General features: G+C 45.2%; 1 protein-coding gene across 1 annotated transcript; it reads right to left on the minus strand.

The window, feature by feature from the left end:
- Positions 1 to 12,685: 12,685 nt before the first annotated feature.
- Positions 12,686 to 36,375, minus strand: CUNH13orf42 (chromosome unknown C13orf42 homolog). Its single transcript, XM_027390048.1, has 5 exons — positions 35,985 to 36,375; positions 35,115 to 35,134; positions 17,083 to 17,230; positions 13,667 to 13,901; positions 12,686 to 12,860 (listed from the first exon to the last, which is right to left on the minus strand). The coding sequence occupies exons 1-5, from the start codon at positions 36,373 to 36,375 to the stop codon at positions 12,686 to 12,688; spliced, it is 969 nt and encodes a 322-aa protein (XP_027245849.1).
- Between the last annotated feature and the right edge of the window lie 35,714 nt (positions 36,376 to 72,089).

Below are 72,089 nucleotides of genomic sequence, written 5' to 3' on the forward strand. Positions count from 1 at the left end.
CTGCTGACCCCAATGACACAATCCTGATGACCCTGATGACTGATGCCATGCACCAGTTCTTGATTTTTAAATATATTACATGACCCACACAAATATACACACATGCACGTATCTTGTTACATTCTAAATGAGTCACAGGATTATATACTTTCAGAAAGGTTGTGGGGATGCCAGTGCTCCTGGGTGACCCATCCAGCTTCACATGTTGACATCTTACTTAAATGAAACATCTCTCAGTGTTAAGGAGTCCCTTCCTACAGTGCAGTCAAGGTTAGCTAAGGTAGAGAGTTGAAAGACAACCTTAAGTTGTTTTTCGTGTGTTTGCTTTGCTAAAGTCCTCTTAGCTCTTCCAGATCCCATCTTGCATTTACTTCCACTGTCCCACTCTGTGACAGTGGAGCATGAGGATGGCTGCTCTGCTTCCTACTGAAGACTATGCTAAAGTAGTGTCTGTAGAATTCTCTACTTTAACCCTCCCATGCTTTCTTCAGTAATTGCTAAATATTTGCTAAATTATTGAAGTTACGCAAATGTCCCATTTCTGCTGAAAACCTGCCCCTCCTTCTCCTCTCTCCTGGCAGACCCTGCTTGTGGCAGCTACTACCATGTGATCAAATGGTGTTTTCCTGTTTCTCCTATTTCTGCTTGCGTTAGGATTCTCCTGGAAGGAAGAATTGACTTTTACGTTGTTGTTGTTATAACAAGATATTCAGGATAGGTGGACACACAGAACTTGAAGATGTAAAGTGATGCTGTGACTACACACAGTGATAAAGAGCCAAGCTGATAGTTTGACCTTGAAAAGTAATGGACTTAGGAAGGGAAATAGTGTGTCTATGATTCATAAAGCTTGTTTGACTTTTACCTTGCTATTCACTTGAAAGTGCAATCAGTTTTCTTTTGAAATTCCAATCTAGACTTTCAAAAACTAGCTAGAGTCATATTACTTTGATGATCATTTTTGTCAAAATCTTGAGTAAAATTACCTATACCTGGGGCCAGGGAGGCTCTGTCCCAGCAGGAAAGAGGCCACTGGGAGAAGCTTACCATGATGTCCGGTGACGTGCCTCCAGGCCCGAGCTGCACACACCCGATGCCCCAGCTGGCTCACCAAGTCTTTGGAAGCTGTTTTGCAGTGGTCAAGATATTCTCCACAGTGGCCTTCCGCTGAACCCTTCCCCGTGGGGGGTTGGGGGGGGAGGCTAGGCTGTCACTGTTGGGAACAAGTGGGACCTGCCACCTGGCACCCCAGGTGTTGCACATCTCCAATGCTAAGCTCTCAGGAGTTAAGTGTGAAGCCTGAAGCATCTCCCTGAGGTGTCCACACAACAGACTGTGCATTGTTGTCCCCATGGAGGTTGTAGCCCATATAGCAGAGACCAACAGAACTCCAGGAGACTGGCCCTACTCCCTTGACACCTGTGTGTGGCAAATTAGGGGACTTGAAGGAAAAGAATGCCCAGTCCTGCCAGCCTGCATGCCCTTCCCTCCACAGAGGGTCTCTGGTGTCTTTTTTTTTTTTTTTTTTTTTTGAGACAGGATCTTTTTGTAGCCCTGGCTATCCTGGAACTCACTATGTTGATCAGGCTGGCCTTGAACTTATTACCTGTCTCTGGCTCCAGAGTCCTGGGATCAAAGGTGTCTGAGAAACAGATGCAGAAATTCCTGCCTGCTGTTTGATAAAGCCCCTTTTCATACTAGATGTTTGACGCCTGAGGAGACTAGGGGCTCAGTGCAGCAGCGATGTTTCTGGAAGCCAGGTTGCAAGTGCATTCCCAGAACCCTGAACTTGGCTTCAAGAGTAGCCCTATACCCCTCAGGAAGGTTGTGTCTTACCAGAGATTTCTACTGGGAGGCCTCTAATTAAACCCCTTTGGATGACATCCAAGAAATGCCTGCCTCGACCAGCACTTGACCCCGTAATGCTATCAATCCCCTGGGGCCTGAAAATGTTATTCTCCCACTGAATCACAGCTATGTTGAAGGCCCAGGTAAACTTTCTGAAGTCTACTTTCTGAGTATTTCTTGGGGTCACAGATGAGAAATCCAGCCAGTAACAGGTCCCGTGAGTGTCGCCTGTGGCGATTCCAGTAGACCTGGAGCAGCTGTGGTGCAAACACAATAAATAATAAATGCAATAACCTGAAGGAAGAGGTGGGCTAGACCCTCCTGGATACAGTGTGGAGGTCCAAGGCAGCCACTAAAATGTGATTCACAGTTAAGACAGCATCTCTCCACCTTGACCATGAGGAGGCTAAGATGGTTCACTGATGTCTGTCCAGATAGATACGCCATGGACCCCTGTGCTCTCCTGAAGTCACCTGGCCATCGGTCCCAGGATCTCCAACTCAGCAAAGGGGACCTCTCCCATTGTCCTCTCCAGAGCCCTCTCCCACTCAGCTGCAGGTCCCTTAGGAAGCTTTCCTGGCGTCTCCATCATTGACCTTCTCCAGCTCCTTGTTCCCCTCTCTTTGCTCACTCCATCTCTTCTATGGAGAGGCCAGACCCTCAGAGATACCAGGAAGAAGCTCCCTCTTCACTCCAAAAGAGTGATTGTGCATAGTTGCAAAAGCCAGAGGAGCCTGCACTGATCCTATGTCGAGGAGACATTCGGTCATGAGAAACAGCCTCCAGAGTAGATGATTTCCATAATTACACTACCCAAGCCCTTCCCACCACATTCAGCTGACAGCTCTTTCGGCCCTGCCAAATGGGCTTACTCTGGCTCCCCCTTGCAGCCTGCAACCCCCACTCTGTTTTTTCAATCAATACAAATGCTCACACTTCACAATAAGTAAATGGTTTAAAAAAAAAAAAACTCCCCCTTTCTTTTTCATGAAGCAGATGGTAGGTCTCAGGAACTTGGTGGAAATTAGGCTTTCTGATTTTCTAATAAATTTTAACATCTCACACAAAAAGCACAAGCTCATTTTCATTCTGATGTTAAGTACCATATGGCCCATCATCCATGGAGCTCGGCAGTTTCATAACCAGAGTAATGTGGAAGGGAGGAGCTTCCTGGCGAGGCCAGTATGTGTGAACCAATCAGATTCTAGGGTGAGTACCATTTGATAATAATATTGTATATGGCAGAGGACTAATTATCCCTCTTTTATGGTATGTGTTAATTTTCTCTGCCAGTTTCCCTAATTACAACTGCCACCCAAAGGACGACTCTTTGTAAATACTCTGTAAACATTTGAAAAGACACAGACAGTGTGTGCACGAAGAAAGCTGTCCCTGGGTTTCGAAGCTGTCTGGAAGATTAGCTGACATTTCATATGTTTTTCAGTTGCATAAGCAGCCAAGAAGGACTTGTTACTGTATGGAAAGGCCTCTTCCTTTCCCATGACATCATGGGCTTTCCTGAATATTCTGGGACCACTGTTTTGAGGGACAGTTTTTTTTATGGCTGCCTTTGTTGCTCTGAAGTGAACAGTCCCATGAATTCTGGCAAATGTATATGCCGACGTTACTCACACCCCAATACAGACAAAGTGTCTCTATTGTCAAGCAAAGTTCCCTTGGTGCCCTTTCTCTGCCAGCTCAGTCCCAGCTTCCACTGTTCTCTTCCCTGTACTTGTGGATGGTTTTGCTTGCTCCCAGTACACTCAGTTCAGACTTCATCCTTTCAATTGGACAGACATTTATAAACACAGTTTCATTAATGCATTTCTCATAAGATGTATGCCGACCCAGCACAGCAGTCTTAGTGTGCAATGAGAAACCAACTTTCATTGTTCATAGGACAGTGGGGAAAGGGAAGGTACCCCACACTTAAGTAAGCTTTAGCTATTGTTTAAGGACATAAATGAAAGGGGTGTGGCAGCGGCAAGGATCAGCTCAGAAAACCCTACCCTTAGTGGGTTTTGATGAGAGTTTTGCATTTGCATCTGTGTAGCATTGTGTGCTTCTTGACTTTCACCCCTGGTGTGGCTAACATCTCAAGGTGGCTTGGGTGGGGATGACTAACTAGGCTGAAGGTCCAGCTGGGGTTAAAGCCAGAGTTTTGAGCCAGGCACTTTGGGACTGGTTGGTGGCCCTAGCCAGGTGGGAAACTGAAGTGGGAGATTGCTCCACAATAAATTAAGCAAGGTAACAAGAGTCTGCCTCAAAAACCAAAACAGGATGCGTCAGAAGTTGGGTGTTGTGGTTGGGGCTTGTAATCTCACCGCTAGAATGGCTGAGGCAGGGGGATGGGGAGCTCAAGTCAGGAAGACCCCGTCTCAGAATCAAACAAATGAATAAAAACCAACAACACTAACCAAAGGCTCCAGAATTCTTTCAGTCCTGTTTCGATATTTATTAGTCCAGCATGCAAAAGCCAGGGGAACCAACGCTGGTAGACAAAGCAGTCCGTTTCCCTAAATGTCCACAGCCACCGGATGCTTCAGACTGCTCACACCAGCTGTGGAAATCTTCGCTCGTTTTTACCACACCCCCATACAGCACCTGGAACAACGCACTCAGTCCGCATGGTTTAAGATAAATTACACAAAACTGCCGGGTTTGCACCAATGAATATGAGCGATGTCTGTGGATTCTGCGTAATTTCCTTTCCTCTTTACTGTGACCCTATAAAGTTGGTCTTCTTATCGTTAACACACACCCCAAAAGATGAAAACGAGAGGTGCAGAGAAATCAGAGGCTTTCTTGAGGCTCCCACGCTAGCAGGTGACTTTCCTTCTCCAGCAAAGTCGGCTATCAGGTCTTATTGGTCCCTTTTCCCTCGTCTAGCAAAAGGAAAGATGGGGCTTCAGCACCTAGCCCTTTCATTTCACGTCAGAGCTTTCCTTTGGGACCCAGGAAACCAGCGAGAAAGAAGGCTTTTTCCACAGTGAGGCCACCTACTCATGAACCCAGATCGCCTCCCTGTGGACACGCACCTACTCTACCCAGATCTAACTTCCTCTCTCAGCTTGCATTTAAATTTTCAGCCATCGGAGGACCGGGAATTGTTGGGCGCAGAGCGCCACCAGGTGGCCAAAGTGGTACATACAGGTAGATCTCCGGAAAGGATGCTGAGCCTGAGTCTAGCTCTGAGAAAACCTTAACCACCAAGGTTAAACTGGGGCTAGGATCTTCTCCAGTCCACCGTCCTGTAACTGCAATGTTACATATGGAAACAGGCTAGGGTGGTGGCGATAAACCTAAACGCACCGTGACACGCAGGGGCTCGCTCATTTAGGGCCAAACTCAGCCTCCTTCAAGTTTAATTGAATCTGATTTACTTAATAAAGTAGAAGTCACCTGTAAAACGGATGACCTGACAGTCATTGTAAACAACTGGCTGTCACTTAAATGTGGATGCTTTGAAAGCCCGGAAAATACGAACTGCAATATTTACCATGCCTCATTGTGCCCCAGCCGCTAACGTGAGGACCTAGACACCATCCAGGCCTGATTGCACATCAGGAGGAGCTGGGGCTCTGGAGCAGCCATCCACAGACATCTGCAGGGGTGGTCACAGACACGTGACTTTGGAGAGCCCATTGCACTACAAGATGGTACACTGTCTTCCTGAAAGTGGTATCCTTAGTTCGTTCTTCCTCCAGCAATGCTTACAGAAACTTCTTAGAAGTTTCCTTTCACCCCTGGGTAAGTGTGTGGCAAAATTAATATCCTAGGTGATGATTAATACTGCTTCATTATAACTAGTTGGTGTCTATAGGCCCTGCACTTTACCAGGCAATGATCATTTGATTATCGCCATAACACTGTAAGTTAGAAGTGTTAAAATCAGACATTTGAGATGCTCTGTCATCCCAGCACCATTACAGCACAAGGAGTCTAGGTCCAGCCTGAGTTATCTCCGGGTGCTGCTGCTGATGATGATGATAATGATGATGATTATGATGATGGCGACAATATTGAAGGTGACAATGAGCCAGGATGTTGGCGCACACTTTTAATCTTGGCACTTAGGATGCAGATGCAGGATCTCTGAGTTCTAGGCCAGCCTGTTCTACATACTGAGTTTTAGATAGACCTGTCAGAGCTACATGATGAAACTGTCTTTAAAAGGGGGAGAGGGGCTGGAAAGATAGCTCCACTTACTGTCCTCCCAGAGGACCCAGTTTTTTTCCCAGTAGCTACATCAGGTGGCTCACAACTACTTATTTCTCCAGCTCCAGGGACCTCTGACTCCCCAGCACCTGCACATACATGGCTACATCAGGTGGCTCACAACTACTTATCTCTCCAGCTCCAGGGACCTCTGACTCCCCGGCACCTGCACATACATGGCGTACATCAGCTCATGCAGGGACATACACATATGTATAAATGAATGTTATATTTATTATAATTATTATTATTAGTTCAAATTAGGAACAAGCTTGCTTCGCATGTCAATCCCTTCTCCCTCTCCCTCCCCTTTGCCCAACCCCCCACAAGCTGCTCCTCTTCACTCCCCAGGGAGGGTAGGGCCCTCCATGGGGGTTCCCCAAAGTCCACCACATCATCCTGGGCCGGGAATAGGCACTCCCCCATGTGTCCAGGCTGAGATATTTTATTATATTTTGAGGCAGGATTTTTCCTTGTAGTCCTGGTCATCCTGGAACTTACTCTGTAGTCCAGGCTGGCCTCAAACTTGGAGATCTGCCTGCCTCTGCCTCCCAAGTGGGATTAAAGGCATGTGCCATCACTGCCCAAGAGGACACATATTTTAATTAAAAATCAAATAATAACAGAGTTAGGCATAATGACAATTCAAACATTTAGGAGATGAAGATGATGATGATAAAGAATTACAGTTATACTGGATTCACATTTGAGACAAATGGGCCTTATGTGTTCTCGATATACCCCCAAAGGTACGTGCTTGCTGCTCACACATTCCTCTCCCATCCATCTTGTTCTGCTCCAGGGTCTGCTGCAGTCAATGTTTGGCCTCTCTGGTTGTTCTGCAATATCTCATGAACTGAAGCTCTGAGCCCCCTCAAATGGGCCACATATCCTCCAGAATACATCATGCATGATACAGCCTTGGCCTGAATGCCTCTCTCTTCCCCAAACCCTTTACACATTGATGCCCTGTGCTGCCTACAGATCTTAGTGCTAGCACTTCACTTCTTTATTCAGGTAGCTGCAGGTCAATCCATCAAGAATTTGTGATTATTGTGGTTTCAGGCACTAAGGACAGAGGGCTCAGACTAAGCTCTCCCTCTTTGCAGCTCCAAGTGAAACAGGAGTGTTTGTGTGAGTGAGCATCTACTCAGTTTAGGTTATGGTGAACATAGCTTAGCGGACATCTGCTGGTGGGATGGAGCATGGTGCCTGCTGGGAGTGACTGCAAGCTGGCTGGAGCTTGAGAGGGTCTGAAAACTCTTTCCCCAGCCAGCCTCCACTGACTAAGCCAGACTTCGCAAACCTACCATGGCATCAAGGGCCTCCTGTACACTTTGCTGCCATCCTAATCTTCACATTTGAGTGCAATCTTGTCATCAGTGTCTGTCCCTCTCAGTGGACTAATGCCAGGCAGGCCTCTGTTCATATTATAACCCCAGACATGGGATAGAAAAATGTTCAGTACTTTTTGCCAAATGACAGACAAATTGACAAACACACAATGACCTTAGTTCCACCCAAGAGAATATCCACCATATGCTGGCATCTTGTGTGGCAACTCTAGCTGGAGGCAGATAGCCACTGGGGAAGCAGGCTACACCACACACACACACACACACACACACACACACACACACACACACACACACACACACGGGCCATAGAAAGATCCACCCCAGGGTTCCATCTGGCCATATCTGGCAGTGTCTTTGGGTGAACACCGTGCTACAAGGAGGGGAAAAAATCAAAGAGGGTGGAGACACTGAGGAGGCACAGTCAAGCAGGAGCAGATGGAAGGCCCGAGGGCACCTCCTGAGGATGGACAGTTCAGACTGACTTAATATCACGACATCCCTGAGGTGGAGGTTTCCCACCACTTCTTCCAACTGCTGCAACTTCTCAGGGTTCTGTGTCACCTCCACCCTTTTGCCTCAGCACCAGGTAATGGTTTGAAGCTTTATCTCCTTGTGACCAACTCTCTTCCAACTTTACCTCCTTTCTAATATGACCTCCATGGCTGCCTGTTGGAAGGCCTCCCTTCCATCGGGAGCATCTTTTGGCTGTGCACTCCTTCCCTCACACTTCTGGTGGCTGTTCTTTGAATGCCAATTTCCCAACACAACACTGCCCCTCTGCAAGCTTCTGCCGAAGTCTACATCTATCTTTCAAACTCCAGGCATCCAGAAAAGTCCTTTGCTCCCCCAACTGTAGGCTACATGTGCTCTCTGCATTTATGGGTTTCCTGGGCAGGCAGAGACACTGGATGAAGCAGCACGATCTTGGCACTGTTTGACCCCGGTTCATCCTCATCTCTCCTTTGTTCCTCCACTTAGGGATTCTGCATAATGATCTTTCTGAAACCGGAAGCCATCCGGGAAGACAGAATCTCCTCATAACATAGGGTAGCAGGCAGAGGGAGCTGGAAACAGTAGCTATGCCAGAATTTGCCTCAGTCACTGAGCTGTTAGAATTGAGTGTCAGGGGCCATCAAGTCAAATTCATAAAGACTAGACTATCTCATGGTGCTGGATATTTACAGTTGAAAATTAATGGGCTCCTAAAGATGTTCACCCAGTCCCAGAACCTGTGAGCATGACCTTGCCGGGCAAAAGAGAGTCTGGTTATTTTATTAGATTAAAAATCTTGAGATGGATCAAGTATCCTGAATTATCCAAATGGGAGGAACTGTTATCACTGAAAATGTCCTTATAAAAGAGAGGATGAGATCCAAATGAGCAGCTGGAGCTCTGAGGAAGGAAGAGGCTGGGGTCATGCAAGGAAAGGATGCTGGCATCCCCAGAGGCTAGAGAGGGCCTCCAGAAGGAACAAGCCCTACCAACACTTGGCCAATATGGCTGATTTGGGCTTTCTCACTTCCAAACTTTAGGAGAATAAGCTTGTGAGGATTTTATGCTTTTGTATTTGTGATGACATATTTTACAATTACAACTCATTTTTGATAGTAATTTGTGATAAATTATTAGTAACAGCAAGAGACAGATCACTATAAAAGGCACCAGTGGTGCAGGGAATGCAGCTTCCTGCTAGATCCACTCTGGCTTAACACAACATGGCTATGTTCTCAGCTGTGCATAGCAACCCATCAACAGGAGGCTTATCTAGGGCAAGGGTGTGGGAGAGGGGATGGGAAGCTAGTGGCTAAAGGCCAGGGAGTCTTATTCTCTTTTGAATTTGTCTCTTTCTTTCCTTCATTTCCTTCTGTTCCTTTTTTCTTGTTTATATGTGTTCACATATGTGCATACCTGTACATATGTACCCATGTGTGTACAAACATGTGCATGAGTACCAGTGTGTGGGGGGGCACACACATGTGCACATATGTGTGTGTGAGGGCCAGAGGACATTCTCGGGTGTCTTTCCAAAGGTACCATCCACCTTGCTTTTTTTCTGAGCCAGGGTCTTTGTTGGTCTAGGGCTCACCAATAGGATAGATTAATGGACTACTGGGGTCCCAAGGATCCACCTGTCTAGGCCCTCCCAGGGCTGGGATTACAAGTGTGTGCCACCACACTTGGCATTTAGAAACATTCTTCTACTTAAAAACAATTTTATCATGGGTTGTAAGGATTCAGCTTAGGTCTTCATGCTTGCAAGGTGAGAACTTCATTGACTATGACATCATTACACACACACACACACACACACACACACACACACACACACACACACCGTTTGACATTCCATCTTTGCAGGTTTTCATGTAACCCAAACTAAGACAGTTTTGACCATCTGATCCTCTTGAATAGTTGGTCGCCCCAAGAAGGACAAGAAGCAGTCAAAGTATCTTGGTTTTCCAAATTGGCTTTATTATTTCCAGTTTGACTTTTCCTAAATCCTTGTATTTCTTATTCAAGATTCCTGAGCCAGGACCTGGAATTTACCACCAACTTCCAAGACAGAAGAGCTTGCCCCATAAGACATGACTTCAACCCTTAGAACTCTTCAAGCAGGCTATGTCTTACTAAAGACAAAAGCATCCATAACTCCAAGCAAAAAGAGCCAGCACAGCCTCATGTCCCACAGAGAAGAAACCCTAGAGAAGAAGATAGCGTACTGGGCTCTGAGCACCTTCACTATTCTTTTGCCTTTTGTGTCTGTAAACACAAGGTTTACACAGCACATTCCCCATGGTACACCAGGGTGGCCGGTGATAAATTGTTGCCTGGTGAGGCTGAGTGGACACCCCAGCCCCACCCCTGAGTGTGTCATGGCAGAGAAAGAAAGCCCCCTTCAGGGAAGACATCTGTGCAGATGGCCCACCGCATGAAAGCCATCCATTAAACAGCTCTCCAGACATTGCTTTTCTGGTCAAGCAACAAGTGAAAGAATCCCACCCCTGACATTGACATTGGCACTTGAAGAACACTAAAGAGGAAGATGACAAGGGTGGCCATGGGTTCTCCTGGGAAATGCGTTGGCTTGAAGTTCTTATAGCTGCTGAGCAGTTGCTGTTGATTTTTCCTCTTCAGAGTTAAGAATTCTCAGCTTCAGACATCCAAGATCACAGAAATAAAGGTTTTTATTGTTACTATTTAAAGAACATCACACAGGCCTTCATGCAGTTGTCACAGCCCTTAAGCCTAGAGGGACCCTAGCTTGATTTAGACAGTGCTTCTCCTTTTATGTCAGCTTCCCTGTCCCAGGCAGGCTCAAATTCATGGGCATTCTCCCTGAAAAGTTACTGCTGTACACACACACACACACACACACACACACACACACACACGCGCGCGCGCGCGCGCACTCGTGCACATAGTGTGCCTGACCTCCGTCTCTCAGAAGTTCAGCAGGTATAGGCCTTGTGTGGTGGTTTGAATGAGAATGGCCCCCATAGGCTCATATATTTGAATATTTGGGTCCCTGTTGGTGGAACTGTTTGGAAAAGATTAGTAGGCGTGGCCTTGGTTGGAGGCAGCTTTGAAGTTTTTATCAAAACTATTCCCAGTTAGCTTGTGAGCTTGTTCTCCCATTCTCCCCGACACATATCCCTCTTGCTCTTGCTCTGCCTTGTGGTGGTTGTGTCAAGATGTGAACTCTCAGCTACTGCTCCAAGTGCCATGCCTGCCCGCCTGCTGCCATTGTTCCCCACCACGGTGGTCATGGGCCCAACTTCTGGAACTGTAAGCTCCAAATGAATTCTTTCTTCTATAAGCCGCCTTGGTCATGGTGTCTTATTGTGGCAATAGAAAAGTAACTAAGACCCCTGTTTAGTATTTGGGTGAGAAAAAAAGAAGGAAGGTCAATGTGTAGTGTCTTCTGTAACCAGTGGCTCTTAAACTTGACTGGGGGCAACTCTATGGCCGAATGAAGAGTGTCTGCTGAATTGTCTACAAAGCACTGCTGAAAGTGGAGCTGAGTCAGCCTGAAAGAGAAAGTATCAGGACCTCCAAGGCCAAGTGCTCAGCACAAAGGAGATTTGTTTGCCCTGTGGAGCAAAGGCCAGGGGATTAGAGACAAAGACAGGAAATAGAGGAGAGGGGCAGGAGAACAAGGGAGAGGAGGAAGGGGTATTTGCTCTGGGGACGGTAAGGACTGTCTCTGGATAAAGGGGAGACAGGTGTGGCACATAGGAAAATGGCATTTTATAAAGGGAAAGGAGGAAACCCCATGTTAGGATGAAGTGTTTAATTATGATTGGGTAAGTTAATTAGATGAGCCAAGGGGTTTCTGATAGCTGGATCTTGGTTGTCAGCTTCAGAAGGAGGAGGAAATGGCCAAATAAGGGAAGAAATATTGGTGGCTAGCTTCTGGAACATAATCTAACTACTTTTAGCAAGGAAGAGGGTATGGGGGAGAAGGGAAAGGCCTGTGGAACCATGCTCAAGTAGGCTAGTGTCCCATCACAGACAATGAAGGACTAGAAACACTCTTCCTAGACAGAAAGACCTTTCCGCCTCTAGCTACCTGTAAGTGGGAGGTGCAGCGCCTGTCATAAGCTGGTTACATGGAAACAGCTTTGTGTGAGACTTAGAAAGGAGAAAGAACCACCTACCTCCACCTCCTTGAGCCAGCTGTCTGTATGCAGGAGTTCTGGGCAACCGTGTGATTACAAGTCAAGCCATGATACAACCGTTCTCTACCCTACCGCCTGGATATTGGCCTCATTTTCAGCCTAACCTAGAAGCAGGGTTTGTGAGAACCCTGGGAAGACCTAGGGCAGAGGGCCTGCTTTCTTGACTGTGTTCTGCATGAGAGGAGGCAACCTCAGAACTTCACTATTGGGCTTCTGAGACACATCCTTGGAGACTTTGGGCCGGAACTCTCACAGCCATTTGCACCATCTTCTATGTAAGACAGGCAAGGCAGGGTGGCAGGGACACTCATTCAAGGCCTCTGTGCCTCTGTCTGGGACACCAGCAGCCAGGCTCTGTTTTCCTTCTCTCTTGTCTACTGTTGTGGGAAGCCCAGTCTCTGAATCCCCCAGAACATGTCCCCTGGGAAGCTCGGGCTCTTTTTGGCACTAGCTGGTCACCGACAGGCAGTGTCGGAGTTTGGTTGTATCACAACTATATAATTTCATTTTTAACTCTACCAAACACCTCACACTGCCCCAAAGCAGACCACCTGTCATAGACCTAAGCTAAGACAAGTCAAGTCAGGGCACTGTCCGCTCCCAGAGTCTTTCTCGAATCAGCCATTGCCCTTTGGGATTCTCTGCCTCAAAATGATCCTCCTCCAAAGACCCTGAGGACTCGTGTGTAAAGAGTTCCTCATCCCACTCCATGTCTTCTCTCGAGATGCTGCAGAGGATCTGTCTGGAGCTCCTCAGGCTGCAAGGGAAGGATGAGGGAGAGAGTCAGGCTCAAGCTGGCCACTGCACAGAGGGAAGGGATACCCAAATTGACACCATTCCTTCTGAGAACATCCATTGCACCCCCCCCCACTCTGGGCTTTAGGGAGAACCTTAAAGTGATACAGGGTGGAGTGTGGGTGGACTTCAATGGGCATTGACCTGGCCTTGAAACAGAAGGTTGAACACATGGTTTATTACTATGGAGTAAAATGCTGTCAAGGAAACTCTGGACCTACTAGGGTTGAGTGGCTTGTGAAGAGGTAAAAGGGACAGCCACGGAGCCTATCCTGTGGTGTGGCCTGAGTGGCTGCCCAGTACAAGGCAAGGGGAATGTGAGAGTTGGTCATGGGAACTAATCTTGGGAGAGAAGGGTCTGGCAGCAGAGAGGTCACAGGAGCCAGGGGCATTATGTCCCCCAGGGGCCAGGCCAGCAGGAAGTCTGGCCGAGCAGAGACTGGTCAATGCCTTCCAAGACAACAGCATCTCAGTGTAATGTTGCTTTCTGCTTGGTGCTCTACTCTGTACAACCCAAGTTGTCATTAGAGATATGCACCAGGTGTAAACATCGGGCTAGAGGGGAAGCAAGGTCTGAACAGAGGGCAACAGTAAGCCAGGCTATAGGCATACAGACTATGAGAAAACATCTCAGCCAAGTCCCACACCCACCCCCCATAAAATCAACAACCTTTGCACATGGGATGAGGGACCCTAAGAAGCACCCGGCAAATCTGAAGCACATTGAGATTGTCATCCAAGAACCAACTGTTAAGCCCAAACACTTACTCTTTTTTGTGGGCTTTGGGCTTAAATTTCAGGGTGTTGAATGCCCCTTCCACAGCCTTGGGTAGGTAAATGGGGTGTCTTTCAAGCCTCCTCTGGGTGCCAGTGACCCTGTGCTCTGTACTCCTTCGAAACCGACTGTCTGTAGTGGCGTGAGCAGCGATGGCCTCAGAATGTCTGCGTGGTGCCCGAAGAATCCAGTTGGAGTGCAAGCTGTGCTCCTGTGAGCTGGTTGCCACTGGAAGAGAGAAGCATGTGACCTGGGCAGCTGACCACTATCAAGGGAGCAGAACATAAAGGAGAGCGGGGAATCCACAGCAAAGGAAAGATGGGCTCGCTACAGTGGCTTCTGAGTAAGGCAGGGGCCAGGGGGCAGAGTCTGACTCAGCAAGTCTGGGGCTGGGGCGGAGAACCCTGATCTGTCCTTACTGATTCCGGAAAGATGCCCCAATGCATTGCATATTGTTCAAAGAGATGCTATTTTTGTTAAAAGTAAAATATAAATAAAATCTGAATGTTTTGAAAACCCTTTGTGAAAGCCATATGCTCAAGTGTGGACAGTAGTAGTGACTTGCAGATGGTATTTGTCTTTTAGTTTCTTTTTGAAATTAGTTTTTAGTTGTAATGACCTGCATGTGAGTGGGGGTACTCTAAGAGGCCAGAAGACAGGGTTGATTTCCCTGAAGCTAGAATTACAGGAGCCCGGTGTGGGTGCTGGAATCTGAACTCTGGTCCTCTGTGAGAGCAATGCTGCCTCGTAACTCTTTGAGCTGTGGCTCCTAGCACCTTTGTTTTCTTAATGATTCTGTGTGCTGTCTGGTCTATTTGTTTTTAGTGAACATAGATTATTGGTGCTGTTGGGGGAAAGGAGGTGTGCCAGAGGACAACCTTCAAGATTCACTTCTCTCTGGGAATTGATTGAATTCAGTTTGCAGGCTCAAGGGCTTTCACCACTGAGCCCTGCCACTGGCTGTTGTATGGCTCATTCTTCCCAATTGCACCCGTCCCTCCACATTTCCTGGGGGAGAGGGGTGATCACCAGCATCAGTGGTGAACAAAAGGTCACCACAAGGTCATATGTGACAGAACCAAAACTTTGGAGACTCTACCCAACACTGTAGAAAGGATTATAAACATTTCTAATTTATGTATTTATGTATGCTTATAGTTTATATAACTATAAACAGTTGCTAGGGGGGAGACAGAGCAGTCAAACTTTGGAGAGAATGTTGTGGGACTTGGGAGTCCTGAAGGCTGTCAGGACTCAGGAGTTGTCACCTGTGTTGGGGTGGGCTTCCTGGCAATGCAGGTCCTTTTGAGTTACCCCTGCTCTTTGTAAGAAACCCCTCACTCATGCTCCTGTTAATAACCTCAATAAAAATTCATTGGTTCCACAGTTTGAACATTGGTGCACTGGTTACTGTGGTCTGTCATGGGTTATCTGTCTAGGCCCTAGCCTCTAGGTTAAGTAGACATATTTATGTGATGTCTCCCCAGAAAAAGTCACACAACACTGGCCTTTTTTTTTTCTCTCTATGTTTTGTTTTTTTCTTTTCTTTTCTTTTTTCTTTTTGAGGCAGGGCCTCACTGTGTCATCCTGGTTGTTCTGGAACTCTGCATAAACCCACAGAGATCTGCCTGCCTCTGCCTCTCATGTGCTGAGATTAAAGGTGTGCTCCACCACACCTGGAACAATGACCTTTCTTATGTTTATGTTTTGTTTTGTTTTGTGTTTTAAAACAAGACCTCATGTATCCCTGGCTGGTTTTGAACTCTCTTTGCAGCCAAAAATATCCTCAGACTTCTGAGTGTCCTGCTCCGCTCCCGAGTGCTGCAGTTGCATGCATCATCAGCATGCCTCGTTCCTGCCATGCTGGGAATGGAACTCAGGACTTGGTGCATACTCAACAAGCCCTCTTCCAACTGAGCTACATTCCCAGCCTTCATACAGTGGGCTTTCATGACAGCCATTGTTTTCACTATAACCATAAAGATGTCCTATGTCCTTTATGGTTCTGTCATCCTTTCCTTGGTTTTAGTGGGTTCCAGGCCACTAAAGTGCACAAAGCTGCATGCAAGATAAAGTGACCCTCAGTGGTGTCCCCTTGGCATCCACAGAAGCCATCATGGAAATACAGGGGTTGCCACAGCCAGAACAACAATAAACCAGGAGCCTGCCTTGGGTGAGCATTACAGAATACTCAGGAATTACCTACTATTGGTACAAGTCACCATTCTCTTGTTGTCCAAGAGCTAGAGACTCTGGATAAAATCATTGGTAAGTTCCACAGTTTGAGGGTGGGGGAGCCAAGGAGAAGATATTAGCAATTCTGGAATGTAAAAAGTGGCTCAACTCCTAAGTGGTGGGACCTCTACTTTCTGCCAGGACACCAGTTACATTTTGGTTAAAAGTAAAACTTACCCCACTGTCCTCCCTCTCCAGGGGCTGTCTGGGTCTGGCCGTACACCCTGACCTCACCTCACCTCGGCTGTGCCTAATACTCCTCTTTAGCTAGGTTAAGAAGAGCTGAATTTTCAAACCACTTGCCCGTTTCCTTCTTTTATAAAGTGCCCATACCTCAGATATATACATCTATGTCCCAGGAGGTTTTAGTTTTTTGTTGTTGTCCTATGTATTTGCGAGTATGCCTTCCTCAATTTCCCACCACCCCGTCATTTTTTTTTTTTTTTAAGGCAGGGTTTCTCACTATCCTGCTCACTGATTCAGCTAGCCTGGCTGGACAACAAGCTCCAGGGTTCCTCCAGTTTCTGCCTCCACACACCCTCCCCCACCCAGCACTAAGATTATAGGCTCACACCATCACACATATCTGGCTGCTGGGAATTGAACTCTGGTCCTCATACTGTTGAGGCAAGCAGTTATAGATGAGCCATATATTAGGGCCCTGAGGTATGGATTTTTGAAACAGAGTCTCCTTATATAGCTTAGGCTGCCCTCCAAACTCTTGTCTGTCCTCCTAGTTCACCCTTCTAATTGCTGGGATTATAGGTGTGCACCATCATGCCCAGTCTGTTTGAGTCATTTTGATTACACCATTAGGTAGATTAAAGAATGTTCATATTCCAGAATTCTCATCTTGCAAAACAGGAACTTTCCCCCCTGTATGACACCATTCCCCGCTGATAGCTTTTCTCTTTAACCACTCCTTCTTGCTTTCGGTCATAGAGTGTTAGGGGGTCCCACCCTGACAGCTGTAGTAAAAAAACAAAACAAAGCACAGGTGTAGGCTGGGGCAGTGGCGATAAGGGCAGCTGAGACAAGGTAAAGGGATCAAGCCTGACATGACAGTGAAGGAGTCCCTTTCAGCCAGGAAGGTGTGGTCCCTGATTCCATCCCAGGAGCCCACTCAGAGCCCCACTTTCCTCCAGCACATTAGGGTGCCTCTCCTAGCCCTCACCATCAAAGTCCACGTCTTCATTTAGCAGGTCAGCCTCAGCAGTCCTTGGCCGTTTTTCTGTCTCTAGCTCTGCAATGATGGAGTCAAAAAAGGCGATGGCCTCGGCCACATCGGTGCTGAACTGGGAGTATTTCTTTGAGGTTGCTTTCTGCAACAGAAGAGCAGGGGAGTGGGTAAGAGAGAGTTGCCTGGGAGTTACTTGGGTGTCCTAACATACAAAAGCCAGAAACATTGAAAAGGATTAATATTTCTAAAACTAAATGCATATGGGGTTTTGTATTTGTGAGGTTTCAGAGGAAAATTCATGGCTAGGACATGGATTTAACCATGGTACTTATCACTAGGCAGATGGATTGTTTTTTAAAGGATGGAATACTGTGTGTCCACAAAGAAGACTAGAATCTTGTCATTTGTTACATTGTAGATGGAACTGGAGGCCATTATCTTAAGTGAAACAAAGCAAATACTGCAAGGCAAACACTGCATGTAATCATTCATATGTAGAAGTTAAAAGGTTTAGCTGATAGAAGTAAAGGGTTTTAAAAACTATTGTCCCCAGAGAGGGGGGTCAGGGAAGAGAAGAAACACATAGAGGTTAATGTGTGCCCAAATAGACAGGACACAGCACAGCAGAGGTTGTAGTTACAACAATGTATTGTATGTTTTATAAAGAACTAGAAAAGGGTCTTGAAGACTCAACAGAAAGAATAAGTGTTTAAGAAATTCTCATGGTGGAAACACTCCTCATCACTACTTACTGCAAATACATATCACTCAACCACAAAAATATGCATAACTATTACATGTCAATTAAAAGGAGCATTGACAGAGTGTCTTGTAGAAGGAAGATCCATGGCCACTGCAGGCTGTCTCGACTCCGAGGGGGACTGTGAAAGGGAGGACAATGACATCTATTTCTGTCCTGGTCAGATTTATTATCAGACACCAGAGAAAATAATTTCCTCTTCTTCAGCCTTCACACCAACTCTCAAACCGCTTTATAGGGAGAAAATGACCCACAAACACTGAGAGACACCCACATCGTGAAGCCCCGGTACTGTGGTGGGCTCCACAGAGAACTTCAGATGAGATGGGCAGGACAGACATATGAACTGAGAAAGGCTCCATGAGGAATTCCAGAGAAACGAACAGGGTACAGTTTACTGTTTGCCAGTGTGGGCTGTTGGATGAGACATGGAGTCCCACTCTGTGAGGCTTTGATAGTGCTTTGTGGGCATAGCATTAAACATGAACTTGTAGAGAGACACTGTAACCATGCCTCCTAATGGCTGGCTACAGGTGTGCCTGGCCACGCCCATCAGGGTGTGATCAAGGTGATGTCCGGGTGACATGTGAGAGGTTTAAAGGGACAGACAAGGCACATGGTAGCTCTCTTTTCCTTGCTGCTAGATGCAAGCCCCTTGACTTTGAACTTCTCAGCTTCCTGAACTGTAAGAATAAATCTAACTTCTTCGTAAATTACTCAGTATCGGAATATTTGTTATAGCAACTGAAAATACACTAGGACAAGTTTTATGTTTTGGAGATTTCAAAAAATTATTGTATTCCCAGCAGTTTGATGACAATGCTGCATTGTCTTTTGATTTTCATTGTCTCTGATGAGAAATCTGTAGCTTTAATCTTTATTCCATTGTACAAAATACGATCTTTTCTGATGTGAGATAATGTCCTTGTACACTGTAAAGATTTGTCACTTGTATTGGTTTAATAAAACACTGATTGGCCAGTAGCCAGGCAGGAAATATAGGTAAGGGAATGAGACTAAGAGAATTCTGGGAAGAGGAAAGGCAAAGATGCAGTTGCCAGCCAGACACAGAGGGAACAAGATGGGAATGCCTTACTGAGGAAAGGTACCAAGCTATGTGGCTAAACATAGATAAAAATTATGGGTTAATTTAAGTTGTAAGAGTTTGTTAGTAATAAGCCTGAGCAACAGGCCAATCAGTTTATAATTAATATAAGCCTCTGTGTGTTTATTTGGAACTGAACGGCTACAGGACCAGGTGGGACAGAAACTTCCGTCTACACTTTTCCCTCTTACCTTCCCAGCAGTTTTCTCATGGAACACCTAGGTTTTACTGCTGTAGTTTATCTTCCTAGTCACTTTTTAAACCTCTGAATTCTGTGGTTTGTTGTGTATGTCAATGTTGGAAAGTTCACAGCTGGTTCCTCACTGGTTTCCTCATTTACCGTTTCTCCTCTGATTGCATTTGAGTCTACTAGTGTTCTGCTGGATTCTTTTGCTAACTTTTCTTGTTGAGTTGGTTTTGATTGTTTCTTATCGTTCATTCTGTCTTCACCTTTGCTGATCCGTCCTTGTCTGTAAGCTGTCTGTAGTGAATCCATTGTCTTAGTTAGGTTTCTATTGCTATAATAAAACACCAGGATGAAAAGCAACTTACAGAGGAATAAGGTATATTTCCCCTTACAGCTTATAGTCCATCATCCAGCAAAGTCAGGCCAGAAACTCAAGGCAAGAACTAGAGACAGAAACTGAAGCAGAGACCATGGAGGAGTGCTGCATACTGGCTGTTCCCATGGCTTGCTCGGCCTACTTTCTTATAGTACTCAGGACTACCAGCCCACAGGTACTAGCCACAGTGAGCTAGACCCTCCCATATTAATCATCAATCAAGAAAATGCTCACAGGCTTGCCCATGGGCTAATCTGGTGGGTGGGCTTTTCCTAACTATGCTTTTCCAAATAGCCCTAGCTTGTGTCAAGTTGACATAAAAACTAGCCAGCACAATTGATCCCTTGTCAACTTAACACATAAACATGTTTTTATTCAACTGTAACCCTTCCTTTCTTATTTATCCCCAAGATATCACTGAGACATTAGTATCAATACCTCAATATAAAATAAATTCCAACCTTTGAAAGTCCCACATACTTTAAAAATTCAAAAATCTTAAAATTTTAGCTTCTTTAAAATACCAAAAGTCTCTCTCGAAGTTTATCTAAAACATCCAGTCTCTCTAAAAACCCCCAGTCTTTTAAAAATATCCAATCTTTCAGAAATGTTCAAAGTCTTTCTAAAATTCCAAAATCTCTGCAAAATTCCAAAGTTACTTTAAGATATCCAGGATATGAGTTCCTGTAAAACCAAATAGCAGGTTAAATAATTTTTTTACTCCAAGAAGAAAGAACCAGAGCACAGTCTCCATATGAACAATGCAAAACTAATCTCCAAAAGTGTAAGTAACTCTGTGTCTAATGTCTGACATTCACAAATGGCTCCAAAGAGCTTGGAGGGTTGTATTTCTCTGGCTCTACTATTCACAGCGCACTCAGCTTGTCTCACAAGCTCCAGTTATCAGCACTCCACACCTGCTGCTGTTCTCAGTGGTCATCCCACAGTACTGGCATCTCCAAATTGCTGGGGTCTCTGCAGCTGGGCTGCACCTTCCCCAACAGCCTCTCCCAGGATCTCTTCAGGAACGTTGACCCTGCCACGTGGTACCAACCCTTAACTTCTCTCCATGGCCTTTTCAGACTTGGGGCTTTGATTGCAACTGAGGCTGCGTCTTCACCAATGGCCTGTCCTGGTGCCAACCTGACCTCTGTGACATCTTCATGCCTTCAAATCCAGGACCATCTGAGGGGTTTTCAGATGTACAGAGTTAAGTGCTGGCTCAGAGGACAGCCATGGCCTCCCTGCCCCAGAGCTTCTGTGTGCTGGCTCTGAGGAACACTTCCCTGAAGATTTTTCCTGCAAGATGCTGGTCTCTTGTTAATCACAGCTAATTCTTTAGCTTCAGCTCACCAGAACCCCGTATTCATGTTCAAAATATTGAACAGCCTGAGATTCTTTAAGGGAACCTTGCAAACTTCCCTGTGAAACTTCAAAGGCCAGGCCTCCCTTACCTGCATTGTTCTAAGCATTATCCTCCAGTTCCCACGACAGCTCATTAAGCTCTGAGCACTCAACGGCTTTTCTATCCCAATGTCTCAAAGTCCTTCCACAATCCTCTGCAAAACATGGTCAGGTCTGTCACAGCAATAGCTATTCATTTCTGTCTTAGATAGGATTTCTATTGCTGCAATAAAACACCCTGACCAAAAGCAAGTTGGGTAGGAAAGGGTTGATTTCATCTTATAGCTACAGTTCATCACCCAGCAAAGTCAGACGGGGAACCCAGGGCAGGAACGGTAGACAGACTCTGAAACAGGAACCATGGAGGAGTGCTGGCTCCCATGGCTTGCTCAGCCTGCTTTCTTACAGCACCCAGGACCACACGCCCAAGGGTGCCACCAGCCATTAATTAGCTGGGCCCTCTCATAACAATCATTAACAAAAATTGCCCACAAGCTTGTCCATGGGCCAATCTGGTAGGATGACTTTTCTCCATTGAAGTTCAAATAACTCTAGCTTGTGTCAAGTAAACATAAAAGGAGCTAGCACCCTCACCAAAGGCCCTGCCTATTCACAATGTATCTTTGCTAGTCTGGTCATTGGATTCATTCTGAAAGTGTCTGTCTTTTTACTGGAATCCTCCACCAGACATGCTTTCCACTTTCCCCACTTGGATCTTTAAGCATCAAAAAAATTGTTTAAAAACAATTCACTCCCGGCTGGTCCCAACATCTGTCACTCTGAGTCTTGTCTGTTTAGTGCCTTGTTTTTTGACACCTCTTTCGTTTCCCCTTCCTTGTGTGATGTTTTTGTTAAAATCTACACATTGTGTTGTCAGTAGGCACTGAGGGTTTTGGTATCTGAAAGCTGTCTTTGCTTTGCTAGACCTTCAGTTTGGCTTTTTGACAGTCTTAGGCAGCCTGATGATGCTAAAACTCTTTTGTTGCTATGGCTACCATGCATGGATCATTTTTAAATTTCTCTTGAAACACAGTGCTTAAAGAGGAGGCCAATTAATTTCCAAAGTGCTTCTTCTGCCTCAGCGTAGGTCCCCTCTGTGACGCACTTGCCAGAGGATCCTTTCCCCACACTGTGGCTGTCTCTTGGCAGCGTCCCACTACAGTCACTACTAGATGTTTGTCTGCATGGTAGTGGCCGGTAGGGAGACAGTCTGTTTTTATGACCAGTCCCAATCTTAGGCAGTACCCTATGTTTGGGGGATGCGACCCTCTCACGGGTTTTGCCCTCCTCAGCATCTGCAGTCTTGGACCCAGGATCCCTCATAAACTCCCACACTTCCCTCCCCAGGAAACTTCTTGTTTTGGAAGCTGCAGAAGAACAATCTGGCCTGGGGTTTTTATAGCATCATCTGAAAGGAGCCGTCAGCAGCTGGTCCCTCCCATAGGCCAGCACTGTAAGGGATAGGGCTTAGGGTCTGCCCGTCTTTTGGTCTTTTGTGAGCATCCTTATGATAATAGAGAGAGCTTCCTGTGTCTGTGGCCTTCCAAGCCTCCCCGACTCTCTAGTTGATGCTGTGCTATTGCCAGTTGTCAACAGCTCTAGGAGGCTTTCCGGGTATATGGTTACTCACTTAAGCAGGTACAGCTGTTCTGCTGAGACAAGATGAAGGGGACATGATGAAGACATGGGAAGGGAAAAGAGCCTCCCACACGAAAGTCAGATTGAAGCCTCTCACCATCGTAGATGCACAACTTCTATGCAATTAATTAACATGTTCTGCAAAGGCTGAAGACATACCGTTAATATTCTTTTCATATATAGATATTTTGTGTTTAGATAGCAATGTGTCAGGCTTAAGGCCTGAATGTCTTTTCCCTAGACATCGCTTGAAATTTTTCAAAAGAAAACGATTAACTTTGTTTGCAGTAAAGATGTCCTACTTTCCTGCATCTAGGGGACCTTGCCAATTGTAATCTTGTGAAGTGACCCCCTCCCCAGGAACCACCCTATGAGCTCATTTAAGCTTTTCAGCCATCCTTTAAAGACAGTAACTTCAACTCCGAATCCCTGCCCAAGTCCAATACATGAGTTTGGTAAAATTAGTCAAGAGAGAGGCACGCTTCTTGTGCTGCCACTCTGCTCTGAGAAGCACACACCCATTCTCCTGGCTGTGACACCCATTCTCCTGCGTGTGTCTTACTTTCTTCTGAGCGAGTCTCCTTTTTTTCTTAAACCTTGTGCTTAAGATTACATGAAAATATTAGTAAACCCCAACTCTGCTTCATAAACTTGCCAATCCTGAAATTCTTCATGGCATCAAAGCTAAGAACCCTGCTTTGACCTGAGGTTTTGGCCTAAAAGTCTAGGCAAATGCCTCTGGCTGTCGGGAGTGACAATAGGGACTTGTGGCCCTGTCTCTGCCTCCCCCAGTAAGTATCAGCACTCGCTGCAAGCCGCTTCCAATTCTCCCCTTGGACTTTAGTTTGGCCGAGTTCCCAGGGACATCAGCTATCTGGTGATGCCAAGAAAAACTATGAGCATGCTGCATATTTGGATGTTGTTGTTGTTATAGAAATGGGTCTAGGGAAGAAATGGTGGCTCATGCTTGAAATCTTAGCACCTGGGGAGGGAGGCAAAGCATCTCATTTATGGCCTCCTAGGCTACATGACACCCTGTTTAAAAACATAAAATAAAATATTTAAAAGGTGGAGTGGGGATATAGCTCAGTGGTAGAGCACTTGCCTAGAACAAATGAAGCACACAGTTCAATTCCCAATATCATCAAAACATAAGTTAGTCTATTAATTGATTGATTACATTAATTAAAATGGGAATCTTATTCTTTCTAGGTCTCTACATCCCAAACATCTCTCAAATTAATATTATATTAATATTATATTTTTCATCTTTCTTTTTTTGTATCTCTTTTACATTGAATATCTGGGTTCCAGATGATATTAACAAAGTAATTTCTTCCATCTTACTGTACATAATCACATCAAAGCATGCCGAACACTGAGCATGAATGCAGCTGAGGGTCCTATGTCCCCAGCCTTGTCAGTGTCAGCTGTGTCCTGCCCAAAGCATTTGGGAATAACTCTTTTCTGTGATTGTGCTGGTGACTTGGTAGTGAGACACTGTCACAGGCAGCAGTTGGTTTTCAAGGTTTACTATTCTAGTTTTTTTTTTTTTTTTGAGACAGGATTACTCTGTGTAGCCCTAGCTGTCTAGCTGTCCTGGAACTCCCTTTATAGACCAGGCTGACCTTGAACTCACAGAGATCTGCCTGCCTTCATCTCCCAAGTGTAGCTTTCAAGATTTAAAGGCTACTCTTGTTTCACTCTCCTTTAATGCTTTAAAAGACACGACAGCATTCGTGGTCCCACCAAAATTAGAACCATCGCTCAAGAGAGAAATCGTTTCCATGACAGTCTCTTTTCCTTGTGCCCCTGCCCCTTTAATTAGTCTTTGTCTGTCTTTCCAACATTTCTTTTTGGAAATATAAGCAAACATGTAGACCACACACAGGTTAGCATCACTCTGAACCATGGAGCCATCTCTCTGGGGTCTGAGGGACAGCTCAGAGGCTTGCTGCATGAATATGGAGACTTGAGTTTTGATCCACAGAACCCACATGAAGTCAGGCAAGGTGACACAAATCTGTAATCCCAGCTCTTCTATGGTGAGGTGGAGATGGAGAATCTCCATGAAGGGTAGCCTGGTTTACACAGCAGTGAACAAGAGCCCCTGTCTCAGATACAGGGCAAATCAAGCACAGACACCCAAGGTTGACTGATGGGAGAAGTCCTTCTGTGTATATATTTGTCTTATTGGTTGATAAATAAAGCACTGTTGGCCAATAGGAAAGCAAGATAGGTGGGGCTATGAGTCGAGGAGGATTCTGGGAAATGTAGTAAAAAACAGGAGTGGCCATGTGATCCCCGGAAGAGAGGATGTATAAGACCGGTGTCCTTGGTAAGATAAGTCTTTATAAAATATATAGATTAATGGTTATGGTTGATACTTAAGACAGAGCTAGCAAATAAGAAATCCTAGTCATTGGCCAGCAGCATGGTAACTATTATAAGACTCTGTGTGTTATTTGGGGGCCCTAACATGGCATCGGAACTCAAGAGGCTGGCAGAGAGAGTTATCATTACAGTTGCCCTCTGATCATCACATATGCACACCTCCCTTCACATACATGAACAGGCACACATGAGAATACACACAAGATTTTCAAAAAGAACAATAGTAAGTATATTTATGCTCATGTTAACTCAGTGAGTCATATATAATACACACCTGTGAACACGGCCGTCTTCACTCTTCATCCAGTGTTCAACTCCCTAGTCTACAGAGAACCTTCATGCCCCTTTTAATAGCTGCATAGTTTTCCACTGTATCCATGCACCATGGCAACAACTGTAGTAATCGTCAGATTATTTGTAAGAGCCAGTTCCAGCAATTAGTGCTACAATGAATAGTCTTACATCTGTGTTGTTTTGAACATTGTCAGTAGGAGCCTAGCTTAAGGCAGAGCTGTGTGAGTACACAGTTTACTGTGAGTAACTTATTAAAGAGACAGTGGTGAGTAAACAACAGGTGGGCGTTTCCTTCATGGGAATATACCTTGGAATGCTTCTGAGTGGATTTTGGGATATTTTCACATATCAAAGCTGAGGCTTCATCCCCATCCTTCTGACCTATTCTTGTGTCAGTTCCTCCTTTCACTCAGAGACTGAAGATTTAGGGATCCAGCTGATATTACAGGAAAACCTACCTTACAAAGAAGTGATCAGCAAGATGGGGTATCTGCCACTAGCACACTGAGTGAGTCAAGAGTCCTGCAACCAGGAGCTCAGAACTCTAGGCAGATGCCATTGTTTCCTCTCTACCTTAACTATTTAGAAAGGCCTGGTGTAATGTAGCCTGCTTTCTGGTGTAGGCTGATGGCCCCTTTGCCATCTGCCCTTCTCCAGCCACTGGGCAGGAAAACCTCTCTCTAAGGGTATCTATCCCAAAAAACAGAGGCACTCACTTGTGTTCACAAGCAACCTCCTGTTGTCCTACCCTTGTCATTGTCCAAGCTCCCCTGGCCCTGTGATGAGGGAGGTCCTTCTGTGTATATGTTTATCTTATTTGTTGTTGAATAAAGCACTGTTGGCCAATAGGGGAGCAAGATAGGTGGACTAGGAGTCGAGGAGAATTCTAGGAAATGTAGTAAAGAGAAGTCTTGTGATCCAGGCAGGAAGTGACATAGCAGGCAGACTCAGAATATAAGCAGGGACAAGCAGGAAATCGCTCTCTTCCTCCTCCTCTCTTCTGTGTGGAGCACCCATGTGATCCCGGCAAGATAAGATGCCTGCTGCTGGCATCAGATAAGATAAGTTCTTATAAAATATATAGATTAATAGTTATGGTTGATAATTAAGACTGAGCTAGCAGATGAGAAATTCTAGTCATTGGCCAGTAGCATTGTAATTGATATAAGACTCTGTGTGTTATTTTGGGGCCCTAGCATGGTGGCAGGCTTGGGTGGCTGGCAGAAAGATTTATTATTACAGCCCCGATACTTCATCAACAGGGAGTTTGATTACTTTTTCTAGGTGGAATCCTTTGCACTTCTCCAAACCAAACCCCATCATATTTCTCACTTTAGTTTCTGACTCCCTGAGGCAATTTCCAATGTTTTTCTACATTTACCATCCTCCTGCTCTACTGGTACCTAGGCTGTTTTTTGTTTATTTGTTTGTTTTTTTCCTTCTGGATTCTGTCAGTAATTATCTGCAGAAGATGTGAGTCCTCCCAAATGACCTTCTCATTTGAACAAGAGGAGAGGGAAGGGAAGGAGATGCTACACCTGCACCCAGTACCAAGAAAATCTCCATGAGCTTCTAGTCCCTTTCATCCTTTCTGACCTGTCCATCTATGTCCTCGTACCCCACCCTACCCCAACTCAATGGTCAGAGAGTCAGTTCCTGTGTTCTCTCCTCTTTGAAGTCCTCACCCTGGCTGCCCCAGAGAGAGCTAGACATGCTCTTCTATATTAGTGTTCTGCCTTATGTATGGAGGTCTACCTGTTGGACACTGAGTCATGCCCACTGCTGCTCTACACTAGATCCACACCTCTTCCATAAGATGCTATTGGCCAACCACACATGGCGTAGGATACCATCTACAAAATGTAATCTAATCAAAGGACTTCAAGAACAATAAGCTTCAAAAACTCCAACTACAACATCCAACCTTCTGTCATCTTTGCCCAAGAGGATCAGGACTAAGCAATGTGTATCTTTGCTTATATTCTTCCTTTGTTTTAGACAGTGTCTGGTTATTTGCCCCTGGCTAATCTAGAACTCACAGAGATCTGCCTTGCCTCTCCTTCATGAATGTTGGGATTAAAGATGTGCACCCAAACACCCAGCCCCAATATGTGTCTATTCTTTTAACGCTATAGTATGTAAGGAGAGAGGTGCCCATAATTGAATGGGACTTAATTTTTTTTAAAAAAAAAATGAGACTTCATGAAACAAGACCTATCTACATGCAAAACAACTGAGAGAAAGTACAGTCACCGGGATTGAATGCAGGCATGCACACATCCCCATACATGTTCTCCACAGATAAGCTAGACGGTAAACTTGTCCAGACTGAATGAACACTCAGTGAAGTAGACAGCAGAGCTGAGGAGATCAATACAGCTAATTGTTGCTGTTGTCTACTACACTTAAACACTGAAAGAGGAAAAACAACAGCCAGGTCCTCAGTGTTTGGTTGGAACTTCCAGTTCACTCCTGTGAAAGCCCCATTTCTCTCTCCAAACACCAGACTCTCAGAAAATCTCCATCAAAGAAAAGCTACCAAAAAGTCCAATTCCACATTCTTGGCAGATGTGGTGGCTCCTCCCCTGAAGTCACCAGCAGCCCAAGTCCCCACCCAAAGCATCCCATACTTGGGCACAAACCCATTTTGTGGCAGACATATCACCACCTCTCCATTTCAGGGTACATAAGTGCCCTGCTTTAGTTTGGCCATGTGATTTTCTCCTACCCCTTCTCCCACCTCAATCTCTGGGAACTGGAGGAGTCATCCAGAAATTGCTTCGCCCAGAATAAACTTGATCTTTTATTTTTCGAATTTTGCTTGATCTGGCTTACTGCTTCAGCAGAGAAACTTTTTATCTGGGTACAGAAAACCTATCACTCAGACCTCCAGCCAGATGGGTCTGATGATGTTTACCCGAGGCTAGTATAGCTCCCACAGGAAGAAAGCTCAGTCCCAGAATACCCCTATTTCAACTCTGCTCACATGTTCCAGGTCATCTTCCTAGCTGTGTGTCTGACTGTGATTGAGAATTCCTGGAAAGAAGCAGAGTCTGCAATGACTGTGTTGCAAGTCCAGAGGCTAATCACCTTATATCAGGCTAGTTTTAGTCTCCTGGATAGCCTACCTCTGTGTCAGTACTAATGTCCTGTGAAAAAATAGATATTTGGACTTAGCAGACCCACCAGCTCCTACCAACCCAAAGGCTAGAATGTCATCAGACAGTGCCTGAGGCCCTATAGAGAGAGTCCTCCCTGTTGTGTAAATGTTTCTCTGGCATACCCACCAATGTATTTTTAAATTGCCTTGATTTATGACTTCCTTTGTTCTGTTACTATAAAACTACACAAAACTGCTTCCACATTTTAGAACATTATATTTGGGAAGACTGGAATGTTCGTTCCTGGGTCATGGGAACTTAATTATGCTCCAGAATAAACCGTATCTTTTATTCCTTTGAGGTGAGAGTTGTTTGTTTCAACAGAACCACCCAGCTATAAATCAGGGTTCCCATTACCTCCTCCTTGGGTTCAGTTAGTTCCTGACAGTGGCTCACATGACTCTGCTGTTTTTATGAAGCATGTTTTGAAGGAAACCCATAAACAAAGGTAAAGGGTGGGACAAGGTGTGCTGTGCAGGGAAAGCATCTCCTATGTCCCCTTGGGGGCGCTACACTCCTAAACCTCCACCAATTCCTCTTGCTGGTAGGAAGACTTCTGAACCCAAGCTTTTCAGGGTTATAGGGGGAGTCTATTACACAGATAATGGTTGATTAAATCATTGGTCACTGGGAACCAGGTCAGCCTCCCCCCATACCCAGAGGGTTGCAAGTCCCAAACTCTCATCTTGCTTTGGTCTTTTCTGCAGCCAGCCCCTACCTAAGGCTACCAAAGTATTAGCACACAAAGGCAGTACAGTGGGTATCCTAAGGATTTTAGAGAATAAAATGCCAAGAAACAGAAATCGAGGCAAATATCTGTTACATAGCATCATGTAAGTGGAAAAGATATTAAGAGCTAATGGCCATCCACTTCTGACCCACAAGCCATGACTCTAGGAATCTCTAGTTTAAAGTAGTCTTACATAACTTCAGCACTTGGGAAGCTAAAACAGGAGGTTTGTCATGAGTTCCAGGTCAACCTGGGCTCCAGAGTTAAGACCCCAACTCAAAAGACAGAAACATAAATAAATAAGATGTCTTAGAGACTACAAAGTAAGATATACTCATGTATAATTTTGATAATAATTTAATGTGTATTTTTTAACTTTTTGCCTTTAAAATTTTTACTCATAAAAACTGTTAATGAGATCCAGTTGCTTATGTAAACTTGTTAATACATAAACACACACACACACACACACACACACACACACACACACACACACACACGTACTGGGGTTGGCAGATTTAACAAAGATACAGAATGGGAGCTAAATTTTGATTTCGCACAATGAATAATTTTCTCAGTATAAGTAAGTGCTGAGCCTGAAATGCTGTCACAGCCCTCAGAGTCATAGCCATCTTTCCCAGGCAGAAGAATTGCTTGAGCCTTAGGAGTTTGAGATCAGCCTGGACAAACCAGCAAGACTCCATTTCAAAAACTAACAAACAAGCAGAAACAAAACATAAGAACTTAAGAACTCACCCATCATTTACTAGAAACTCTAATTTAATTGGGTATCATCTTTTTAGTTTGTTAACCCCAATATGGAAACACACAGGGGAAATGATTGTCAAAGTATACACCTAAACTTATATAATAATTATTTTCAGATCATAGATTTTTAAGTTATTTTTATTTTCTCTAGATATCTTGTGTCCTACAAATTGCATCTAAAGAGCAAATATACCTTTTTAAAAACATATCTTATGAGACTGAGCAGGCCCAGTGGAGAACTGACCCTGAGAGCTAAGTATCACCAGAAGAAACACACTTTAAAACTCAGCTGCCTGTGTGGTCTTTCTCTGCAGTCCAGCTGGTGCTCAGCCATTATTAGAGTTCTCCACACTTGAGTCCTGGACACTACTGTTGTGAGAGAAGGTGATTTTCTTCAGTCAGGTGACAGGAAGAGATGTGCCTTTTGCAGCTAGTTCTTTCATGCACAGCCTAGGCTGCTCAATGCTAGAATGTCCAGAGAACAATCCATGGGCTTTCATCTGACAGAGATGGATGAGCAAGAATCTTCACTTGAATAACAACCATTCCACACTGGGGACTCCACAGGACTCAACCTCCTCCCAAGATGACCCCCCTCACCCAGCCTGAGCTCTAGGAGCTCTTCTCCATGATTCTGGGATTGAAGTCAGATCCTGTTTATGGTAGTGGATGTTATTTTATAAAAGTTATAAAAGCTATTTCAAAATAACTTTATCTAAAGGATTTCACAAGGTTAAATAGTAACGCATGAAGTCTGGGGAGACAGCTCAGTGGGGAAAGTGCTTCTTAAACAAGCATAATACCCAGAGTTTAAATCTCTAGCACCTACCCCAAATTGGGGGCAGACAGGCAGATCCCAGGAGATACTGGCCAGCAAGCCTAGCCAAAACAGCTCAGTGGGAGACCCTGCCTTGAGACTACAGTAATGTAGACAGTAATAAAGAAGGCTATCCATTATCCTGCTCTGTGTGAGCAACCACACAATCAGCATCCACACATCTCTGTGCACATACCCCCCTCAACACACACAGTTTAATAAACTAATATAAAGCTAGAACTTAATTCTCTGTGTCTAAAGTAAGAAAGCATGTATTAAATGCATGTCCCTTCCGCTTACATAAGCCTTCTAAGATGCAATGCTTAGGAGAAAGCCTGAGCTACTTTCTTCTGGTAGTGATAAGAAACCATGAGCAAGGCTGCCTCTGAAAGAATTTATTTGGGGCCTTGATTGCAGTTTCAGAGGGTTAGAGTCCATGACCATCATGGCAGGGAACATGGCAGCACACTGGCAGTCATGGTGCTGGATCAGTAGCTGAGAGTTTACACAAATAGGGGGCAGAGTGAAAATTAATCAGCAATGGCATGGGGTTTTGAACTTTAAAGCCCACCCCAATAGTGACACACCTCCTCCAAAAAAAAAAAAAAAGGCCACATCTTCTAATCTTTCCCAAATAGTTCCATCAACAAAGCTTTCCAATATATAAACCTGTGAGGACCATTCTCATTCAAACCAACTCAGAGAACATTTTCTCAAGCTGGTGTCTTCCAAACTAGAACTGTTTGTGGAACTAACCTTTCCTAGGGCAGTTCCTAATTCTGTCATGAGCTAGACTTCTAGGCAATGATAACCAGATAAGCCTTAACACTGATCATGTTTAATTATTAAAAGGCAATTGCATTGGTAGTCAAGTAGTACATCTATATGCCAGTACTTGATTTTTCAACTTTTTAAGATTTATTTATATTACTTTCATGTGTATGTGTACATATATGTGTGAGTGAATGCCATGTGTGTGCTTAGGGAGGCCAGAGAAGTCACTGGAATCCTTGGAGCCGGAGCTACAGGTGGTTGTAAATTATCCAGTCTTGGACATTTGCTTGGGTCCTCTGGAAGAGCAGCAAGTGTTCTTAACCTCTATACCATCTCTCCAGCCCCACAAACTAGCTTTCTTTAAGTATTTTCTTTTATTGGCTGTGTTTTATATTCATCTTATGTAACTTGGTGGCCATTGCTTGTTAATATCCCAAAGAAGCAGTTTCCAACAAAGGACTCAGACAAATCCCCCTCCCCCTGGGATACTAGGATGTCATCCACAGGGCAGACAGCATGAAATTCAATAGTGGACTTCAAATGGGCTTGGCCTAAGAGCCATCCCTTTTATACCTCTTAGTTGCTTAAAATTTACCCATAAAGGTTTTTATTGGCACTAACTCCTTGGCCTCTGTTACTTGTCCCTCATGACATGTGGGACCATATTAGCCCATTTGGGATAGATCTTGTCACAGTAATAAAGGAAAGCTGATATCAAACCAGATGGCTAATCATCAATGTCTTCAAAGAAAATTGCTCAGAAGCAAGAAGGGGAGTCATCAGCTCAAATGAACTCACACTGGGCAGGGAGGCTGAAGAAGAGGGGTCTTGAATTTGAGGACAGCCAGGGCTTCATAGGAAGAACCTGTCTCAAAACCAGCAACAAAGATAGAATCACTTATGTCAGCCTTTCTGAGAAGTTCCAGCTTTGTGGCTCTTTGGTCACATGATCTCATGGTCACATGTGTTCTTACCTTGGCCCTTCCAAGGCTGCTTGTGATACTTGTTTCAGTAATAAAGTTATTTCAGAGATTTTCACTAGCACAGCATATCATTGCAAATCCCCCAAAACTGAGATCTGAAAACAAAGAAGAGAACTTCCCTGACACTAGAGGAGACATTTTAGAGCGATTTGTGCTGTGGGATTGCTGACACAATGGTCCCCGGAGAATTAAAAATCTCAAGGCTAAGGAACTACATCAGTCAATAAAGCACTTGCCACACAAGCATGAGGACTTGAGTTCAGTTCCCACCACCCTCATAAAAAGTACATTTACAATCCCGGTGCCAGGGAGGTGGGTTCTGGGAGGTTGCTGGCCAGCCAACCTAGACTAATCGGTGAGCCCCAGACCTCAGATAGAAATGCTATCCCCAAATCCAAAGTAGGTGGCTCATGAGCAATAATGTCTGAAGTTGACCTCTGACCTCCACACATACACATGCATGCACACCTACTCAAACCACACTACACGTGAGCGTGCACGCACACACACACACACACACACACACACACACACAGAGGAGAGTTAAAATTCCCCTAGGGTTCTCCTGCTTGCAGCATGGAAAGGCTGAAACCCCACTTCCAAGGAAGAAACTTGCCTCCAAGAAAGAGATGTCACGTGGTGCTACCAACTTTTCAGGACCACCCTGCAGGCCAGACCAGAGACAAGCTAGTGATGGGTCAGTAATGAGGCAGGGCATACCTTGCCCAAAACTGCTTCCTTATATATCCTGCTTGTCTGGTATTAAGCCTAAACTCAGAGCAGTGTCCTGAAGATGAATAATTTCTTCCTCTTCTCACTGCAGCTGAAATAATTGCCTCTCCTTCCTCCTCTTTTTGCTCGTCCCTATCTCTTTAATTGGTGTACTGAGACAGACGGCCCATGCATTCCAGAGCCCAGGCTTTGACAGTAAAACTCTGGGAACAACTGAATTCCTTCATTTGTTCCTCTTCTCGATGTGGCCACATTGAATAAATCTCCTTTCTCTGCCTTTCATGATTGCTTTTCTCTTTAACTGGAATTTGTTGGGACCTCCCAAGCCTGTAAAACTTCCAGTTACACTATTTTCAAATAAGATCCCCTTTTGTGGTGCTGGGGACTAGATCTTCAACTTGTGAATTTTGAGAGACTACATAAAATTCAGCCTGTAATGGAAAAGCAGGAAAAAGAATAGTGGGGCCCTAAATCTTGACTATTGTCAGGACCACGGTGGCCCTGGAGACTAAAGGTATCTCCTAAGCCTAGCATATGCCTTTCTGTAGGCTGAAGGCAAAGGATGCCAGCAGCTGCTCTGTGGCTGCTTGTTGGATGTTTCTGGCATTTCTGAGGTGACAAACATGGGTGCAGCAGGATGGACTGGGTACCAGCACCTGTGAGGTAGCACTATTCCTCCCAGGGCATGGCATCATATCCACAGCTTTGCCACTAAACAGGCCTAGAAAATTTAGAAGAGCAAAAATTCTAACTTCAGTCTGTTCACCTTCAACAGCCTTTCAATACTCTCCCTTCTTATGGAAAAGACCCTAAAACAGCGGCCCAAAGAATGACAATTGCCCAGTGCCGACAGAGAAAATAGGCTTGGCACCTGGGGATGGGGGGGTAGGGGTAGGGGGAAGCTCCCCTCCCTGGAAGAGATTTCACACCATTCAGACAACTTCTCTCACAGCTAATTCAACATACACATTTCTTTCTATAAAACAGTAACTTTGCTCCAGGAAAGGGGACAGAATCTAAGAATTTTCTACCTCCAGTTCTGATTAATCTGTAAATAAATCCATTTTCCTTTACCAATGTCTGCTCCCAAATTTCTTCTGAAATGCAGGAAAACCAATGAGCAATGAACTGAGCTGCCAGATAACCTGCGGAGGTCACACATGGCAGGCGGCCGTGTGCCTTACAGCTGTTCCGCTGGACTAGAGCTTTTGTGTGTCTGCCCCCATCCTCAGCACCATAAGAAGCCAGCTGTGTCCTAACAGGGAGGGCTCCATCTGCAGGGAAATGCAGAGCTGTTCTCCACAAGCAGCTAAGCAAGACCTAGAATCCCAGGAGAGTCAGGCTGGAAGGAAGCCCAGAGCCTTGCAGCCTCCTTTGTCACTAGTGCCAGTTTCAGTAGAAGAAACTGACTCAACGCCCAAGCCAACTGGCACAGACCTCAGCATCTTAACCCCAGACTAGGAGGCCCTCAATGGATCTCAGTACTGACACACTTCAACAGTTAAAATGATTATTTAACCCATTTCAACCTAGTCGGTAAAGCATGAGACTCTTAATCTCAGGGTCGTGGGTTCGAGCCCCACGTTGGGCGCCACATGTATGATTAAAGTCTCTTTATTCAAGAAGACACCAAGGCAAAACACAGGCCAGAGCTAGGTTATAGAACCCAGCAAGCGCGGCCAGAACAAAAGGGCCAGGGTCCCCACGTGCAGCCCCTTAAGAAGCTCCCTTACGTCACCCCGGCTTTCCTTCACCACGCCCTTATGGGCAAGTCCCGGGTCCACCTGGTACCTGTCCCAGGACTATTGGGCGGGGCTAGGGTGTCTCCCTACAGCAAACAGTTGAAACTTGCAAGCTAAACCAAGTCCTAGAGATTTGATAACAGTCCAATCAGACATTCAACTTTAATAGACCTTGGAGAGCCTGCAGGACACTCTGGGGAGAGAATAGGGTCTGCTCTGAACACAGTATGGCCATCAGGAAAACTTTTTTTTTTTTTTTTAGAAATATGCAACAGATGACACACAAACCCCAGGTACAACAAATAACAGTGGGAAACAGTAGCATGGTGACATGGTAGCATGGTGGCACAGGCTTCTAACCCTAGCATTCAAGGGGCCCAGGAGGGAACACTGCAAGTTTGGGGCCATCCTAGGCTACTGAGAGAAACTCCTGGCATAAAATGAAATAATGCCAAGGAAATGAATAAAAAAAGAAGTGGCCCAGCAGACAGAGATGGGTCCCCGAACCTCAGTTTGCCCATCTGAAACAGAAGATCTGTCATATTTGAACTCTACAACAGAAAAGGAAGGTAATATGCACAAAACCTTGCAGTAAGCATCAACAGTGAGGCAAACACACAAGGTTTCTCTCAGGGTTGCCATACTTGTATCTGGCTTGAGGCCTTTCACATGTGATGACAGCAATTGTTTTAAGAAGAGTCATCATTTGTGGGGAGATTTGTTTCTGTTCCCCCAAAGCCATGCAAGCATCACCCCCTCTATCAAGTCAGGCAATAAGTGATATGTTCAGATTCGGGGGAGGAACCTGATGCCTCTGAAGCCCCTGCCCTTGTCCCCTGCTCTAGATCTGTGCCAGTTCTCTTCAGCAGTAAAAAGCAGCTTCCCCCAAACGCAGGAACCTGGAAAGTCTGGGGACTGCAGCCCATCCTGAGTCCTGTCAGACCCACTCAAGAGGGAGGACTTCCAGCAAGTGTCCCGAGGCTCTGGGAAGAACCATGCCTTGCAGCCAGACTCCTCCACACTTACCTTGCCTTCTCCTGGGGTCCTTTGTGCTCCCTTGGAGGACTTGGAGGATGTGGACCCAGCACCCGGTGCGCGCCGAGGCCTCAGGTCACTCAGGCTGCTGAGATACTTCTTGCGCAGGGCCAGCAGCTCCTGAAGATATTGCAGGCAGTCCTGGGTGCGCGAGTACATCCAGGCACGGTCCTCCTGCTGCAGGTAGTGCAGGCTGGTGTCCATGCTGTGGGTGCTTCTGTACTTCTTCAAAGACTCGCTGGACTTCTCCAAGTGGTCCCCAACTACGTACATGGAGCTACTACGAATCAGTCTGACGGTGGGGGTGGCTCCCGAGTAGTAGGGGCCCTCGGCTGCCGCCTTCCCCTGTGGGCTGAGGTGGAGGATGGAGTGGATCTTTCTGAACATGGTGCTCCGTTTCCCTCCGTGGGAACCGTTGGCTGACTGCACAGGTGTCACTTGATCCAGCTGCAGGCAGAGGAGCCCATTTCCAGGCCCTGCGCCGCCACCTGCCTCCCAGAAGGCTCAGCTCTCACAATCCCAGCGAGGAACAGCTGTGTCAGGCAGGCAACCTGCAGGTCTCTCATGGGGGACACTTACGTGGGACAACCAAGATGGCACGCAGAGAGGCTCCCTGCAGGAGACAGTGCCCAGGCAGGCCTTTCGAACCAGTTGTTGAAAAGACGTCCTATGCTTTCCCATGGAAAGCGTCAGCTAGAGGGAACTAGTGGCGACATTGTACCTGCTTAGTCATTGTCTTTCCTTTGCGTTTTCCATCCTCGAGAGCGATCCGGTTTGACTTGATCTTCAAAAAGATTTTAAGATTCTGCCTAGGCTGAGCTGGCCCTGGTGCTGAATTCTGTAGGTCCGAAATAAAATCTTATTCAACCAAAACCCAGCCGTTGCTCTGGATAAGATCCAGCCCCCCTTGTAGGCCAGGCTGGACACGACCAGGGCCCTTGGCAGGAGCTAGCAGATGCCCTGATAAACCCGGCCCTGAGCAGGCATCCGAGCGTCCTGGAGGAGGCTGGCGCTGCGTAAGAGGACCTCAGTGGTCACCTGATAGCAGGCCTTTGAGGGCTGGAGGACTCAGGTATCTGGATCACGACTTTTTAGCACAAATGCGTCAGTGAGTAGATCACATACACTGGGGAAGATTCTTTTCTCCTGGGTGCATTTTTAACTCAGAACAACCCAAACCAAACGAATTACTTCTCAAGAGCCCTGAGTTGTTAGCGCCCAAAGACCCCACCCCCACCCCGGGCCCAGTTTTCACAGTTCCATTCAGAACTTTCATTGTCACATTCATTTCTCTCTAGAGTTCATTTTCACCCAGGTTTGGGTCTGAATCCTGAATGTCTTTAGTGTAGGTTTTTCTTCTGGTGTAGGTTAGGATATTAGAGGAGTCGTGGGTTAGATAGTATGTGAAAAGTTGCGTGTATCCACACACTTTGGTTTTGCTGTTCACTGGGTTTGCTTCATTTTATTTCTGAAGTAGAATGCATTTGTAGCTTTATCAGATAGAAAGAAAAACATTTTTAAAAGTTTATATCCTGCTTTAAAATAATCATTCACTTTAAGTCATTATAGAATACTACATGGAGATGTTATTTGTATTGGAGCATCCTCTGTGTGTGTGTTCTCCTAGGCAGGTTGAGGACTGAGTTCCTTGTTAGCTGTTTCAGCCTCCCTGTTGCACAGGGATTAGGGAAGAGTATTTTCCGGTGAAGTAATTTATTTAGTATTTGAAGCTTTCTGGAGAGGGAAGCATGGTCTCAACCATAATCTTTAATGAACTTCTTCACAGGAAAATGCCCCCCTCCCCCCACACTGCCCCAAAGAGATTTGTCTATGGTCTAAACAGTTCAGCTGCAAGTCCCATGTTCCCCTTCAAAAAGGCGCCGAGATACATCTCCCCCCAACTCTCTCTGTCTCTGCCTTCACTGGAGCACAGTGTGGGAGAGCCCATAAAGGGCAGGTCCCCAGCTTCTCAGAAGTTCTCATGACTGAGAAACTCAACCTTCCTTAGGAGATGATGCCAGTGACTGGTGGCCATGTCCACACTGCCTGGATCAAGAAAATGTGTGAAGAGATTTTAAAGACAGTATCTCTGTCCAGAATGTGGCCTCACCTTTTGCTCACAGAGGGCATAAAACTACCTTCCTCCACACACCCCCTCTTTCAGCAAGCCTCTCTGCTGGATTCTTCTCAAGGGCCAGACTTAGAGGGAACAGCTGGTAATGGCATTTGCACTGGAGCCTAACAACCTGAGTTCAACCCCAGGAGGTAGAGGGAAGCACGGAGACCAACCCCCACATGCTTCTAACTCCACACGTACCTCATGGTATACACACACACACACACACACACACACACACACACACACACACACACACCACAGGCATGTTCAAGCATACTCATGCACACACAGCCAGACTTAAAACATCTGGTCACATCACACCCACCCTCAAGAGCAGGTAGGAATGAATGCATGCATGCTTGGTGTTCAGCTTTCTCTGTTCTTTTACTGTCCAAACTAGGGAATGGCACATTCCACTTTCATGCTGGCTCTTCCCAAGTCAATTAGGGCAATTGAGGTAATTCCCCACAGACATGCCCACAGACCAACCTGATCTAGACAACCCTGAATTCAGACCCTGACAATTAAAACTAACCATCCTGGTCAGTATTTCATTGCCATGACAAAACAAGTGAGAATAAGCAAATTGAGAAAGGAAAATTTTATTGTGGCTCACAGTCACAAAGGTCCATTATCAACTGGCTCCACTTCTTTGATCCCGAGGTGAGACTAAGCATCTAGGTAGCAGGATGTGTGGAGATGAAGCATCTCACCAGAGCAGCCAGGAAGTAAAGAAAGGATCATGCCATGGACAAGACACTTCAAAGGCCCCAATGCTCTGTTCCCTCCAACTCAGCCCCCTCCCAATTGCACCTCTTCCTCGAAAACAAAATCAAATTATAAAGCTATCAGTGGGCTAACCTTTCTATGAAGTCATAGCCCCTGTGACCTTGCAACCTTCCCAAGCCTCTGTTCTCAAGGCTGCTGCAATGAGAACTAAGCCTTCCATACATGAGCCTTTTGGGACAAAACTTCCAATTCATACCATAACAACACATCTCTCTCCCTGCTCCTGCTTCCCTTCCCACCATAGCTGATTATCCATCTCTGTAGATTCAACTTTAAAGTTCCACTTACATGTGTGATTATGAGATAGTTTTTTATCTGTCTTAGCGTGATGTCCACAAGGCTGTGTATGGTGTGGCAAGTGGTAGGATCTTCTATCCTGAGATGGAATAATATCCCACTGTATACCTGGAATTTTCCACTCATTGACCTGTCAGATATTTTGCCGTTTTTACATCTTGGTTGCTGTGGCAGTATGCAGAGATATAAGATGAGTCCTGAGATTCAGTGTGTACCCTGGGAAAACTATAGTTAACAATACTGTGTTTTATTGGGATCTCCCTCCACAAAGAAATAGGGTTTAGGTGCTCTTGTCCAGAAAGAGGAAGATTGGTCCTGTTAGATCACAAGCATGTTAGATTATGTTGTGTATTTCAAACATACACAATAAAAAATAAACAAAAAGCAACAAAATGAGATAATGTAAAGAGTACTAACTGCCCTATCTCCCACATCAAAAGTATAAAATAGTATTAATAGTATAAAATGTCACCTCGGTTTCTATTTCACAGCCCCTGCCAGGTTCCAAGCTCCCTTCCCAGACAAATGTTTGGATTCAGTTGAACTCAAAAAGCCTGCCCTGGTCTGGATGAGTCCCTAAGTAGCAATCAGATGAGACACTGCTAGGTTCTCCGGCTACCACGAGGAGGGTTTATTTTCTAGATGCCAGTTGGTTGGCCTGTCTGGAGCAGCCAGCTGCTCACAGGCCACCTGCCCTGCACCTTTCCCTTTCTGGCAGGATTCCAATGGGCACCCAGCCCCTTCCCTACAACCAGGTGCACAGCTGCCTTTGTGGAACAGCCTGGAACCTCAGTGGGATGCCCATCTCAACCAATGAGCCACAGGCCAGTACCTGCACTTCTTAAGGAGTATGCTGACTAAAGCAACAACCACAAACTGTTCCCAGTGGCAAGTCTGTAAATCCCTGTCACCCTGTTCCTGACAGGAAGAAAGGTGACTTTGAGTCAGCTCGGTGCTTCCCAGAGGCGAATAAGATGTTGGAGCAAAGCAGCTGAGAGGCCAGAGGAAGAGTGTGGAGGAAGAAGGGGATGCCGAGAGAAGGAAACGATCCAATTCCTCTACTGAATAGTTAATGAAGGATACGATTACAAAGTTCGACAACATGGATCTCATGTCATGGTGGTCCATTTGCACAGCTTACTGGAACATTCCACTTTCTGATTGTGCTGAATGGCAAGGAAAAGAATTCTCCCTGTAGACAGCTTCCCTGGCTCAGAAAGCAATGCTAATGCTTGAATCTTTGGCCAAATAAAGGAAAATCGCCTTTATCTGATGCAGCCTGTCTCCAGAACAGAGCATGTATAAGCCTTCCTGGGTACCTCCTCCATCCTCAGTGACTGAAAGCAGGACAGTAGGTGGCTTAATCATCCTGCTTCGTGACATACTTGAAGGCCCTGGAACAATTGCATATGAGCAAACATTGGCTCTCTGAGGTTCACAAGACATCAAAGTGCAGTGACCAAGGACCCAGAGGGCCGATAGCAAGAAGGCACAGACCCCATTTGAGAATACTATGGACTGTCAATAGAGAACAGGTGCAGTGGAGAATAGTAGCTTCAGTAAGCAAGGTTTAAGAGAGATCTGTTTATGTGTGAGTTGATGAAGGATATGTCCCTATTATGCATGGAAGGCTTCCTTTCATCCACAAAGAAGAACAATGGATGGAGCAAGAGATGATTAATATTTACCAAAATGAGTCAACTCCAAAAGACAATAGTTCCATGTTTTCTCTCATAGCCAGAATCTGCTTTTATTTTGGTTTTTGTTTGGTTTTGTTTTTCCCAGTCAAGGTTTCTCTGTCTAAAACCTGTTCTGGAACAAGCTCTGTAGACCAGGCTAGCCTAGAACACACAGAGATCCTCCTGCTTCTGTCTCCGGAGTGCTGGGATTAAAAGCTCAGAACCTAGTTTTAAGTAATGTGAAAGAAAAGGAATCTGTGGGCGGGGGGGAGGCTAAAGAGCAGAGCAGAATGGTGACAGGGAAAGAGGGGCATAAACATGGGCAAAGAACAGCACACAGATGTATGTGATGTTATAATGAAACCCATTCTTTATGAGCTGATTTGTAAATGTCTGTGAAAGAATAGTGAGGAATTAAAGGAAGTAAAACACTGTAAAGAAGATTGGAGAGGAGTGATAGGAGCTTGGAATGGACAGTATGACTAGGGAAGGAGGAGATCACAGCAGAGAAGGGCTGTGAAGTCAGGCTGACAACTGCTGTTGGTTGTTGGCTTTTGCTTGTGGTCTGGAAATGGGATCTCCTCATGCTAGCACTGATCTACATTCCCAACACAAGTCACCTGTGGGGCTAACCTTGATAGTCTACTGGGATGGATTAGCAAACCCTCGTCTGGGTGTGTCTGAGGGTACTGCCAGAGGTTTAGATCCTGTGGACTCCGGTCTAATGCCCTGGTAGGTGTGTAGTTTGATGGTACTACTGGGAGGTGTCAAAAGGTAGGAAACAAGACCTAGCTGGACAAAGTAGACAGTGAAGGTGTGCTTGGGGCTTATGTCTTGCCTGGCCTCTCTCTGTATTCCTTCTCTTAGCTTCCTGTCTACCAGGAAGTGAAAATCAACCTCTGCCCTATACCATGAAGCCCTCTCATGAGGACCAGCCCTGCCACACAGTCTCAGCTCCATGATGCTCTGCCCAAGATTATGGTACAAGTAAAACCATAAGCCAAAACAAAAATCCTTCACTCCTCCCCTTAATCTGTTAACATCAGGCATTTAATCACAGCAATGAAAAATTTAACCAACACATAACCCTTTGCCAGAGCCTACAAAGCATCAGCATTGCTTTCAGAAAAATGTGATTTCTGTTGGCAAAGGCAAGGTGGAGGGGTCCATGCTGGCTGCATAGATAGATTGCTCTGTGCACTATACAACCTACACTACTGTATATGATGTTGCAGGGTAAAGACCCAAAGACCACTCAGCATGACCAAGTCTGACTTGAGAGTCTGTATTAAGTCAACTGGCAATTGCCTGAAGAGAAACATGTTTCACAGCAGCCTCAAATGCTTCTTACAGGCATCTTTTAAAGGCAAAGAACACAGGAAAAAAAAAAACACATCCTGGTTGGCAGTTACAAGGGGAAGTAAAGCAAGCAAGCAAGCGGTTTAACAGAAGCCAAGAACATGCAGTTATCTAGGGCATTTTGACCCGAGTTTCTAGAACAGGGTTGGTGTCTCTTCACAGAAATAAAAACCTGAACTAAGACAGTGGCCTACTTGTCTCCAGGCCTCCTCAACTGCTGCGCCAGACTGGTTTATTATTGGGATTTTCTTGTAGGGTCTCCACTATGACCCTGCTACTCCTCTTATCATTCTGACTTTCCATTGTTTTTCTGCTGTTAAACCCCTTTTGAGCTACCTTCAGTAATCGAAACCTATTCATACCTTCAAATTCCTCTAGCCTTTGTAACTTTCCCCTAATATTTGGGGCCAATTCGGTGACAAATACAATCTTTTTTAGGAGCTGTGTTTAATTTTTCTAAAAGGGCCTAGTGAAAATTGTCCAATGTCTCCTTGGTTAGTGTTGGACAGAGGGAAAATCCATTCTAGCTGGGCCTAGTTGTCCAGCATCAATCCCCTTGCCTGGACCCAGGGCAGCTTTTCTATTATTTTAGAGAATGGTGGGTTTGAGTTTTCTAATTATACAGACCGTTGTTTGAAAAGGAATATTAAGCCATGAAAGAGAAACCAGTGTAACTTTCTCTGTTCCCCCAGGAATGGGTTGTGTCCAGCCTCCCTTTTATGTCATAGACAGAAGGCACCTTAACCAGATTTACCCTGGAGATGACAGACCAGGCAACTCTAACTGAAGGATATGTAGAAAAGGGTGTTAGAGGGGCCTGGAATTCTGTAAACACCAAGATCCAAGATCATTTCTCCTGGAGCCTTGGAACATCCTAGGTTGTATCCACTAGGAGGAAGTTTACACATGTCATGTCCTTGGCCTGCTGAGATCTAGGGATTGGACCAATTGGTGAAGGAAATTGGTGGGACCTCCAAATGTTGTGGGATAGAGACCCAAAGACCACTCAGTATGACCAAAGTCTAAATTGAAAGTCTGTATAAAGCCAGCCTTCAACTGACTAGACAGAAACATTTCTCATGGAACAACCTCACATGCATTATACAAGGAGTTTTTAAAGGCAAAGAACACACACACACACACACACACAAAAAAAAAAAAAAACAAAAAAAAAAACAAAAAAAACTACAACCTGGTTGGCAGTTGCAGGGGGAAGTAAGGCAAGCAAATAGTTTAGCAGAATTTATTGCTCAAAGTCATTTCATAAATCATTGGAGGAATGGGTGACATTTCCACAAAATGTAGAAAGGATGTGAATAATTAGGAGTTGGTTATATAATGCTTGGAAAGACAAGATTAGGGACCCAACCTCATTTGTAATTATTTCCAAAGCAACGCACTGCAGCGTCTTATCAGAACTTAGAGAAAGCTGCGTTGTTCTGATAATGCCCACGTCCTCTAATATTCACAACAGAATCACAGGAGTGGGTGTGCCTTTCTACTATGTGGGAAGGATGCAGGAACGAGATAAAATGCCTCTCACACTCTTCCTTATCCTCACATCTCTTCTCAGTCCCCCATCTGCCCTCCCATTTGTCTTCCTTTCCCTACTCTCTCTATGTGAAGAGCATTGTTTAGAATTCAGTTTGGCTTCTGTAATAGACATAAAATGTTTACATTAATTTCCCTGTTCTAATCCAGGGCAATGATAAACCAGGGTAGATAAATGCCTCTCTCCATGAGAACACTCAGGAGCCCGGGTTCCTTCTAGCTCATTGTTATTGCCTACATTCCTACCAGTGGCTCAAGAATGAGATGTACTTGTTTTAGTCCATAAGAAGGGGGAGGTTGGCCCTCTCCCTTGCATTTTAGTCATGGTCCTAGCAAGTTAGACTCTCTTGCTCACACAGTGTCCTGGAGTTGACTGGGGAGCTGAGAAGTGGCCTCTTTGGGGTGATAGGTTTGCATTTAGTTCAGCTTCTATGGACTGTTCATAGACAGTCTTGTAGACTGCATGGCTCTGGGGTGGTGGTGGGAACACAGCCAGCAGTCTCTGGTGGATAGCTTGGCCTAGTGCATGTTTTGTGGGGAAAGAGAAAGAAAAACAGAAGAAGGAGAGGAGGAAAAGGAGGGGGGAAAAGAGGGAGGGGAAGGAGGAGAGAAGAAGAAAGAGGGAAGAAGAAGAGAAAAAAGAAAAGAAGAATCCTCTTGTTCTGGACCAGGAGTGGGCTGTAGAGGAAGCATCTACACTCTAGGTTTTCACAAGAAGGTGCCAGCACCCCTGTAGCTTCCTGAGCAAAGACCTCATCCCAGGTGCCTCCCTCAGAGCAATCTTCAAGGACACAAGAAGAGGGCAGCCTTCCCCACCTCAGGCTGTTTTGTACCAGCACCTCCACACAAGATACGGAATTGGTTGCTCCTGTGACACTGTGTGAGGCAGCTGACATAAGCAAGTGGATGGATGAGCTTCAGCTCATCCCGCTAGGCCACAGGAATGAATCATGATGGGAACAAGAATGAAACTTCACAGACACGCAGCATTCAAGGTGGAAGGAAGGCAGTCATAGCCATGGGTGTGCTGAAGAAAGGCAGTCATGTTTCCATCAGCAGTGCCACAGAAAGGATTTAAGGGGACCCTACATCCAGTTTGCTATTACACAACAGTGGCATCCTTATGAAGTGGGGCTTGTGTACCATTCCGTACCAAAGCAGAGCACAGGGTAGCAGAACAGAGGTTGGCACCTGCCTTAAGTCACTTGCCCAAGAATGTGCTGTGTCCTGTCACTCCAAGCACAGGGCACAGCACCTCAAGCCAGAGAGCAAAGATATATGAAGCAGGGGCCCTGGAGACAGTTTTAGACAGTGGCACCTGGCACCCTGGTAAAGGATTGTTTGCTGTGAATTAAGCACCCTTCACTAAACCTAGTGAATTATACTCTTCATAGGTGAGTTAACTGGTGCTGACTGCTCAGTGAGTCCAAGTAGGTTGATTGCTTTGCAGAGTACCCATTGCCTCCAAACTCAGCATCCCCTCTTGGAGCATTGAGCAGGGCCCAACAACTTAGGATGCTCATGAAACTTAGAAGCCTGAAAATGACAAGGCTGGAGAAGCTCAGTTGTAGATTCTACAAGCTGCAGCAGTTTGCAGAGGCACTGCCTGCAAATCATGTAAGGGTCTTCAGGGTCCAGCTTTTGTGACTTGTCACCCATGCTGGGATGGGCTTTCACCTCTGAATCTCCCATGCTCCAATAAGCAAACCCAACAAACTCACATTCATCAAGCTACACTTGGGTGGAATTGTTCCTTTGGTCCGTGCCCTATCTGAGGCAAATCAGCGTTTGTTCATAGCACACAGCATGCTCACTCAGTACAGCCAGGATGGCAAGGAGTGGTTCCTGCTGCCATGGGGTGGAGAGGAGGTGGACAGGTGAAGAGACCCCTACCAGGAGATGGAGGTAGCTCAGGTGCCCACTGACGGACAAGCAGATAATTCTGATATGTATGAGGAAATGAGGGAGCCTAGATCTACTTTACTAAGGGAAGTGAGCAGATCCAAGAAGACAGCCACTCCTGGTTCCAGAGACAGAAAGAAAGTGGTGATTGTCAGGAGCTGAGGGGCTGGGGAGGGGTTAGTGTTTCCTGGGCTCAGGAGTTTCTGGGGACATATCCCCATGTTTTTTTGAGACTTGAAGCATTCTCCCACAGAGCTTCGAGAACCATCCAATTAGGAGCTCAGTTTGACCTAGTTTTTTTTTTTTTTCTAATACTTGTACTTGTATGATCCCTAATTCCTGCAGTGAGTTTCTTTGCCTTCATAATAAATCAAGCAGCTTTCATCTGGGGCCTCCCTTTATCTTTCCAGGTTGAACACGACTTTTTCCCTTTAGTCAGCCACCAAGGAAACATGCTGCTTTTATTCTGCGGTGAAACTCCACACAAACACTGCTGTTTTCCTCCTTGAGTTTTATTTGGGAAAGGGACCTGGAGATTGCTCCAGTGTTCAGGGTGTCTGCCACCAGCCTGCCAACAATGGCCGTCTCTTCCCTGGGGACAGGCCCCAGTCTTATTTGTGACAAGCGAGGAGCAGGTGTATTTGGAGGCAGAAAGTCTTGAGATCACAAGACTGGCAAACAAGCCAGGCACCTGTCTACACTAACCTGTAATTATATCACCTCTCTGTGGAATCCACAGCTCTGGGCTGGCCTCTTCCTGCAAAGCTTGCTCTCTATTTGATCTTGAAGGGCCTAGTGAAGCCACCACTGCATTTGAGTGTACACACCTGGCTGAGGTAAATTTTCTGTGGTGTGGTTCACACCTGCCAAGCATACATATTTCATGGCTAAACCCTTTCACTGCCTTTCACAGCCTTTAAGGCTGGCCAGTTTAATACTGTAATTCAGAAAGCCAAGGGAAAGAAACCTCATAGCTCGTTTACAGAGCTGAGTGGATTAAGCAATTACCAGAAGAAAATATTGCAATTTTTCAAGGCTCAGCAGGAGTCCCACTGTGTATGCAGAACTGCCTAGGTCACCTCAGCTGGCTGCCATTGCCGGTCACACCTATGTCTATACAGCCCCCAGGTTTATCTGTTGAATCAATCAGCAAATAGTCACTGAGGGATGTTTTATGCTCACAGCTGTCCTGGACTCAGTGGGGGTTTCCAGTTCCATCACTGGGTCCTCTTTGTCTGCTAAAGCAATAAAACCACAGCCTGGTGAACTGATGCAGAGCCCTTACCTGGTAGTGTGTGATGTCATTCATGTAACACAGCATGCATGCTTTGTAACTGTCGCCAGAGGGCACCCTTCTGCAGTCATTCCTCCTCCAGTACTGAGCAGACCACAAGAACAATCTAGCCAGGATCCTCAAGGGTATACTGTGCACAGACTTCTGTGGGAAAACTTGCTTGAATTAATGTATTCTAATTTCACATCAGCACCAGAGTGCCTCTGTGTGTGGATGGGTGGACCTACAAGAGCGTGTTCACAACTAAGCTGTTGCAAAGACATTGTCACTACTTTGTGCAACATTTACTAAGCATCTACCATATAGCAGAAATGGTGTCACTTGCTATAGCTTCCCCTTTAATGATGAATTGTTGGTCGTGAGCATCTTACATGAGGGGCAGCACCCTGAAATGACCTGAGGCAAACTTGTCTTAACATTTAAAGCAAGCATTTCCCTCTGATCCTGCTGACACCACCTAACTGGCTTATACAGTGTCTTTACTGTTAGTAATAACATTAAGGAATAATTACATTCAGACAGAATTCTATTTGGGGGTGTGTGTGTTGGGAGTGTATGCAGGTGTTTGCGCTTGTATTCACACATTATACATGGAGGCCAGAGAAGGACATACAACACTTTCTTCTATTGCTCTCCACCCTATTCCTTTTGTTGTACCCAGAGTCAGGACCCAAAGACCACCAAGAGACCAGATCCAATGTAAAAGCGAAGAGTCTTTTTTTAATGATTCCAGCACACTGGGGCTGACCATCCTATACAAAGGTAAGATGGCTACAACCCTGAGAAGGAATGTGGGGGCTTCTTTTAAGTCTTACTGAGGGGAGTGTCTAAGGAACTTAGGTCATTTTAGATATGATTGGCTTAAGCATGTGGCAATCCTATTAGTACATTCTAATTGGCTGGGGCTAGTCAGGGGCTGGTCAGAGCTATTTTGGGGAAGGCTTGGCCAAGTCCCAGGCTCTGTCCTTGAGCTGCTATGGAGACTGGCTCAGGCCTGGCCTGGCCTAGTACTGCATGTACCAGGCCTCCTCCTGGCTGCTGGGGTGTTGGAGGTTGATTGTCCTTTATTCATGGCTTCTCCTGAGAAACTGCCTGTTCAGTTTCAGGAAACTGAAATTGAAGCCTGATGTCTGAGAGAAGACTGGGCAGCCTGTTATAGCATCTATTCAGTCCTTTCACCTTGGGACAAGATCTCTCACTGAACTTGAAGCTTGTTATTTTGGCTTTGCTGGCTGGCCAGACAGTTCTTGGGAACTATGTGTCACCACACCGCACTGAGGCTTTGAACTTGGGTCCTCATGCTTGCTTATTGATCTCTCTCGTGCACTAAGCCTTTACCCTCGCTTCCCAAACTATTTCAATGAGATGGGTGGGAGTGACAGAGGGATTCAGGAGAGTATATTAGAATTTTTCTTTATTGGGGTTGAAGTATTCCAGAATGAAGATACAAATTTAAAAATCATTATTTCTGCATCCATATGTTAAATTTCCTGCACCCAGAGCTCTGTGATGCTGTTTTGGGAAACAATGCTTGCAAATGGAAGGTGCTGTGCATGGAGGGCGCCTGTCAACAGGTCCAAAGGAGGAACTTCTGAGAATGAGGCTTCTGTCGGGGAAATGGAGGAAGTAGTTTTAACTATGTTTGATTGACAAAGGCCTGCCTGTGCCAGGCCTGATTATTTTGATAAATGATAATGTCAGTAGTGGTCAACCAGATGTCTGATCAAGTTTTAAGGCTGGTGGGAGGAGGAATGGAAAGGGCCTGCAAAGAAGTTACTGCCCTGTCTGGAAGGCATTACATCGGCAGTTACTAGCACTGGTGTACATCATTTTTTAACTCATTGGCACCTGGCAGCAGCAAGGAGCCACAGAAAGAAAGCTGACTCACACAGAAAGGTTGTGAGACTTGTTTAGAGCCTCCCATCTGGAGTGGAGCTGATTTCAACTGGTCTGTGGTGGGGTGGGGGGTGGGGAAAGCACCTGTTTGTTGATTGACTTTTATATGTGGATCAGAGGTAACCCACAGCCTGTGTAAAAATGCCTATGTATATCCAAGCACTCACCAAATTCCCTGTACTTTCCTTATTCACCCTCAGCATTTTACCCATGAGAGAACAAAGAGCCAAAATGGTAGGGAACTGTCCAGGATCTCAGGGTTAGTTCAGGTGAGGGTGGGGTACCAACAGATTCTGTGGAATTTGGAAGCCAGTGACCACCGCACCCTAAGCATCTCCTCAGTAGCTAGGTGTGTGACCTTGAACAAATCAGCATGCTTCCTTCACATCAGCTTCCTCTTGGACCTTAGACTTGGCGTGCTTGTGAGGTCTGCAGCCAGTGACGTCATTATTATGAACAGAGTGCCACCCACTCCCTAGTCATCATTCCTGGGTGAGCTGTAAGGTTGTTCAGGGAGATGAGACTGGGAGAATGCTTTATATGGCCTTTGGGGGTTCATGCAGCCACGGCCCAAGGCCCATGTTGTGATCTCAGGAGTTTTGGGAGGTCCTTCCAGAGCCCCACTAAGATCCCCATCTCTGCCAGGATTTTCTGTGTAAATGCAAAGCCTCAGAAATTAAACTGTGATCTGTCCTGCATACTCCAACTCAATTGACACCACTGAAACTCCTGCAGAGAACCTCCACACACACACACACCCGTGCCTGGTACCCACTGTGAGCTCATTAAAAATCTTGTTCCCATGAACCTGGTCACTGCCCTGGCATAGAGCCTAATTGTAATCAGGCTGTCAGAAATGAAGATACATTCTAAAGAGGCAAGTACGAGCTACAGTTGTATTGCTGTGATAAAACACCGTGACCAAGGCAACTTATAAAAGAAAGCAAATCCCCTCTTTCTGCTTTCCATTTTCAATTGGGCTTTTATTGATTGGCTTATTGAGGACAGGTGGAAGGCCTGGCTTGGGCACAGGTTTTGAGCTCCAAGTCCAATACATAAGCTCCTTTAGCGCTACCATAGTTTGAGCACACCCGCCAGGGCAGGGAGAAAAAAGAAAGAGATAGAGGGCAGGAAACGATGGGACTCTCAAGTGAGCAGAGTCCCCACAGCCACTGAGATAGACACAGCGTCCTCCTCTGACCCTGCCTTTCAGCATCAGAACCCTGTTAACCCTCTTGCAGCAGCCGTCTGAACCAGCATTGAGGTGGGCGGGGCATCATCAGCGGAAGGAGCCAGTCTGTCTCTGGCTTTCTTGCTTCAGGGCCCGTACAAAGATGTCTCTGCAACCACAATGAAAGACATAGTAGACACAGGAAGGAAGCCCAGGGAGACAGGAAGTTGCTGTGAGGGATCTGAAAGGCCAGCCCCTCCAGCTCCTCAGCATCCACAAATCCCTAAATCCTCGCTTTAGAGTCCCTCTATCCTTGGTCCTTTAGTTCCTTCTTCCTAAAATGTGCCCACTCTCTCCAGCTGGACTAGTTTCCCTGTGGCGTCTTCCTTCATTTCCCTTTCCCATCTCCAGTCACTAATACTTCTTACTCCATCGGTGTTAGTCAGGGTCAAACACCAACAACAACCCTCTCCCCACCAGTCATTGTATTGATGAGAAAGATCTTAACACAGGAGACTAGTCACACAAGTGATATAAGAACCCAGAAGACAAGCACTTGACAAAATAAATTTTATGTTAGCATTGGCAGGGAGCAGCGGTTCCCCGGTGGAGTGACAGAGCCTAAGGCAAGGGGCACCAGATGTGAGCCGGAGATCCAGAGGCGATGCACCCAACAGCATACTTCCCTCTCCCTTGACCCTCTCTCCAGCCCCTCCCCCATGAGTCTCCAGACCCCCACTTCCGGGTCAGCCCCTACCCTTACCAAACCAGGTTTCCATATCTGAGCTTCTAGAATGCGCTGGGCTTTCTTGTATTATCTCAGTTAACTCTGTGACCACCATGAATAAAATATTCTCATATTCCTGGAGAAAAGGCAGGGATCCACCCCACCCACCCTAAAGTAGGAGGCCAGCAGAACTGAGGGCAACTTGGATTCAAAGCACAAGCCGGGGTCATCTAGAACAGGGCTTCTTAAACTCTTCCCTACTGCTTCCCCTTTTCACTTGAGAACTTTTTAGATGACCCCAGGCATATATGTGTCTGATGCAGGTAAATTAGTCAAACATTTACTTATCAGTCATGAAGACATCTATTTAAAACATTTATTCAATACACATATCAATTTATTAGTTATTAAAGATAAAAACAAACGTGCATGCTAATGAGATGTATGCATTTGTTTATTTATATACAAATAATTAACTTTTGGTTGGCAGGGAGATAGTCAGAAGTTAGAAGCAGTTTTTGCTCTCACAGGGGACCTGTTAGGTTCTCAGCACCCACATGATGGCTTACAACCACCTGTAATTCTAGTTTCGAGGACTCCTGATGGAGTCCTCTTCTGACCTTGTCTGGCTTCTGCACCCATGTGATACACATACATACTCTCAGGCAATACATATACATGTAAAATAAATAAAATTCTTCTTTTTGTGTATGGTTTTTCCAGACAGGGTTATTCTGTGTAACAGCTCTGGCTGTCCTGGAACTCACTTTGTAGACTAGGCTGGCCTTGAACTCACAAAGATCCACCTGCCTCTGCTTCCCAAGTGCTGGGACTAAAGGCGTGTGCCACCATTGCCTATCAATAAAATTATTTTTTAAAAAAAAACGAATTAAAATCTGGCTGAATATTTGACACTGCAGGATGTGGAACATCTTCAACATTTTTTAGAGCTGAGTTGATATTTTCATTTTATCAATACTAAGTTATCAATACTAAGCATGCTGCTTTGTCTAAATAAACAGGACAAAGTGAAAGAAATAGATTTAGGAACATTTCAGAAATTGCTGAAAATTCTTTCCTAATCCCCAAACAAAATTCATTTAATTACTGTTTTCTGAAACTCAGGTTAGCAACTCAAGCAGTAATTTTTAAAATCAAACGTTTCTAACTGAATGCAATCCAAAGATTACTAATTTGATGCTTACATGATGAGAAATGACAATCGAAAAGTCCTCAGTCTTTGTTTCTAATAATTAAACCATTATGCTTCCATAGAAACAGAAAACATTGTATACACAGTAAAAACAGTCCAATCCATATTATATACTACTCTAGCTTTTGGGCCAACTTATTTCAGGCCACTGGCTAGCACTGATAGTGTGCAGTGTTGGCAGTGTGAAGTGTATATGTTGTGTGTTCAGAACCATGCTGATGACAATCAGCACAGCATGGGTGAGAGCTGCCCACCACACATTTCATTTTAAGCTAAGTTTTGGTCCTTGCACATTCAGAGACCTTCTATCTTTCTAGACTTCCACGTTCATCTATGTGACCCACACATGGGGTGCCACCCCCAGCTGAAGAAGCCATGTGCTAAAGAACACCAACTGTTTTATTTATTCTCATGTTCTCAGATCCAGAGCCTCAAATCGCAATAGCCTGTTATTGAGGAAACAAACTCAGAATCACTCAGACAGTGCATAGAAGGATTTAGTCCATTCCCTTCCAGAAGCTGTCAAAAGTGCTGTTTTAGTTCAGACTGCTAAAACAAGATTCTTTAAACTGGCTAATTTATAAACTTTATCCTATTCATTATTATTGCGTGTGTGCCTATGGGAGTGTGCATACCACGCACAAGAGTGGAGATCAGCCAGTTATGCAACTGGGCTCTCATTTCACTTTCACACATATGTTACAGATCTGATGGGTCCTCAGGGCTTGATCAGCAAGTGTCTGTACCCACTGGGCCATCCTTCTGCCCCCCCCCCAACTCCCCAGATAATTTAGAAACAACATAAATGTTTTTAGAAGGACAGGATGAAGTCACTGAAGTTCACTCTCTGCTCCATAGATGGTCAGTTAATTCCTGTCTGTTGCTGTCATAAAAACACTGTGACTGAAGGCAACTTAAGAAAGAGTTTATTTTAGCTTGCCTAATAATGGATTAGATACAATAGTAGGAGCAGGAAGCAGAGAGCTCATTTTATGCACACACAGAAATCTGTGGCTAGGAAATAGGGTGGGCCATATACCTTCAAAGTCTACCTCCAGTTACATATTTCCTCCAGCAATGCTTCACATTCCAGAAGTTCCATAACCTCCACAAACAGCAGCATCAACTGAGGACCGAGTGTTCAAACACACAAGCTACAGGGAACATTTCTCATTCAAGTCACAACATTCCACCCCCTGGCCCCATAGGCTCATGGCCATCTTGTAATGCAAAATGCATTTAGTCCAACTTCAAAAGTCTCAGCACCATTTAAAACTCCAAAGCCTCTTTTGAGACTCAAGACAGACTCTTTTTTTGTTTGTTTGTTTTTTGTTGTTGTTTGTTTTTTTTTTGAGACAGGGTTTCTCTGTGGCTTTGGAGGCTGTCCTGGAGCTAGCTCTTGTAGACCAGGCTGGTCTCAAACTCACAGAGATCCACCTGCCTCTGCCTCCCGAGTGCTGGGATTAAAGGCAGGCTGGGGGGATAGCTCAGCCGTTAAAGGCTAGGCTCACAATCAAGACAGATTCTCAACTGTGACTTCTTATAAGATAAAAATGAAACAAGTAAATCTATTCTGTAACTCTTTATTTGGTCAGCAGCCACAGATGGGTTTGATCCTGGTCTTCAGCCTTCCAAACTACCTAGAGTGCCCACCACTCCTGTGCCTGCCTGCACTCAGGCCTGGACTAAAGCTGCCCTTGGGATTCTAACACCAGGGCAGGCTGAGGAGCCACAACTCTCCAAAACCCCTGTCTAATATTTGTTATTCTGTTTGGGGCTCTGGTGACATGGGTCCTCCTACATCTCACTTCTCTTTCCCCGAAAGAAGAGATCTGGGAAAGCAGATGAACTCAGGGTAATGGGAAGCAAGCAGCCCTGAGAATGCTCTGCCTTGCCACAACACACGGTACACACATGCTTTCCTTAACAACAGCTGATTTCCCTGTGAGAGCTTCCAGTGGAGGGCCTGCAGTCTCCTTTCCTCTGTGGCAGTTTCCAGTGGACAGCCAGATAGGGGTAGGACTCCAGGTCCTAGGCCCTCCATTCTCCACACAGGGCACCAGGGCACAGGGCATCCCAGCATGTGGATATCTGGAGACTCAGCCCTGCCTGTTCTTGAAGCTCCTGCCCAGCAGTGGCAAGGAGGACAAGACAAGACAAGACGGACAAAGCCATGATGCGATGGCAAGCTGTGCAAGCACTTGAAGGAAGCCTGCAGGACCCTGCTGAGACCAGTGATGGTGGCTGGAAGCCCCACGGGGCTGTGACAATGAGGTGAAATGCTGTAAGCTAAGAAGGAGGCCATCCAGCGCTGAGCTTCCAGGGAGTCGGGTGGCACCAGGGATTAGGTAAGGAAAGAAATGTGACTAGTTTATGGGCAGGGCAGAAAGACACAAATGTCCCTCTGAGGCTCAGCAGTCAGGCCTGGCTGATGAAAGAGTCCCTCCCCCCTCCTCCCTCCCCCTCCTCCCTTCTCCCTTCCCCTGGACTCCTGCTGCAGCATCGCAAGCTGACCAATTCTCAGGTTACATCAGGTATTCCTTTCTTTCTCCACAGAAAGCCACAGGAAGCTACTTCCCTGATGGACAGAGGACACTTTTCCTTCCCTGAAAACAGAAACATCCTTCTGTCTGCCCACGTCTGCCGCCTACAGTCACGGAAAAAGTCCCGAATCTTCGAGCTGTTGAAGAGGGACCTTCTGCCTACTGGAAGGGCTAGAATTCTTTGCCAACCCTTGGCCACCCCCTCTCCCTGCAGTTAATGCCAGGCTGGAACCGCAGTGTCAGCCTACCGTTTCCCCACTAGGTGGGGCCCTTGAGCTCTGTAGCGCCTTGATCTGATTAACTTGGAACCTTGCTCAGAAATTTCATTCGGAGCAGACAAGAAATCTTTTACAGCAAGTGGCCATAGGCTGAATTAAAAATAATAATAAAAAAAAACGACAAAAACCCTTAGAAATCTGCTTTGTTTTTCTATTTACATATACAAAATGAAGGACAAGCAGAGGTATCTGCACAGATAAGGAAACTGACTATGAAAGACACAAATGAGGTCAGTTAACAGTGGTTCACAATCTTCCTAATGCTGCGACCCTTTAATGCAGTTCCTCATGTTGTGGTGACCCCCAGCCTTAAAATTATTTTCGTTGCTACTTCGTAACTGTAATTTTGCTACTGTTAATGAATCATAATGTAATTACTGTGTTTTCTGACGGTCTTAGGCGACCGACCCCTTTGAAAATGTCTTTCGACCTCCCAAATGGGTCTCAACTTACAAGTTGAAAACTGCTGTACTAGAAAACTAATTTTTGTGAAGAGTCATGCTGATGAGAGCTGTAGTTGGCTGTCCCTTTTGAAGTCTTTACTCTCAGAAACCAGGTTGGGGGGGGGATCCTTTGCCCTGGCATCCGTCACTATCATTGACCTACCCCAGGCTGCTGGCTTTGCGCGCCAAGTCTGGTGAAGCCATGGAGAAGCCACCGCCAGTGATATTAGGATTTTCAAATCCACACTACAGTCCCTCATCCTGTGTCAGCATGAGCACGTCATTGCCAATACCCACTCAGGGAACCCTGCTTCTGCTTCTTCATCAATGACATTTTTAAGCAGAACTGAGGATTGTAGTAGGCACAGGAAGGCCAAGAAGATACTAACTCTACCTCGGGGAGGCTACATTTAGACTAAGAAACACAGCTCTTAATAGAAAGCAGTAACAAGGCATATATTTTAAAACTACTTTAGAACTCTGCTCACACAAGTGGAACCATTGACAAACACGTTCCATTTCTGAATGGGAGAGCAGTAGCGTAGATTGAACCTAGGGGTCTTGTGCATGTCCAGCAAGCGCTCCCACGGAGCTACACCCACAGCCCTTTTTACTTTTTAAGACAGGACCATATTAAGTTGCACAGCTGCCCTTGAACTCACTGTTTAACTCTGGTTGACACTGGACTTGTGGCCCAGCAGCCAGCCTCAGTTCCCTCAGAAGCTGTGATCACAGACCTGTGCCGGCAAGCCAGGCAACTTGTTACATTTTGAAATTTGAATGTCACACAGGAATTCCACAAGAGGAGTCATCACAGGGCTTCTAGGATGATTCTTAAGCAAGAACACTCGACTGACACTTTTATTCCATGTAAAAAGTCTGTTGGCAGAAACCCCACCTCCTCCTGGCTTCACCCATACTTCTTCATGATTGGAGATGTTCTTGGCAGTCTTTGGGTGCCTGGCTATTGTATTTGACAGTTATTAATCGAATTTCCAGCCACGGGCAGGTGTCTCCAGTTGGGAAAGCGCGGCAGGGAGGGGGGTATCCTGGTCTCCATTTGCATTGCATGCTGGGAACAGGCTCAGCAATGTCTGTAGCCACTGAGGAAGTGCCTTGAAGACCTCTCCACTCCTGTCAAAAGTTTTTAGCCTATATGCTTGTACCATGGTTTGTCATTAATTCCACGTAAATTACATACATTTTCAGCAGCAGAAACTGAAACACCTTCTAAGAAGACGGAATAAAAGAACCCCCTCCCTCCAGAGATATGAGCCTACCCATAGCCAGCCACACATGCCAAGTGACTCCTCACAGCCGTAAACAGATAGCAAACAAGAGGCAACTGACTAAAGGGATTGGAGCTCACAGTCTGAGGGTCCAGTCAGGAAGCAGAGCCAGGCTATGAAACTCCAGGCTTGTGCTACAGTGTCCCAGTTCTTCAAGGTGAGCCCCAAATGCCAAAGGTTCTGAAGACTCCTAAAACAGCACCACAGGTGAGCGATTCATGTGCTCAGAGTCACGAGTCTGAGGGGACCATTCCTCCCACCCAGATTCGTGGGGTTCACCTCTAAGTGTGTCTGTGAGGACATACCCAAAGAGGGGTTTACTGAGGGCGGGAAGAGACCCTGTAAATGTGGGTGGTAGCGCCCCACGGCTGAAGATTCAGGCAGATTAAAAGAGAAAAAGGAAGAAGCCCGCTCAAGGCCTTCAGTCCTTTTTCCTGGTCCTTGTCTGCTAAGAAGTGCAAATGCCCCCACCACACACTCAGCTTCCATGACATTCTGCCCAGTGCCCAGAGCCAAGTGCCCATGGGCTAAAACCTCTGAAAATTCGAGCAAAATAAGCCCTTCCCTTTAAACTGCTTCTGTCAGGCTCTTGGTCACATCAAGAATAATCAGTGCAGTCCCCAGTAGTTTGAATATGCCCTTCCTCCCTCTTGACTTGGACTGAAGACCGTTATCAGAGCACAATGCTTGCTGAGGCAAGATGAATTCTTTTATTTTGTGTAGACCCTGCCTAGACATATATGACTACAATCAAGGGCTGCTTAGGGTTTCTTATTTATCTACTTATTTTTTAAATTATTTGACAATTTGATATAGATATCTTCATCATAACCACGGCTACCCTCCCTCCCACTTCCCCATCCCCTTCAACACATGCCCTTCACACTTTCATGTCCTCCTCTTAGAAAAAAGAAATTCACTGAGTTCCTCTTCTGCTGGGTCCTTGAGCATGGGCAACCTACCAATAGCCACACCCTTGAAGAAAACTGACTTCCCCTCCATGCTGTGGGATGATCCTTCTGTATGCTATGAATATTTATTAGTTTCATCGATTAATAATAAAGCTGATTTGGCCTATAGCAAGGCAGAATAAGGTTAGACAGGAAAGCCAAACTGAAAATACAGAGAGGAAGGACAAAGTTAGGCAGAGACACCAACCAGCCACCAGAGCAACAAGAGATGCTAAAGGACAGGTAAAGCCATGAGACACGTGGCAATACATAGATTAATAGATTTGGGTTCATTTAAAAGTAAGAGCTAGTTAGTAATAAGCCTGAGCCATAAGCCAAGCATTTTGTAATTAATATAAGCGTCTGTGGGATTATTTGAGACCAGGCAGTGGGGACAGAAAAGCTCAGCCTCTGTTTACACCTCCCCTAGCAACCATCAGTTACCAATGGCTCCTCAACTAAGGTTAAGGTTTCTGACTCCCAAGACTAGAAGTCTGAGAAGTGATCCTGCTCGGGCCTAGCACAAGTGACCTCAGAAGGGTGACTGATCATGTAACGGCCATCCCCCTGCAGATCAGGAAGGGGAAGTTGCCAGAGCCCAGGTGGGAACCAGGCTCATTCTGTGAGGTTCCAGATTCCTGCACATCTGCACCATAACCAGAAAGGTTTTTTTTTTTTTCCTTTTTTTGTAGCAATTTGTGGTACAATGTATGATAAAAAATAGCTCTTACATTTCAAGAGACTGAAGCTTCTGTGGGACCTCACAGGCAGTTAATGATGCATCTTGAGGCCACTTAAGACTTAAGACTATAAGCCTACCATATACTCTGTTTATTTTATTGCCTTTAAAGGAACAATGTAACAATCAGCCTTACTTGCCTTGGGTTTCCCATATAATCAGCTTTACAACCTAAGCTAATATGTAGCTGTCATAGTAAATTATGTAAACTCTTCCATGCCCCTGACCCACAAATTGTGTGTGTGTGTGTGTGTGTGTGTGTGTGTGTGTGTGTGTGTGTGTGTGTGTGTGTGTGTGTTGGTAATAAATGTTGAAAATAGCAAACAGGCCAAAAGTGGCTTTATAAAATGAATAGCCACCATAAATGATGGAAGCAGAATTCACACATTGCTTGATAGTGTTTATTTGTATCTGGGTCAGTTAGAGTCAATTATTTAATCCCGTGTAAACTCTGTTAAAGATTTCTGTGAGCTATCCATCATTATTTCCCCATGAGATGTTTTTGTGTTGTTCAATGAGAGAGCAAAACTCTTTGTCAGGGATATACACAGAGATTCAAACATAGGAACAGATTTGAAAGACAGAGTTGAGGTAGGCATAGAGTCAGACTCATACAACAGACAGACAGAGAGGACAGAAGACACGAGGAGAAATGAATAGAGAATTCAAATCTGAGTTCACATGGTCAAATGGCATCAAGGAAGTGCTTTATAATTTCTTTTTCTTAATGTGACACAGGTGCATCATTGGTGACCCTGAGTTTAATCATTAATGTGTTCAAATCAACACCCTCTGCTCGCTTGAGGACAATGGTGGTGTGATCCAAGATCTGAAGTGATAATGGGACTCAACCCTTCCTCCTGGCCTGGAGCCCAGAATAAAGCTTCTCCACAGACACAAACCAGACCCAAGAAATTTGATGCCCCCTTTCGATAGGGTAAGACAAAAATGGTTTGGCTAGGCCAGACAACTTTACTTTATATCTCAAAAGATGACACTGGAGAGCCTATGTGTGTCATTCAGCAGAATAATTGCTGGTAAGCTAACATCCCTTACTACAGTCTACTATGAACTGTGTGTCCAGTACACATATTAGCCCCCAATGCCTTTTTGAGATAGATGCAATTGTCCTCATTTCTGAAGAGGAGGAAATTATGGCACAGAGAGTCTAGAAAATCACCCCAGTTTACACAGGAAGCGGGTGAGAAGCTAGAACTGGAGTTCAGGAGATGGTTCCAGAGCCTGTGTCCTCAATCTAAGGATCCAAAAGACCAGGGTTATGATCTTTGTTCACCTCATGCTAAAAAATCACTTTAATTTGAAGATTTAATGGTAAAATAAAATAAAAGATTCCTGCATTATAAGATCATCGCAAAGATTAGAGGGCAAATACCTGCATCTATAAAGGACTTGGAGCAATAGACAGTGGCTATTACTACTATCAGGGAGAGAAGACTGACTGTGTGGAAGTCATCTGATGCTCATCTGGAAATGGAGTGCTCCCCACCTTTCACAGTGGAGCTGCAGCCTGGGCCAAGGCTCATTTAAGCTGATCCACTAGATAGTGGGGCAGAAGTCAATGCCATCATTGCCAGGACCATGGGTGGATGCGGACAGTTTGACCTGCCTGACCACCCCCCCCCACTCCCATTTCTGAGTTTGCACTCCTGCTGAGCAGCCCCAGTGGGAGTGTTGTTTTTATGATGAAGAGTTCTGGCTGCTCCTCTGGGGGATCTGAGTTTGATTCCCAGAACCCACATGGCAGCTAGCCACTGTCTATAACTTTAGTTCCAGGGGATCCCTGTTCCAGCCTTCACAGGCACTGCCCCAGGTGGCACATAGGCATACATGCAGGCAAGATACCTATGCACATAAAAATAAATAAAAGGATCTGGTTTTTCCACTGTTATCCTGTCTCAGGCCTGACACAGAGGACTTTATATACATTATCCTGATGAAGAGAAATTAGGGCCACTCTGCAGATGGAAAAACTGAAACTGAAGCAGTTGGATGAGCTGTTCAAGGTTCCACAGTGTGTAGATGTGTGACAGTATTCACATATATATATATATATATATATATATATAATATATATATCACATATATATAGTTGGCCTCAAACTCACAGACATCCGCCCGCCTCTGCCTCCCGAGTACTGGGATTAAAGGTGTGTGCCACCACTGCCTGGACAGTATTCCCTTTGAGTGACTGCAGGTGGATGCAGGACCAGACATCCTCAAGAGGGTTTGGGCCTTGGCAATTGTATTCCAGTTCTCTAGATGGACAGAGCCAATGACGGAATGAGTGTGTATTAGGGCTTTATTAGTTTAGCTCACATGACACAGTTTGGGTAGTCCAGGAGATGTCTATCTTCAACCCAGGGGAGCTGAGAACACAGTGGTGCTCAGTCCACCAAGCAGGGTGGTGTCTTAGCAGTCCCAACCTGTCACTGAAGACACAGGGGATTTCCAGGAAGCCACTGGTCTTCAGTTCACAGTGGAAGCCGGTGTCAGTGAAGGGTTGTAGTGACAGCACAAGAATAGGTGAATTGAATAGCACCGTGGGAAGGCCAGCAGGCAAAATGTACAACTTGCCCTCTAACCTTCTTTTATCTTGCTGTCCCCATAGTGAGTCTTCCCACATCAAATCACCTGATCAGGAAACTCTCTTGCAGCTGTGCCCAGATGTAGACAAGTTGAGGACTAAGACTGTCTCTGAGTGATCACAGGTTGATCACAGGGTTCCTGGCCCTGCCTCTCATTAACTGCTAATGGACTGAGCAGTTTCTCTTCACTCTTTTAAGTAGTAAGACAAAGGAGGAAGAATGATGCCCACCTTGCTGGCTTGCCGAGAAGCAAGTAACCATAATGTATAAAGTGTCTTTCCTGCTTGATGCTCAGCTCAGGGCAGTTGGTAACAGCAGTCACCCAGGGCTCTCCAGAGGCCACTGCAGGCTTCAGTGACAATTGCTGTGCCACAGAGTAAGTCCTACCTCTCAAGTAGCAGTGCCGTCCTGGGTAAGCCTGCTGTGTCAACTTTGACACAGTAAGCATCCCCCAGGGTCTGTCTTTGTCCGATAGGTCCCCACAACACTTCACAGGCTTGGCAGCAAGTGAACACACAAGTCAAGCAATAGACCCATCCATTCAGGGAAGCCACAGTTATTGATCACTGGGCTTTGCCTTCCCACTGCTTGTTTAACTGAATTGATGGGTGCTCTGTGGAATCGATTGCACCAGCCAGTCCTTTCTGTGTGATAGAGACAAAACGACAGTGTGCCCCCAGACAACGAGTGAAGCAGCTCATTAGAGAGAGATTATAGCAGGTATTTCTTCCAGTGACAATCGTTCCCATCTCCACCCATGCATAGGTGATTGGAAAACATTTAGACGCATTTTGCTGATGTCAATACACTGGTGACCTGATTCCCTTTCAATTGCCTGACAGCTCTGGGGAGCTCGTTAAATGCCAAAATGAATTCACCCAACCTCTCTTCCTCCCCACATGGACACTGGTACCGAGTCACTGAAACCGTTATGTCCTATTTGGGCCCCTCTACAGCCTGCAATCATATGCATCAGAGGTCATCATTAGTGTTAAATGAAAATGCAGAGAGGCAAGCCACAGAGCACCAACTCAAGGTAACTCACACTCGTGTGGCTCTTCTGTATTTTGAAGAGTGCCACCCTTGCCTTCACTGACAGTGATGAGCAAATAGAAGCCATGGCAGGGCTGGGGAAAGGAAGACTCCAGCAAGAAGAGAAAGGGGTTCTGAAGCCTTTCTTTGAGCCACTGTGTCCTGGTGTTTCCTTCAACCTCCAGGAGATGCCGGCCGGCATGCTGACCTCTCCTTAGAGAGTGGATTATAACTGAATTTTTATTAACTTTCAGAAGTCATCAGCCACTCTGAATCTTTGCTGCTGTCTCTCATCCCAATGCTGTGTTTTTACCCAAGGCTATTGAAATCCACTCAGCTGAAATCCTCACACATAATGAAAGGGAAAGACCCTGAGGACCTGGGGTCTCACTCACCAGAAATCCAGCAATGACTTAGAACACAGCGTCTCCGTCCTGTTTAATGCACGGTTCGCAGTGTGAGCATCTCAGTCCTGCTCGCTCAGTTGATACACAGTGGCATTAAGGTTGCTGCGTCAGGGTAATGCTGATTTTTAAAACTGTGATTTATTCCTTCCTCCACATTGCCATACTTTGTAGTTCACAAAGATAAGTCAACAAACACTGCCCCCCCCCATTGAAAATGGATGAGGAATTGTGACTTTGACTACAAGATACTCAACAGTAGGTAATTTCTTTATGATATAAGGAGAACAGCCCTCAGAGTAGCACGTAGAACATGAGTGGCAACATCCACCCATGATTAAGATCTCTTCGCAGACTACAAGCAGACAGAATCCTTAACTTGATTTTCCCAAGTATCTATTAAAAGCCCATGGTAAGTACTGTTTCCCATGGCAGTCCTCTCTGACATGAGAACCAGGCAAGGCAGTCCCTCACCACACTGTCAGGCCAGCCTGATAAGAAAAAAAGAAATCCTGCAGGGACTGGAAACAAAGAGGCAAATCCCCTCAGGAGACTGGCCCATTGGACTTTATGAATGAGATTTCTGACTTTTCCTTGGGCTCCATCTATGGGCACATCATCAAGAGATCAACAAGTAAGAGGACCGGCTACCCAGCTGTGGATCTCCACAGATTCTCCCTGCTGAGCAGTGTGTTGAGTCTGTGCTTCCCTTTCTGGGTTCCAGTAACCACCGGTTGTTTCCAAACCCAGAACACAGGTGGCCCCTAACTTAAGATGACTGAACAATCTCATAGATTGTTTGACTTTATACTGGTATGAAAGGGATACACATTTAGTACAAACAAAATTGAATCTTGACTTTTGTTCTTTCCTGGTACAGGAATGGCTTGGTAGACATCCTCGGCACACTGGGCAGTGGCAGTAGCAGAAATCTTTGTGAGAAGAAGGGGGAATAAGCCTACACTCCTAGTACTGTGTTGTTGATTAATCATGTCTGCATGGCAAACGTACTCAGTGCATGTTCCACCTACATTAGTTTCAGCAGTGGGTTTATTGGGACGTAACCCCACCTTAGTAAGTGTTGGAGCTCTGTATTCATTATCTACTGCTAATGCTCTAAATGATCCTTGTAAAACTGTCATTGTCAAACTTACCTCAGATTTCTCAGTTATTTCCTATTGGGACACTAACTAATGCAGAAAGAAAATTAAATGCAGCTTCATGACTAGGGACCTGTGGCTGTCAACCCAAGAGGCTGAAAAGCATAGGGGAATACAATGGGGGCTCAGAAGGAGACTCCAGGGAGGAAGCAGAAAGCTCAAGAAAGTGTGAGCATCCTGGAACTGAGCAAGGCAAGAATCTTAAGACAGATCTCCAGCTGTGCCAGTGACACACACAGGGTTCAGGAGACAAGGGATGACTGAGGAGTGCTTCAGCTTGGCAGCAGGGTGGTCACCAATGAACTCGATAAATGCAGTTTTGGTGGGCCTTAGTGACTGATGGAACCTGCCCTGTGCAGCGGTCACAGGAACAAAGTAAGAGAAGACCCTGGTGAGCTTCCTGATGATGCTACACAGCAATGGCTTCTGGGAAAATTGGTTATAAAGGCCCTGGGGCTGTAGCATGATGGTAGAGCCCGTGTATATCACTCAGAAGGCCCAGGCTTTGAGCACCCAAAATCAGAAAATAGTGGATATAAAACTATATTTAAGCCTAAATTTTAGTCACCTAACACTGTAAGCATACAGAGAATCATGAAGTGATGAACCACGTGAAGCAAACATCAGAGGCCTCAGCCCAGGGATTTGACAGCGCTGTTTCATTTGATCTCTGTTATTGCCCCATTAGACTGAATTACTATTTCCACTTGATTGATGTATTCAACTGCAATTTATTGAATGTTGTGAGCAAAGTACCATTCTATTATAGGGGTATGTCAGTAAAGAGAGTATGTCTGCTTCAAAGAACAAACATTCTGGGAGTAACATTCAGACACGGAACAGCAACAAGAGAAGTTATGTCATTCTTCCAAGTTCAGAAAATTAGGAAGCAAAGGGCCAGAAAGCACGGTTCTGCCATGTGTGTGTTATGACTTTGAAATAACGCACAAATGAATTTACCACTTTAAAGTTTAAAGACATCACTTTAAACTTTCAGTAGATTAAGTGCACATGTTGCAACCAGCCTCAATTTCATATGCAAATATCTGTGTCAGTGGCATATCCGGGGTTCAGGAGACAAGGGGTGATTGGGGAGTGCTTTGAGACAGGCTTTCTCTGTGTAGCTTCAGAGCCTGCCCTGGAACTTACTTTGTAGACCAGGTTGACCTCAAACTCACAGACATCCTCCTGCCTCTGCCTCCCGAATGCTGGGATCAGAAGTGTATTCCACCACTGCCCAGACAGTACCCCCTGTCCAGAATTCTTTCCAGAAAACCCACTGGCATTTTGCTGCATTTGAATTTCAGAGGAAGCATGCACATGCACATACCTTTCTTTCTGGGAAGAGAGACTGGGGCATTGTGTGCCTATGGACAAGACAGGAGGAAGAGAGAGAATTTCTAGGCAGCAGTGCACCGGCTCAGTTTGATGTTGCCTGTGTGGACATCTATGCAGAAGCATCCGTCATAAAGCCCTCAGAGCTCTGAATCTGAAAAGCACATCAGGGGCTTGTGTTCTCAGCACTCTGCCCTGGCCTGCAGCACCACATTTTGAAGAGTGTGCAGCTTCACAAGACAGCTAGGCTGATAGATGTAATTCATTTCAAACGCTGTACCACTCACATCCTTCAGCTCTCCCCAGTTCTGCTTCCTGTCAGCCACCATGTGAGGAGTCCACCCGACCCCCATCACCCGTCACACAGTCCTACCATCCTGAGCTATGCCAGAAGAACCTGCACTCCCTCCGCACCATGAGCCAAAGCAAACCTTCCCACCATCAGTTGTTTCTGTTAAGTTTTTTTTTAATCAAAAAGAAAATGAAAACACAGCTTATGAGAGCAGGAGTGTCCAGATTCATCCTTAAAGCTGAGCCAAAGAAACCGTGAAGACCCAGGACTCCTTCCCAGAAGACACAGGGACCAGCTGGCAGCACCGGAGGGAAGACGTGGAACCTGTGAATCTCTTTGTACAGCAAAATGGCAGGAAAGTGACAAGTGGCACTTAAATTCTGTTTTCATGGTTGAAAAGTCTCTGTTATTTTCCTCTAATTATTTTCCATCATCTGTGTAGACACCCCCTTTACATAGGCACAAAGCCAGACTGCTGCACCTTGTGTGTCCAGGGGTTTCTGACTCCATCCAGGTATTCTGGTAGGGAACATTTACTTCTAACCTCATAACCACATTTTGCGTGGACTGCATCTCCTGCTGCCTGTAGCTTTTATTTTTAATCTCCATTAGCCCTGTGAGCTCCGGGAGAGACTCTGCAGCAGCTGCCACCCAGCATGCACATCCACACAGAAGGTCAGGTTCCCATGAGCGAGCTTGGTTTCAAGCCTTCCCCTAGCTACCCAATGCAGCCGGATGGAGCATTCAGCCTTCCACTTTCTAGAAAGCATTCATCCCATTAACCATCTCCATTTCACAGATGACAAAATGTACCCAAGGGAAGCTCAAATCTCAGGTGATAAAGGCAAGATTCTGTTTCAGGTGTTGAATGCAGGGGAGTGGTCTCCCCCTGGTTGACTAGCCACCCTCAACAGCCACTCTCCTTTCTTACGCACTGTTAGCTACATAAATGGATCCCCCAAACCAAAGCTGGTTTTTGGCTTTCCTTGCAGCACAGTGACTAGTGCTGATGAATAAATAGCAAGTAGGGACATGCTACAAGCTTCTTGAGACTTGCTCCATTACACACAGAAAAGGTTCTCCCTTCTTTTTCCCACTGGCATAGAGGCCAAACAGTGGTGAGGCTTTCTGGAGTCTGTGGCTAGGACAATTTCCTACACAGGTCACACAGAGCAGAATGAGCCTCTGTGACCTCTGTCACACTACCCTTGTCTCCTTTATTTTTTTCCTTCCTCCCTCCTTTCTCTTCTTCCCCTCTGCTCCCCTCCTCTCTCATTCTTTCTTTCTTAGAGACAAGGTCTCACTAGGTAACCCGAGCTGGCCTCAAACTCATCACCATCCTCCAGCCTCAACCTCCCAAATGCTGGGACTCCAGGTGTACCCACACCCGGCAGCATTCCCAATCCATTGTCATTTTTGGATCTCTGCCACTGCAGCTAACCCTAGAGTCTAACTAAAATACTTTCTTAAAGAAAAGCTATATTTTTTCTTTGACTCCTTTCTGAGAATAAGTATGGCTTTCTTGAAGGGACTTAGGAGAGCACGAGAATAGCAGGTCCAGACAGGAGGCCTGTTTGAGTTCCAGAACACCCTCCAACGCTACTCATTTAGCAGGCAGAGGGATGCATGAAGTTCAGAGATTCGGTAAAATAGGAAACCTTGGTTTAGTTAGGGTTTCTATTGTTGTAAAGAGACACCATGACCATGACGACTCTTATACAGGAAAACATTTAATTTAGGTGGGCTGCTTACAGTTTCAGAGGTTCAGTCCATTATCATCAGAATGGAGAGCATGGCAGCAGACAGACAGATGTGGTGCTGGCGCTGAGAGTCCTACATCTTGATTCAGAGGCAACAGAAAGTTGACTGAGTGTCACACTGAGTGAAGCTTGAGAGAAAAGACCTCAAAGACACCCCCCCATTCCCTCCGACACACACACACACACACACACACACACACACACACACAGAGTCACAGACACACTTCCTCCAAGAAGGCCAAATCTCCTAATAGCGCCACTCCCTTTGGGGGCCAATTTATTTCAAACCGCCACACTTGGCAACACCCAAGAGTCTACATTGACAGATAAGACAATCTCTGAGACACACTGATGAGATACTGAGTAAGTGAAACACTCTGCTCTGGGTGAATAGTATTTTGTTAATGGGGATATCTTGGGATGGAAAGACAAATGTCTGAAATTCCCAGGTTTGAAATAAGAGAGAGTCAAAGCCAGGTATAAGCTCAGCCACTGAACAGTCCAAATGGAGTCCTTAGCTTTCCTAATATGGGCAGTAGGCATCTCTCAGTGAAAGGGGGGTAAACCAATCATGTAGGTGATGGTGATGCTTACTCTCAACTTCACTGGATTTAGAATCACATGGGAGACTGGGGTGCATCTCTGGGTATGTCTGTGAGAGTCTTCCCAAAGAGGATTGACAGAAGAGAAAGCTGTACTTTTAATGTGGGTAGCACTATCCCCTTGGACAGAACAGAAAGGGGAAAGACCAAGATAACAGTGCACCAGCTATGAACTCAGGTCTTGGATATTTTATTACAACAGAAAGCAGACCTGGACAGAACCATTAATTGCTTTGTTTTTCAAGACAGGGTTTCTCTGTGTAACAGCTCTGGCTGTCCTGGAACTCACTCTATAGACCATGCTGGCCTCCAACCCACAGAGATCCATCTGCCTCTGCCTCCCAAGTGCTGCGATTAAAAGCATATGCCACCACTGCCCAACAAGCTACATTTTTGCCCATCATTTTATTTTATGTATTAAACTTATTCATTTTTTTCCATCCCAACCACAGTTTCCTTTCCCTTAACTTCTCCCACTCCTTCCTTCCCATCTCCTCCCTGTCCACCTCTTCTGTTTCTGCTCGGAAAGGGGCAGGTTCTCATGGGTGTCAACAAAGCATGGCATATCAAGTTAAGGTAGGACTAAGCTCCTCCCCTCGAATTAAAGCTGGGCAAGGCAACCTAGTATGAGGAATAGGTTCCTAAAAGCCTGCTAAAGCATCAGGACAGGCCCCTATCCTACTTCTAAGAGTCCTACAGTAGACCAAGCTATACAACGATCACACATATGTAGAAAGCTTAGGCCAGTCCCATGCAGGTTTCTTAGCTGTCAGTCCAGAGTCTGTGAGCTTCTATGATCCCAGGTTAGTTGTTTCTATGGGTTTCCTTGTGATGACCTTAACCCCCCTGTATCATACAATCCTTCCTCCATCTCTTCAACAGGATTCCAGGAGCTTGACACAGTGCTTGGCTGTGGATCTCTGCATCTGCTTCCAACAGTTACTGGAGGGAGGTTCTCTGATGACAATTAGGGTTTATAGGAAATGGTCAGTTTAGATTACCTATCCACTATTGCTAGTCTTAACTGGGGTCATCCTTGTAGATTCATGGGAGTTTCCCTTGCACCAGGCTTCTACCTGACCCTAGAATGTCCCCTGCCCCCACATCAAGACATCTCTTTCATTACTCTCCCCTATATCCTGCCCCCAACTTGATTCCTCATGTTCCCATCCTACCTACCCCCCATTTATCCCCGAGAGCTCCTCTATTTCCCCTCCCCAGGGAAATCAATATGTTCTTCTTTGGGCCCTCCTGGTTACCTAGCATCTCTTGGGCTATGAACTGTAGCATGGTTATCCTTCACAACTAATATCCACTTATGAGTGAGTACATACCATATGTCTTTCTGTGTCTGGGTCACCTCACTCAGGGTGATTTTTTCTAGTTCCATTCATTTGACTTCAAATTTCCTGATATAACCATTTTTTAAATAGCTGATTAGTACTCCATTGTATAAATGCACCACATTTTCTTTATCCATTCTTCCACTGAGAAACATCTAGGTTGTTTCCAGGTTCTGGTTATTACAAATAAAGCTGCTATGAACATAGTTGAGCAAGTGTCCTTGTGGTATGAGTGTGTATCCTTTGGGTGTATGCCCAAGATCGGTATAGCTGAGTCTTGAAGTGGATTGATTCCCAATGTTCTAAGAAACCACTGTATTGATTTCCAAAGTGATTGTTCAAGTTAGCACTCCCACCAGCAGTGAAGGAGTGTTCCCCTTGCTCTACATCCTCTCCAATACAAGCTGTCATCAGTATTTTTGGTCTTAGCCATTCTGACAGGAGTAAGATGGTATCTCAGAGTCATTTTGATTTGCATTTCCCTGATGATTAAGGATGTTGAACAATTTCTTAATTGCCTTCCAGCCATTTGAGAATCCTCTGTTGAGAATTTTTTGTTTAGATCTGTAACTCATTTTTAATTGGATTATTTGGTTTTTTTATGTCTTGTTTCTTGAGTTCTTTATATATTTTGGAGATCAGCCCTCTGTCAAATGTGGGGTTGGTGAAGCTATTTTTCCATTCTAAAGGCTTCTGTTTTGTCCTATTGACAGTGTCCTTTGCCTTACAGAAGCTTTTCAGTTTCAGGAGGTCCAATTTATTAATTGTAGATCTCAGTGTCTGTGCTACTGGTGTTGTATTCAGGAAATTTTTTCCTGTGACAATGAGTTTGAAGCTACTTTCCACTTTTTCATCTATCAGGTTTAATGTAACTGGATTTATGTTGAAGTCTTTGATCCACTTTGACTTGAGTTTTGTGCAGGGTTATAGATATGAATCTTTTTGCATTCTTCTGCATGCCAACATCCAGTTGTGCCAGTGCCATTTGTTGAAGATACTCTCTTTTTTCATTGTATAATTTTAGCTTCTTTGTCAAAAATTAGATGTCTGTAAGTATGTGGATTTATGTCAGGGCCGTCTGATTGGTTTCATTGATCCACCTGCCTGCTTTTATGCCAATACCAAGCTGTTTTTATTACTATAGCTCTATACTATAGAGCTGGAAGCTCCTTTATTGTACAAAATGTCTTAGCTCTTCTGGTATTTTTTGTTTTTCCATATGAAGTTGAGTATTGTTCTTTCGAGGTCTGTGAAAAATTGTGTTGGAATTTTGATGGAGATTACATTGAATCTGTAGATTGTGTTTGGTGACATGGCCATTTTTACTGTTAATCCTACTTATTCATGAGCATGGGAGATCTTTCCATCTTCTGATATCCTCTTCAATTTCTTTTTTCAAAGACTTAAAGATCTTGTTCTATGGGTCTTTTAGTTGCTTGATTAGAGTTACCCCAAGATATTTTATATTATTTGTGGCTATTGGGAAGGGTGTTGCTTCCCTGATTTATTTCTCAGCCTCTTTATCTTTATCAGGGTTACTGATTTTTTTTTTTAGTTAATCTTGTGCCCAGCCACATTGCTGAGGGTGTTTATCAGCTGTAGGAGTTCCCTGGTAGAATTTTTGGGGTTATTTATGTTAGTATTCAGGCATCTGTGCTAGTCCGTACTTGGGGTTCTGCAGGATACACCCTCAGCTACAGCCACCAAGAGCACCACCTGTGAGCATTCACAGGCCCTGCCTACCTCCCATTCTTCCCCCCCATCTCTCTGCCTCTCTCTCCCTTTCTCCTTCCCTCTCTCTCCTCTCTCCTGGGGCTCCTGTCCTAGGAGGCTAGTCTCCCCCTCCCCTTTCCACTTTTAAGGTCCCTTCCCTAATAAAGAACCCCTCTACTTGAACTCTGTAACATGGCATCTTTCTCTCTCATGATGCTTTTTTAAAAAATTGCAACTTATGTATACTATTGTATCATCTGCAAATAGTGATACTTTACTTGCTTCCTTTCCGATTTCTATACTCTTGATCTCCTTTTGTTGTCTTACTGCTCTAGGCAGAATTTCTATGTTGAACAGGTATGGAGAGACTGGACAGCCTTGTCTTGTTCCTGATTTTTAAGGGAATTGCTTTGAGTTTCTCTACATTAGTTTGATGTTGGCTATTTGGCTTGTTTTTGTTATGTTTAGGCATGTTCCTTGTACCCCTGATCCAAGTCCTTTATCATGAAGGAGTGTTGGATTTTGTCAAAGGTTTTTTCAACATCTAATGAGATGATCATGTGGTTCTTTCTTTCAGTTTGTATGGTGGATTAGATAGACAGATTTTCGTATGTTGAACCATCCCTCCATTTCTGGAATGAGGCATACTTGATCATGGTGGATGATCTTTTTATGTATCCTTATATTTAGTTTGCTAGTTATTTTATTGAGTATTTTTGCATCAATGTTCATGAGGGAGATTGGTCTACAATTCTCTTTCTTAGTTGTGTCTTTATGTGGTTTAGGTATCAGGGTAACAAGCCTCATAAAAAGAGTTTGACAATGTTCCTTCTGTTTCTATTGTGTGGCACAATTTGAGGAGTATTGGTATTAGCTCTTCTTTGAAAGCCTGCTAGAATTCTGTACTGAAACCATCTGGCTCTGGGCTTGTTTTTGATTGGGAGACTTTTGATGACTGCTTCTATTTCCTTAGGGGTTATATGTCTGTTAAATTGTTTATCTGGACTTGATTTAATTTTTGGTATGTTGTACATATCAAGAAATTTGTTCATTTCTTTTAAATTTTCCAATTTATGGAGTATAGGTTTTTGAAGTATGACCTAGTGATTCTCTGGATTTCCTCAGTGTCGGTTGTTATATCACCCTTTTCATTTCTGATTTTGTTAATTTAGATAATTTTTCTACTTTCTAAAATTTTTATTTAATTTTTCATACAATATATTTTGAATATTTTCATCCCCCTGCCCCAGCTCCCTCCAGATCATCCTCACCCCACATACTCAACTTCATTTTCTCCCCACCCAAACCTGAAGAACAAAACAAAATAAAGCAAAAACAAATAAGACCAAAAAAAAGCACCAAACCAAAACAGAACAAAACAAAGAGCACACAAATAAAAATATGGAGTCTGTTTTGGTTGCCAACTACTCCTTGTCATGGGTCCTGCCCTAGGGTGTGGTTGATATACCAAGTGACACTCCACTGGAGGAAACAGATTATCCCTTCCTGAGCAGGTATCAGCTGCAAGTAACTTCTTGTCAGTGGTGGGACTTTGGGTCCACTTTCTGTTTTCCATACTGATCTGGTTTGGACCTGTGCAGATCTTGTTCATGAT

This window comes from Cricetulus griseus, assembly GCF_003668045.3.
Source record: "Cricetulus griseus strain 17A/GY chromosome 1 unlocalized genomic scaffold, alternate assembly CriGri-PICRH-1.0 chr1_1, whole genome shotgun sequence".
Lineage (NCBI taxonomy): Eukaryota > Metazoa > Chordata > Mammalia > Rodentia > Cricetidae > Cricetulus > Cricetulus griseus.

Bases quoted from the DNA above. Each gene is read 5' to 3' on its own strand.
- CUNH13orf42 (XM_027390048.1), bottom strand. From the start codon at position 36,375: ATGTTCAGAAAGATCCACTCCATCCTCCACCTCAGCCCACAGGGGAAG. The intron at 17,231-35,114 runs GTTGAATGTCTG...CTTCTGTTGCAG, and splicing joins GCTCTCCAAGGTCTATTAAA to AAAGCAACCTCAAAGAAATA. The intron at 12,861-13,666 runs GTAAGTGTTTGG...CTTCCCTTGCAG, and splicing joins CCCAAAGCCCACAAAAAAGA to CCTGAGGAGCTCCAGACAGA.